Genomic DNA, 72089 nt, shown 5'->3' with positions numbered 1-72089 from the left:
TTGACAAATTTTTTCACAGCTTGTGACTCTGTAATTGCATTCTTTCTTCTGTCAGTTATCAGCTGCTACTTTTAGCTTGCTTTAGAAAACAAGTGTAAAAAAAGTATATTTGATTAAAGTTTATTCTAAGTTTTATTAAAAATGCATTTACTTTCTTTTAAAAAATCCGCAATTACTTTTTGGGCAACCCAATATATAAATTCTTTAACGTCGTTACATTTTATGTCGATTTAGCCATGTCCGTCCGTCTGTCTGTCGAAAGCACGCTAACTTTCGAAGGAGCAAAGCTAGCCGGTGGAAATTTTGCACGATTCCTTCTTATTAGTGTAGGTCGGATGGGATTGTAAATGGGCCATATTGGTCCATGTTTTGATACAGCTGCCATAGAAACCGATCTTGGATCTTGACTTCTTGAGCAACAAGAGGCGCAATTCTTATTCAATTTGGTTGATATAGCTGTCATATAAACCGATGTGGGATCTTGACTTCTTGAACCACAAGTAGGAGAAATTCTTATCAGATTTTATTTTTGTATGTCTTCCAACAACTTTGCTAAGTATGTTTCAAATGGCTTCATAACCTGATATAGCTGTCATACAAACCGATCTGGGATCTTGATTTCTTGAGCCATTACAGAGCGCAATTCTTAACCGATTTGGATGAAATTTTGCATGACATAGTTTGTTATGACTTCCAACAACTGTGCTAAGTATGCTTGAAATCGGTCCATAACCTGATATAGCTGCCATACAAATCGTTCTAGGATCTTGACTTCTTGAGCCTCTAGAGGGGCCAAGTATTATCCGATTTGGCTGAAATTTTGTACAAACGCCTTCTGTAGTGACCTTCAACATACGTGTCAAATACGATACAGCTCCCATATAAACCGATCGCCCTATTTTACTTCTTGAACATCGAAATGGCGAAATTATTTTTAGAATTGGCTGAAATTTTACGCAATAACTTCTAATATGGTCTCCAACATTCACCTCAATTATGATGCGAATCGGACTATAACTTGATATATTTTCAATAGCATAGCAATTCTTTTCTTTTATCCTTTGTTTGCCTAAAAAGAGATATCGGGAAAAGAACTCGACAAATGTGATACATGGTGGAGGGTATATAAGATTCGGCTTGGCCGAACTTAGCAGGCTTTCACTTGTTCAAAGTAATTTTTAGGTTTTAGAGCGCACAACAAGCCGATTCCTGGCTTTGGTGTATGCTCATAGTGGCATGGGGCGGATTAATATCCGCACCCTCTTTTCCACCTAACCTAAGCGAGCTATGCTATCGTCAACTACAGCTCATACACCTCATGGTTCATACGACGCCTATATTCTCCATTAACGAAAACTGTTCAATATTTTTTACAAAGAATATTTCTCTCAAAAACTCCAAGCACTGTCTCGTCTGCTTTCACGAGTACCTATGCCTCTGAACCATATATCAACACTGGAAGTATCAGTGTCTTGTATAGAGTAATCTCCGTCTGTCGAGAGGTGGCCTCGTTTCTGAACTGCTTACTTAATCCAAAGTAGCATGTGTTTGCCTGTAGTATTCTTCGATTTATTTAAAAACTGATTTCATTCGCTTTTGGGTGAAATTTTGTACGTAGTGTTTTGTCACGACGGAATCCATCCTGGTGGGTTCGCAGGATTCGGCTCGCAGGAACTTAGCACGATTTATCTGATCGGTTTTACAAGGCGTTTTGGGAGTTGAAATTATCTATTTTTTCTTATCTCCATTTACTGCCAGACCTATTTTCACTGACTTTCTTTCGTTTATTTCAAGGTCTGCAGTTACTACTTCCGTTGACCAACCTATGATGTCGATGTCGTCGGTACAGGTGAGTAGCATTTGTTCTCTTGTGAGTATTGTGCCATATCGCTTCACATCTGTATATCGTATAATCTTCTCCAGCTGGATATTAAAGAGATCACACGATAGACTGTCTCCTTGTCTGAAACTTCATTTTGTATTTAATGATTTGGAGAGATTCTTTCGATTCTTACAGAGAAACTTGTATCAGCAAGTGTCATCCTGCAGAGTCTTGAAAAACCTTGAACGTATAGGGGTATCGAAATCGGCTTTGTAGTCAACAAAGAGATGGTAGGTGTTGTTATGTCCTTCTCGGGCCCTTCCCAGGATTTGGCGCAGTGTGAATGGTCTAGGTTGGATTTACCAGTTCGTCTGGCCAAATTGCGCTGACAAGTTGATGCATACGCCTTATTAGCGTTTGGCCACCGGTCTTAAATAGTTCAGCGGGTAACCCGTTGGCGCCTGCTGCTTTGTTGTTCTTTAGTCGGGTCACTGCTACTTGGAACTCATTCTGACTAGGAGGTAGACATTTTATACCATCATCAGGGATTTGTTCTGCGGTATCCTCTTCACCGCCATCGCCGGAAACTAGCAGTTTCTTTCCATATCCTCAGCATGTTATCTGTGTCAGTTACCAGATTTCCTTCTTTGTCTCTGCAGAAGGATGCACCAAAGCCATTGGTTTGATGTTTAAGTCTTTGGTAGAATTTGCGGACTTCATTCTGCACATCTCAAGTCGCTGACACTCACGTCTTTCCATTTCCTTTTTATACCCTCCACCATAGATCGCATTTGTCGAGCTCTTTGCGCGGTATCTCTGTTTGGGAAAAACAAAGAATAATGGATGAGAATTGTTATGCTATTGGAGATATTTCAAGTTGTAGTCCGTTTCGGACCATAAGTGAATTGAATGTTGTAGATTATAGTATGAGACATTGTGCAATATTTCAGGCAATCCCGATAAGAAATGTGCCATGTGGGGGCTCAAGAAGCAAACTCGAAAGAAAGTTTATATGGGAGCCGTATCAATCTATAGATGGATTCAGACCATATTAGACACGTATATTGATGGTCATGGGAGAAGCGGTGGTACAAAATTTCTGCCACGTCGGATGACAATTGGGCCCACCGGAGGCTCAAGAATTCAAGACCCAAGATCGATTTATATGGCAGCTATCAGGTTATGAACTGATTTGCGCCATATTAAGCAAAGTTATTGAAAGTCATTACAAAACCCAAATCGAATTAGAATTGCGCCCACCGGAGGCTCAAGAAATCAAGATCCAAGATCGGTTAATTTGGCAGCTTGACCAGGTTGAAGGCCGATTTCAACAATATTCTGCACAGTTGTTGGATACCAAAACCAAAACACCACTTGCAAAATTTCAATCAAATCGGATGATAATTGCGCCCTCTAGAGGCTGAAGAAGTCAAGGCCCAAGATCGGTTTTTACGAACCGATTATGAACCGATTTGAACCATACTTAGCACAGTGAGAAGCAATACCAAAACATCATGTGTAAACTTACAGCCAAATCGGGCAACAATTGCTTCCTCTGAAAGCTCAAGAAGTCAAGGCCCAAGTGCGGTTTATATGGCATCTATATCAGGTTAAGAACCGATTTTAACTACACCTTACACAGTTGTTGGAAGTGATACTCCATGTGCAAAATTTCAGTCAAGTCGGATGAGAATTGCGCCCTCTAGAGGGTCAAGAACCAGATCGGTTTATATGACAGCTATATCAGGTTATGAACCGATGTCAACCATACTTACCACAGTTGTTCAAATTCATAGCAAAACACTTTGTGCAAAATTTCAACCAAATCAGATAAGAATTTCGCCCACTAGTGGCTCAAGAAGTCAAAATTCAAGATCGGTTTATAAAGCAGCTATATCAAAACATGGACCGATTTGGCCCATTCACAATCCCAACTAACCTACACCATTAAAATGTATTTGTGCGAAATTTCAAGCGCCTAGCTTTACTCCTTCGATAGTTAGCGTGCTTGCAACAGACAGACGGACGAACGGGCATGGCTACTTCGACTTTTATATATACTTTATGTGGCCTTAGACGCATATTTCGATGTGTTACAAATACAATGACGAAATAAGTATACCCCCATCCTATGTGGTGAAGGGTATACAAAATCGGTTGGAAGTTATGAAAGAAATCATTGTGGAAAATTTTAGCCCAATTGATTGAATATTGCGCCCTCTATAGGCGTAATGTATTTTATATAATATAGTCAGTGTCGGATCGGTTAATTTTGTTAAATTTCGCAAAAAATTAAATTTTTGTAATAGTATTGATGGAAAAAATATCATTCGATATCCCATTTTCGTTTGATATATAGGTAATGGAAAATTAAGGATAGTATCGATACTATCGTTATTCATTATTAGACATACCGAAAATATCGAATGTTGCGATTGTAGAAGTCAGCCATTTCAAATACATTTTTAATGACAATATTTAGAAAATATTTTTAAAAAGAGTCAGAGAGCATGCATGTATTAAAAATTGTTCAATAATTTTTATTTTAAATTTTGATCTACCAATATATGATATTGACTGAACTGACCTTGAATTGTAAAGTTTTTTTTTTTAGTTATCAATCGAATTGAATCTTAATTCATATTCAGTAATTATACGCCCTATTTCATACATTGAATGTTATTCATACCAGTGTTTAGATGAAGGCAGCGATTTCATTTGGTTTTGTATTGTGACTCTTCTAACATTGTGGGATATTAATTTCGGTTCATTTCTCGTTTTCAACAATGCAACGTCAAATGTTGAGTAAAAAGTTTTCAATTCGAGCATTGATATTTTTGGTGAGCACTTTAGCGAGCATTGCTGAATTTCCAGTACAAGGAAATTATCTGCAGGAGTCTTATCCAAAATGTGTTCTAGAGGATGCTGATTTAGATACGGTGAGTGAGAAGTGAAGACGGTCACATCATTATAAAACAAGTTGGGTTGGGTCGCGCTGAACATTGGATACCCACAACCTCGGATTTATGTATTTGCAACCCTTTGTCATAGTCCGTTAAAAAATGCATCATTTATCAACCCATATCAGGTATATCGAAATATGATGCCAGGACGTCGAGTGTTCAAAACGGTAAAAAATTTCCCCCTCTTTTTGGATCCAATAACTTAAATCGAAAGATCTGTGGGCAAATTTGCCCATAAGCATTCCATTAAGGAACTTGGGCAAACTTCTTACAAAACAACGGGAGCTGTCCGATTCAATATTAGGCTCAATGATAAGCGACCTCCTTTTTATAGCCGAGTCCGAACGGCGTGCCGCAGTGCGACACCTCTTTGGGGAACATTTTTTACATGGGAAAGTACCTGACAAATGTCGCCAGCATTAAGAAGAGATAACCACTGCTGGCAATTTTTATACCCTCCACCATAAGATGGGGGGTATACTAATTTCGTCATTCTGTTTGTAACTACTCGAAATATTCGTCTGAGACCCCATAAAGTAAATATATTCTTGATCGTCCCGACATTTTATGTCGATCTAGCCATGTCCGTCCGTCCGTCCGTCCGTCTGTCTGTCGAAAGCACGCTAACTACCGAAGGAGTAAAGCTAGCCGCTTGAAATTTTGCACAAATACTTCTTATTAGTGTAGGTCGGTTGGTATTGTAAATGGGCCATATCGGTCCATGTTTCGATATAGCTGCCATATAAACCGATCTTGGGTCTTGAATTCTTGAGCCTCTAGAGTGCGCAATTCTTATCCGATTGAAATGAAATTTTGCACGACGTGTTCTGTTATGATATCCAACAACTGTGCCAAGTATGGTTCAAATCGGTCCATAACCTGATATAGCTGTCGTATAAACCGATCTTGGGTCTTGACTTCTTGAGCCTCTAGAGGGCACAATTCTTATCCGATTTGAATGAGTTTTTGCACGAAGTATTTCGTCATGATATCCAACAACTGTGCCAAGTATGGTTCAAATCGGTTCATAACCTGATATAGCTGTCATATAAACCGATCTGGGGTCTTGACTTCTTAAGCCTCTAGAGGGCACAATTCTTATCCTATTTGAATGAGTTTTTGCGCGAAGTATTTCGTCATAATATCCAACAACTGTGCCAAGTATGGTTCAAATCGGTCCATAACCTGATATAGCTGTCGTATAACCCGATCTTGGGTCTTGAATTCTTGAGCCTCTAGAGTGCGCAATTCTTATCCGATTGAAATGAAATTTTGCACGACGTGTTTCGTTATTGTATCCAACAACTGTGCCAAGTATGGTTCAAATCGGTCCATAACCTGATATAGCTGCCATATAAACCGATCTGGGATCTTGACTTCTTGAGCCTCTAGAGGTCGCAATTATTATCCGATTTGCCTGAAAGTACGACGGATTCTCTCATGACCATCAACATACGTGTCTATTATGGTCTGAATCGGTCTATAGCCCGATACATCTTCCATATAAATCGATCTCTCTATTTTACTTCTTGAGCCCACAAAGAGCGCAATTCTTATTCGAATTGGCTGACATTTTACACAGGTCTCCAACATAAATATAATTTAATTGTGGTCAAAACCGGACCAAATCTTTATTTATATCCTTTTTTTTTGCCTTAGAAGAGATGCCGGGAAAAGAACTCGACAAATGCGATCCATGGTGGAGGGTATATAAGATTCGGCCCGGCCGAACTTAGCACGCTTTTACTTGTTTTTTTTTTTTTATTTTCTCGCCAGTTTACAAAACCAGGCGTTCAGGGTCATAGGAGGGCATGCTAACCTCTGCGCTTCGGTAGCCTACGAAGTACATAATAGCTCTATCCATTTATAAACCGATCTGAACCTTAAAGTACACGGATGCCAAAGAGTCTAAAATAGCTCACAGTGACAAATTTCAGCGAAATATGACGACACATGCGCCATTAATCGCTCCAAGACCTTAAATCGGGAGATCGATGGAGGCCATATTAAACACATAAATCAAAGATCCTAACACAGTTTAGGTTTGGTTTAAGTGGCAGACTGCCATCAGACTCACTTAGACGTTTTCGTCCATTGTAATACCACAGGAAGGGAAAAAGGTAGATGCCTTCTAGTTTCTACCGTTGAACCGTCCAAATCACTATAAAAAACCCCAAAAACTCGCGAACGTTCACATCATTTTAATCAGACAGGTTCTCAAAGAAATAAGAACCTAAAATGGAACTCATTCTGACTGCCAGCGCGACACACACACAGAAGGTGTTCTTTAGTCTCTTCATCTTAGATGTACTCACAGCTTCTGCAAAAGTCGTTACTGGCAAACTTCAGTCTGTCAGCATGTTTTCCGATAAGACAGTGACCCGTCTTGATGGACTCAATGGCTGAGACATCGGTTCTAGCCAGTGACAGCAAAGCGGTAGACCTCTTCTAGTCTAGATTAGGCCACGTAGATTTGGAATGCCCACAACCCCCTCTTTTTGACCGTCTAATAAACGTTACCCTTCGGCAACGAACTTAGCTTATATATCGCTAGAGGCATACCCACAGATTCCAGTTTCCCCCGAAAAGTGTAGGGTAGTTCCTAGTCTCGCAAGCGCTTATAATTCTCTGGGATATCTCCGTATCCCGGCACCCAGAACAGGTGAATTTTGAACTTTTCAGCCATGTCGTTGAGAGATATGCGACAGTCATTGGGGGTGTTTGTGTTCTGAAATACGTTTCCCTGGAATTTGATTTACATAGACTTCTATACGAATCGTTCCAAACTCGAAGACCGGGTGGGCTTTTGGGGTGTACTCTATACATCAAGAACTGGTCATATGTAAAAAGTTTCCTGATCACTGCAGTGTGGCAGCCAGGCTGTCTCAGAGTATATTTATGCCAATCTTCGTTATGACATATATCTAAGCCATTTCACCACCTCTTTTATTGCAAGAATCTCTGCTTGGTGCCCATTGCAGTGGTCGGGTAACTTATCCGATATGACCAGTTTTAGATCTTAAAGTACACACCAAAGCCCACCTGGTCGTTTAGTTTGGAACCATCCGTATTGAAGTCTATGTAACTTCTATTACCAGGGATATCGTTGTTCCAGTCGGTTCTAAAAGGAATTGTGGTACAATACTTGTTTTTATCAGTTAGGGTGTAACCACACTGCATGAAACATCGGATACTGTATCGAGGATAACACAGTGTTCGTAGCCGCTATATATCCAAAGAGAAAGCTTTCTTAGCCTCAGGCAGTGGTCGCAGCAATTTGTCTAACCACAAGCTCCAGAGGCATTAGATGTAGCATTAAATTCAGTGCATCAGATGGTGTCGTCCTCAGTGCTGATGTGTTGCACAAACAAGCCATCCTTTGGATCCGTTTGACTATTGAACAATAGGGGGAATTTTAAAGCGCCGTCCACCAAACCACAACATCATATAGCATTATAGGTCTGACAACTGCAGTATATACCCAATGCATGACACGTGGTCTAAACCCCCAACTTTTGCCAATGGGTCTCTTGCAGGTGTATAGGTCCAGCAAAACAACCAGGTATTTTGCACTTTCTGTACATAGAACATTCTCTCCTCTCAAGGAGACAGGTGCCACTGTATCCGTGTCCTGCACGGATTTATACCTTGACCACTTTCGGTAGCCCACCTCGCTGTTGCACGTAGAGCCCCCTGCAGTATATCTCTTAGAGCGATGGGAAACTTTCCCCTAACAGTAATAGCCACGTCATCAGCATTACGACCAATTTTACACCTTTTTCTTCCAGAGACAATAATATATTATTAATGGCTATATTTCAAAGCAGAGGAGACGGTACACCTCCTTGTGGTGTTCCTCTGCTGACCCATATTTTGAGATCCACAGATCCCAAGCCTGCCGTAATGCATTTTTAAATAAGTAAGTTATTTATAAACTTTCTTACGATAGAGTTGATGCCTAGAATCTCCAACTCCCTCATGATTGACATCGGGTTTTACTTAATTGAAAGCACCTTGAATGTCAAGGAATATACATTGATAGCATATCAATGTATATTCCTTGACAGCGAGAGAACGCTCTATGTAGCCGACTAGGTCTTGAAGGGCTGTTTCAGTGGACTTGCCTTTACTGTATGCATGCTGCTGCCGAAACAGGCGATCCACAGGGATCTTCGCCCTAAGATATGTTCTTATCAAGCTCTCAAGAGTTTTTTTTGGCTCAGACACAACTTCCGTTACATCTTGCAACTAATGCACACCAGTGACAACCTCTTGTGGTGCCACGTTGTCCGTGGGAGAATTTCCCGAAAAATGTGTATCAACGAGTAGTTCTAGTGTTTCCTCACTAGACATGGTCCATACATTCTCTGACTTCTGCATATATCCCACCGTAATAGGTCTCCATGACAGATTCTTCCTAAGCCTAAAGGCCTCAGATGTATACCCCACGGAGCTGCATAAGTCTACTCAGTATTATTAAGCCTAAAGGCCTCAGATGTATACCCCACGGAGCTGCATAAGTCTACTCAGTATTATCTGCATATTTCTACTCAGCCCTATCGATGTTCCAATAGTGTGGTGTTCTTATGGCTTTTGCTCTGTCGAAGAGTTTTCTCCAGTCCTTCCTTGCACCAACCAGCTTGAGGTCCACCATGGCGGTCGCTATTTGCCCCTTAGCTTGACTCTAGGACATGCTGACACAAGCAAGTCATTCAGGGCCTTCGTGATCCGCTTTATCCATTATGTCTATATCCTGCGCAGTTGCCACTTCCTTTTCTGGTCTAGAAGGTATGACATGCAGAATTTGTGCGGAAATTTGTCCCAATCTGCCTTTCTTCTGTTTAGCCGAGGGACTACTTCTGCAGTATTTTGTCCAAGGCTGAAACTAATATAACGATGATCAGAGAAGCTGTGGTCATCCAACACTTCCCAGTCACATATTCTTGCACTTATATATTCCGATAGGTAAAGGTAATATCTAGTACCTCCTGCCTGTTCCTGGTAATAAAGGTCGGTTTATCCCCTTTATTACAAATAGCCAGATTGCAATTAATAATATATTCGATAAGCAGCTCACCCCTTTCGTTGACATCCGAACATCCCCATATCTGGTGATCGTTTACTACAATAAGTCTCTTTTTCCCTGCAGGAGCGACTTCAACCAGCACCTTAAGGCTTGAAGGCGGCATCTCTGAATCGTGGGCCCTATACATGGAGAAGCCAGCCAGCACTGAGACTTATTAATTTCTAAGCTGGCTACTACTGAATCTTCAGTGCTTAGCAACGGAAGAAGAAACACATTTGGGCTACTCTTGGCAAGAATACAGGCTTTTTGTCTGCCATTCCCCCTGCCCTTGATTAGTTTAAATCCCGCAATTCTTAGTCCACGAACCATTCCTCCACACAACCATGGTTCCTGGATAAGGACCACATCAAATCCTCCCTACCATCAGGAGGATCTTTAGTGCCGCCGAAACGGCCTTACAATGGTGTAGATATATCTGCCGAAACCGGACTATGGTCAGGATTCACAACTTCCACCACTGTTGCGTTAGCCTCGTCTTCTGAGTCCGCCAGAAGTTCATCCTCACAAGATTCGTTAGATCTTGTCATGATGAGCTTCCGTACGAATCCAGGGGCAGGTGAGAAAACAGTGGAACCACTCTTCCACTGGGTACTGGACACTTGCGGTGTGGACGATTCCTCCTTAGATCTTAGATGCTTCACTAGGTGCTGCTGTCGAAGTTCGAGTCCAACTTTGTGACCCACACAGGGCTTGTCGGGTCCCGTTTCGATGCCATCTCCTCGTGTCTTATTTGTGACAGAGGGATTTTCAGTCTCCTGCAATCCGCCAGGCTTTGGCGATTTAGTCGATAGTTCGTCAGGTACAGGATACAGCTCCTTCAGCCATGGTGAGGCCTGCGAGACAGCCGGAGTTTAGTCCGAATACTGCATGTCTCCGGCCACCATCAGCCTCATCCAATCTGCCAATCTTCCATTCGGTTGTTGAAAGATTGGGATTACAAACTAGTCTGTATCGGCCCTGATACCAGCCTGCATCGTCACAGACTGGAGGAAACCCAGAAAATTCCGCAACGACATCGGAGTATGCTGATGACAGTGCATTGACAATCCCACTCCAATTATTTCTAGGTATGCAGCCTTCTTCTTCTCCCTTGTCGACAACCGTCATCAACAAACTGTCCCTAGCGACATTAACATAGCAATTATTTTCTTTTGTCCTTTGTTTGCCAAAGAAGAGATACCGTGGCAAGAGCTCGACAAATGCGATCCATGGTGGAGGGTACATAAGATTCGGCCCGGCCGAACTTAGCACGCGTTTATTTGATTTTTTTTTTTTTTTTTGTTTTCAATGTTAATTTTATTTAATTGAATTTATTCCTCTCCTACAATTCGATACTATAACTCGAAAAAATACTTCAACCCCCTCTAAGGCTCAACTTATTGCGAAATACAACTACCCTGTCGAGACACACTATGTCACAACCCCAGATGAGTATATTTTGAGATTGCATCGTATTCCCAAGCCAGGTGCCCCGCCTGTATTTCTAATGCATGGCATGATGGATAGTTCAGCAACGTGGATACTAATGGGACCCCAAAAAGCTTTAGGTAAAGATGAAATCCTTTTAAATCCCCAAATTATCCATTTCCGTTAACCTTTAATATTGCCAGGCTATTATCTGTGGGATAATGGTTATGATGTTTGGATGGGCAATGCCCGTGGTAATCGTTATTCCAGCAATCACACCAAATTGGATGCTGAGAAAAATGCTGAATTTTGGCTTTTTAGTTGGCATGAGATTGGCTTCTATGATCTACCAGCCTCCATTGATTATGTCTTGCAGCAGACAGGGTTTAAGAAAACCGGCTACTTTGGCCATTCCCAAGGTACCACTTCATTTTGGGTTATGTGTTCAATGCATCCCGAATATAATGAGAAAATAACCATGATGCATGCCTTGGCCCCGGTGGCATTTATGAAACACATGAGAACCCCTTTGTTGTCATATGGCAGAACAGCTGCCAAGATGACTGCCGGTGGTGTTAGATTTCTGCCCCGCACCGATGTATTGTGGAAGACTTGTTTTACCTCCAAACTGACAGAGACCACTTGTTTGGAGATCTACTATCAACTCGTGGGTAAAGATGTGGAACAAACTAATGCGGTAAGTTCGTTGAGCGGTTTTTATAAGCAAAAATTTCCACATAAATTTCTCGGATATTTCAGACCATGCTTCCCATTATTCTCGGTCATGTGCCAGCAGGCTGTAGCCTTAAACAATTAACCCACTATATACAATTGGTGGCAAATGATCGTTTTTGCCAGTACGATTATGGCCCTGTGGAAAATATGAAACGCTATCAACAATCATCTCCTCCCGACTATCCTTTGGCAAAAATAACAGCTCGCGTTGGCCTTTACTACACTTACAATGATAATCTTTCGAGTGAGGAGGATGTTAAACGCCTGGCTGCCTTATTACCCAATGTTGTCGAGGACTGTTTGTATCCTCATGTACATTGGAATCATATGAGCATGACATGGGGTATTGATGCTCGGCAAATGGCTCACAAGAAAATGCTGGAGATAATGAAGAAGTATTCCTACGAATGAATGAAATCTCTGATAATTAAATGTTTGTTCTAAGTATAAATTTCGGTTTGTGGTAATAAAGTAATACGCATTCAGTGCATGACGTGACTTTACTTTAGTAAGCCCTTACAGAACATTTGTTCCTCTAGCCGAATGTGGAATAGGCTTCCAAGCACCTTGATCTTCGGTGCTCGTTCTCCAAACTCTCAGACAGCCAGTTTTGAGAATAGCTTCCCCCATCCTTAATCTATTCTCCCAACGCCTTAAGTCTCATAGTCGCAGTGGTTGCCTCACTTAAACTGACATATCTCACAATGGGGCGCAATTCTTATCCGATTTGGCTGAAATTTTCCACAATGAATTCCACTTTTGACTCCAACAGCCAAACTATGTATGGCCTCACTCGTTTTTTATTTATTTTTTTTTTTTAATATTTAAAAAAAAAAATTAATTAAACGAGAAAATCGTCATACAAAATTTGGCAAAATTGTTCAAAAAATGCGCTTGCAGTGGCTCTAGAAGTGAAAATCGGGCCATATACATATATGACAGCTATATCTAAATCTGGACCAATTTCCATGAAATTCACCAGTAATGTTGAGAATCATTAGAAATTCCTTCCTCCCAAATTTCAAGAGAATCCGTTAACAAATGAGCGCCTTATTGCAATATTTCTCAAAATCGGACGATCATTTATATGGGAGCTATACCTAAATCTCAAAGGTAGGTGCCCCAAATACATGATCCCACACTAGGATATCAGATTCGTATTCTACTCCCAAATACCTTTACTTGAGCTCCATATTACGATGGTCAATAAATAATTGCTGTTCGTGGTGTGTGTTTTTGGAAAGGGGTAGACCCCAGAAAATTAGTCCCGTAAGTGGGTATCAATTTGTTGCTCTACTCCCCATTTCTTTTCACAGCCCCACATTGACCATTGGGGTGTGGGGTTGTCCACCAAACACTTAGCCATGAAAGTTAATCAGCATCGTACTCTACCCTCCAAATCATTTGGGATGGGGCGGCCATTCATTGACTTTCTCTGAAAATATATATCAGCTTCGTATTCTACTCTAAAGTACCTCTTATTTGAGGCCCATATTGCAATGGTCAGCAAAAATTTCCTCTTTGGGTTTCTTTGGGGCAAAACCAAAGAACCGAATATTGATATGAGATTAGTGGGGTACTTTTAAAGACCTTTCATTTGAGCACCATATTGTTATGCTCTCAAATTTGTGCTCTTTGGGGGTGTTTTTGGGGAGGGGCTGCCCCCAAAAACACTTGGTTCCACATTTAGGTATCATATTCGTATTCTATACTCAAATATCTTCTATTTGAGCCCCACATTGCGATGGTTAGTAAATAAATCCTATTTGGGGGCGTTTTTAGGCATAGAAGGCCCCCCCCCCCAACACTTGGTCGCACACTTTGATATCAGATTCCTATTCTACTCCTAAATACCTTTCAGTTGAGTCCCATATTGCCATGGTCGGTAAATATGTCCGATTTAGGAGCGTTTTGGGGGTTTGGGTGATCCCCCAAACACTTGGTCTCAAATTTGTATATCAGATTCGTATTTTACTCTTAAAAACCTTTGATTTGAGTCCCATATTGTAGTGATTGGTCTATATACATGTTTGGTAGGTTTTGGGTGGGCCGTCCCCCCTAGGTGCCCCATCCACAATTTGAATACCAAATTTTTATAGCCTCCACCATAAGATGGGGGGTATACTAATTTCGTCATTCTGATTGTAACTACTCGAAATATTCATCTGAGACCCCATAAAGTATATATATTCTTGATCGTCGTGAAATTTTATGTCGATTTGGACATGTCCGTCCGTCTGTCCGTCCGTCCGTCCGTCTGTCTGTCGAAAGCATGCTAACTTCCGAAGGAGTAAAGCTAGCCCCTTGAAATTTTGCAAACATACTTCTTATTAGTGTAGGTCGGTTGGTATTGTAAATGGGCCACATCGGTCCATGTTTTGATATAGCTGCCATATAAACCGATCTTGGGTCTTGAGCCTCTAGAGTGCGCATTTCTTATCCGATTGGGATGAAATTTTGCACGACGTGTTTTCTTATGATATCCAACAACTGTGCCAAGTATGGTTCAAATCGGTCTATAACCTGATATAGCTGCCATATAAACCGATCTGGGGTCTTGACTTCTTGAGCCTCTAGAGTGCGCAATTCTTATCCGATTGGAATGAAATTTTGCACGACGTATTTTGTTACGATGTCCAACAACTGTGCCAAGTATGGTTCAAATCGGTCCATAACCTGATATAGCTGCCATATAAACCGATTTGGGGTCTTGACTTCTTGAGCCTCTAGAGTGCGCAATTCTTATCCGAATGGAATGAAATTTTGCACGACGTGTTTTGTTACGATATCCAACAACTGCGCAAAGTATGGTTCAAATCGGTCCATAACCTGATATAGCTGTCATATAAACCGATCTTGGGTCTTGACTTCTTGAGCCTCTAGAGGGCGCAATTCCTATCTGATTTGGCTGAAATTTCGCAAGATGTTTTTTATTGTTACTTACGACTACTGTGTCAAATAAAGTACAAGTCGGTTCATAACCTGATATAGCTGCCATATAAACCGATCTGGGATCTTGACTTCTTGAGCCTCTAGAGGTCGCAATTATTATCCAATTTGCCTGAAATTTTGTACGACGGATTCTTTCATGACCATCAACATGACCATCATCGGGCTATGGACCGATTCAGACCATAACTGAATCGGTCCATAGCCCGATACAGCTCCCATATAAATCGATCTCTCTATTTTACTTCTTGAGCCCACAAAGGGCGCAATTCTTATTCGAATTGGCTGACATTTTACACAGGTCTCCAACATATAATTTAATTGTGGTCCAAACTGGACCACAATTTCTTTTCTTATATCCTTTTTTTGCCTAAGAAGAGGTCCCGGGAAAAGAACTCGACAAATGCGATCCATGGTGGAGGGTATATAAGATTCGGCCCGGCCGAACTTAGCACGCTTTTACTTGTTGTTTTTAGGTTACTATAAGAGAGCTGAGATCTGGAGTTTCTGAAAAAAAGGGTAGGGGGATATCACGGGATCATTTTGCACCATCTGCGAAAATTTCAAGAAAATCGGTTCAGCCGTTTTTGAGTCTATACGGCACAGACATACAAACCAACAAACAAACACAAATTGATTTTTATATCTAAGATTCTTTTTGATTTTCAAATCTTTCAAATATAAATCAAACTGTGTCAGTGGTATAGGGATATTTCTTCATCGTTTCCAACATATCCTTATAGGCAGCTTCCCGAGCAACAATACCCCAAATTAAGGCCATGTGGTTCCATGTCTTACTGGGGAATAGTTTTTTCTTAACCACATTGGGTAGGAGTTGTGCCAAACGTTCTACATCAACGTCATTCGTTAGATAATCGTTTAGGGTATAGTAAAGACCTACTGGTGCTGTAATCTTTTCCAGGGGATAATCTGGAGGCGAGGATTGTTTATATAGTTTCATGTTCTCCTCCAGACCATAGTCGAAAAGACAAAATCGATCATTTTCAACTAATTGCAAATAGTGAGTTATCTGCTTAAGATTGCAGCCGGCAGGAAAATGACCCAAGATTGCGGGAAGCATGGTCTAGAAAAGCATAAAATCTCAAATAAATAAAAGTTTAAAGATTGGGAAATCCTTGTCCTACCATGTTGGTTTGTGGCACATCTCTACCCATTATTTGGAACAGAGCTTCAACACAAGCCACCTCTGTTAGCTTTGAAAGGAAACATGATTTCCAAAACCATTTGGTATGTGGCATAAATTCACTTATGCGATTTTGAGCCGCCTCTAAAGCCGTCTGTGCCAAAGGCAACAAGGGAGCCTTTAAATGCTTCATAAACGCTACTGGTGCTATGGCATACATCATGGTTATAATCTCATTGTACTTGGGATGCATGGCACACATTACCCAAAACGCTGTAGTTCCTTGGGAGTGTCCGAAATATCCGATCTTTTTATAGCCTGTCTGTTTCAAGACATAATCAAGCATGGCGGGTAGATCATTAACTCCGATTTCATGCCAACTGAAGGTCCAAAATAGTTCATCCTTATCGGGATTTAGATCGGTGTGATTGCGAGAATAACGATTGCCACGAGCATTGCCCATCCACACATCATAATCGTTGTCGTATAGATAATAGGCTAGAAACAGTTCAAAATCTTGGCTTACCTTAGTTGTACTAGTCAAGCATTTAAACTTACCAAGACTCTTTGTGGGACCCATTATCACCCAAGCAGCCGAGGAGTCCAACAGGCCATGCATCAAGAAAACTGGAGGTTTACCGCGATTGGAAATTCGATGTAAACACAAAATGTATTTGTCCTCGGTGGTGACATAGTGTGTTTCTATGGGGTATTTGTATTTTGCTATTAGTTGAGCCTAAGGGTGTGAGTAAAAACGGACAACATCAATCGTGGTCATTTAAGAGCCTATTGCGGTATACAGTAATCCCTCGATTTACGTCGACATTGGTCTCGCAAAATGGCAACGTAAATCGAATCTTAAGTCTTACCTTATTCGAGCAAGCTTAGTATTTAGAAAGTAAGAAAGTGCTAAGTTCGGCCGTGCCGAATCTTATATACCCTCCATCATGGATCGCATTTGTGGAGTTCTATGCGCGATATCTCTTTTTAGGCAAACAAAGAACATTGAATAAGAACTGTTATGCAATTGGAGCTATATCAAGTTATAGACCTATTCGGACCATAAATGAATTGAATGCTAAACATTGTAGAAGTTATTGTGTAATATTTTAGTCCATTCGGACAAAGAATCGCGCCTTGTAGGGGCTCAAGAAGCAAAATTGGGAGATAGGTTTATAGGGGAGCTGTATCAAGCTATTGATCGATTTAGACCATATTAGACACGTATGTTGAAACTTATGAGATAAGCCGTTGTACAAAATTTCTGCCAAATCGGATGAGAATTGCGCCCTCTAGAGGCTAAAGACGTCAAGACCCACAATCGGTTTATATGGCAGCTAAATCAAAACATGGACCGATTTGAACCATACTTAGCGCAGTTGTTGGAAGTGATAACAAAACACCACGTTGAAGATTTAAACCAAATCGGACGAGAATTGCGCCCTCTAGAGGCTCAAGAAGTCAAGACCCAAGATCGGTTTATATGGCAGCTATACCAGATTATGAACCGATTTGAATCATATTTGGCGCAGTTGTTGGAAGTGATACCAAAACACCACGTTGAAGATTTAAACCAAATCGGACGAGTATTGCGCCCTCTAGAGGCTCAAGAAGTCAAGACACAAGATCGGTTTATATGGCAGCTATACCAGATTATGAACCGATTTGCGCCATACTTAGAACAGTTTTTGGAAGTCAAGACAAAACACCTAGCGCAAAATTTCAGTCAAATCGGACGAGAATTGCGTCCTCTAGAGGCTCAAGACGTCAAGACCCACGATCGGTTTATATGGCAGCGAAATCAAAACATGGACTGATTTGAACCATACTTAGCGCAGTTGTTGGAAGTGATACCTAAACACCACGTTGAAGATTTAAACCAAGAAGATTTTTGTTGATGCTATTCATCAAAATTATTGGATAAACATTTAATTTCAGAGACATTCATTTCGATATCTTCGTCTAATGAAAAGCGATGTAAATGTTGGTGGCGCGATGCAGCCGTTGGTTAGGAAAATGACTCGCTTCGTTTCTGAGGCAAAGACAACTTTTCTGTTTGTAAAGATATCTGTGTGGAGAGGAGGCCACCGTAGTGCAGAGGTTAGCATGTCCGCCTATGACGCTGAATGTCTGGGTTCGAATCCTGGCGACCACCACCAAAACAAAAATTATCAGCGGTGGTTTTCCCCTCCTAATGCTGGCAATATTTGTGAGGTACTATGCCATGTAAAATTTCCCTCCAAAGAGGTGACGCACTGCAGCACGCCTTTCGGACTCGGCTTTAAACAGGTGGCTCCTTATGATTGAGCTTAAACTTCAATCGGACTGCACTCATTGATATGTGAGAAGTTTGCCCCTGTTCCTTGGTGGAATGTTCCTAGGCAAAATTTGCATATGCAAGATCTCTCTGTAATATTTAAGACTCGTGTTCATTGACATTTTTGTTCTCTCTAAACTGTCTTCGCAAACATTTCGATAGCCTTGTCAATGCAGTCAAAGGTTTCGTTTAATCTCTTTAGCGGTATTTGTGAATTCTCCTGACAAGTTTCGACGTTAGAACCCATTTCATCATTTACATCTTGAAATGATAGATTTGGCAATGCAAATAACTTTGTTAATGGTTCATCCTCTTGGTTCAAAACCACAACAATATCGTACTCATCGATTTCTGAAAATCTCAAATTTTGAACCAAGTATACAATTTCTGCGTTTATCTCGTTCAAGTTTAAGTCATTGCCGCCGTCAGTTGTGCATTCAGGCCATATGTTTTTCCATAAATTTTTCATTGTTTATGCAGAAACTTCTTCCCAGCTTTTTTTCAAAGGTGGCTACTGCTTGCAAGATGTCATAATCTTTTCAATACTGTCTAATGATGTCGATATTGTGATCAGTTTGGCCTCCTGGTTCACGATTGTGTCAATAAGATTTCCAAAAACTTTGTCGTAAATAATATTTCCTAAATGCGGCGATAAGGCCCTGATCCATAGGTTGGATACGGGATGTAGTATTTGGAGAAAAAACAAAAAAAACACAATTTTCACATTATCGCTAATGTCATCCAATCTGATGAAGTGGCCTGGTGCATTCTCGATTGGTAACAATGCTTTGTGGGATAGTATATTTTTGCACAATATTTTCATAAAAACTCCTCAAATCACTCGTCAAATAACTTAGCAGTGATCCACGCTTTTTTGTTCGACTTCCAAATAACTGACAGATTTTGTTTGCAAATATTCTTCATAGCCCTTGGAGATTCTGATTAACAATTGCTTTATCTTAGAGTCTACGGCAGCATTACCTCCAATCAGAAGAGTAAGCCCATCCTTCGATGCTTTTGGTCCTGATGCAAATGTTTCCTCTTTTGACACAAGGATTCTTCCCGACATTCGCTTCCAGAATAGGCCAGTCTCGTCGACATTGAACACTTGCTGTGGTGTGTATCCTCCTTCGGCAATTATTGGCTTTAGCTTTTTTGGGTCGAGTATTGCGCCCTCTAGAGGCTCAATAAGTCAAGACACAAGATGGGTTTATATGGCAGCTATACCAGATTATGAACCGATTTGAACCATACTTGGCGCAGTTGTTGGATGTTTGGTTTAAATCTTGCACGTGGTGTTTTGGTAGCACTTCCAACTCTAGAGGGCGCAATTCTCGTCCGATTTGACTGAAATTTTGAACGTGGTGTTTTGGTAGCACTTTCAAATCGGTCCATGTTTTTATTTAGCAGCCATATAAACCGATCTTCCGTCTTGATTTCTTGAGCCTCTAGAGCGAGCAATTCTCATCCGATTTGGTTTAAATCTTGCACGTGTTGTTTTGGTAACACTTCCAACAACTGTGCTAAGTATGATTCAAATCGGTCCATGTTTTTATTTAGCTGCCATATAAACGGATCTTGCGTCTTGAATCTTGTGCCTCTAGAGGGCGCAATTCTCATCCGATTTGGTTTAAATCTTGCACGTGGTGTTTTGGTAGCACTTCCAACAACTGCGCTAAGTATGGTTCAAATCAGTCCATGTTTTGATTTAGCTGCCATATAAACCGATCTTGGGTCTTGACTTCTTGAGAATCTAGAGGGCACAATTCACGTCCGATTTGATTGAAATTTTGTACGTGGTGTTTTGGTAGCACTTCCAACAACTGCGCTAAGTATGGTTCAAATCAGTCCATGTTTTGATTTAGCTGCCATATAAAACGATCTTGGGTCTTGACTTCTTGAGACTCTAGAGGCCACAATTCTCGTCCGATTTGATTGAAATTTTGAACGTGGTGTTTTGGTAGCATTTCCAATAACTGCGCTAAGTATGATTCAAATCGGTTCATAATCTGGTATAGCTGCCATATAAACCGATCTTGCGTCTTGACTTCTTGAGCCTCTAGAGGGCGCAATTCTCGTCCGATTTGACTGAAATTTTGAACGTGGTGTTTTGATAGCACTTCCAACAACTGTGCTAAGTGTGATTCAAATCGGTCCATGTTTTGATTTAGCTGCCATATAACCGATCTTGTGTCTTGACGTCTTGAGCCTCTAGAGGGAGCAATTCTCATCCGATTTGGTTTAAATCTTGCACGTGTTGTTTTGGTAACACTTCCAACAACTGCGCTGAGTATGGTTCAAATCGGTTCATGTTTTGATTTAGCTGCCATATAAACCGATCTTGGGTCTTGACGTCTTGAGCCTCTAGAGGGCGCAATTTTCGTCCGATTTGACTGAAATTTTACACGTGGTGTTTTGTCGTGACTTGCAACAACTGTTCTAAGTATGGTGCAAATCGGTTCATAACCTGATATAGCTGCCATATAAACCGATCTGGGATCTTGACTTTTTGAGCCTCTAGAGGGCGCAATTGTCATCCGATTTGGCAGAATTTGTTTGTACAACGGCTTCTCTCATGACCTTCAACATACGTGTCTAATATGGTCTGAATCGATCAATAGCTTGATACAGCTCCCATATAAACCTATCTCCTGATTTTGCTTCTTGAGCCTCTACAAGGCGCAATTCTTATCCGAATGAAATGAAATATTACACAATGACTTCTCTGAAACTCTTCGATTTTATATGATGTTGTATAATTTTCAATAACGATATTCCTTACCATGAATACTGCAAGTCATACAAGAACTCAACAAATCCGAAGGATGGCCTCAATGTGAAATTGTGTTCCTCACTAATTCCTCGATTTTTAATAAATCTGAAGCAAATATGAAACATGCACCTACCGTATCCAATTCTGCATCCTGAGTGACACTTTTCGGATATGTTTTATCTAAATAGGTTGCCTGAAGTAGAGCTATGGCGTACATTGAAAAAATGCTCCCAATAACGTTTATTTTCAACATTTTACTGTTATACTGATATTTTAGCTGTGAATCTTTGAATTAACTTCCCATAGAATCGTTATAGGCAACTAAGCCTTAAAACACAGAAAGTGTCAAATGAGGCAGAACCATTAAGTCCCGCAGTCACGAATGTTAAATACAAATTATCAAAATTAGGAAGATCCATAATGTCTGTCTGTCACGATTTAAAATTTTTAGATAAGAACATTTGCATTGCTGAAATTATTGCAAATTGCAGTTTTTTTATTGTGGCAGTCTGCAGTCTGGTTCATTAAGTATATTGGCTAATAACTTGCAGATATTAACATTCCCTAATTTCGAGTACCAAGTTTGGTCAGGCCAAATATTATATAACCTCCACCATGCATCGCATTTGACAAGTTCTTTGCTCAGTATCATTATATAGACAAACAAAGAATAATGGATAAACATGTCCATGCTATTGGATATATGTCACGTTATGAGCGACGATCATACTTAATATGGATGTTGGAGACCATATTAGAAGACATAGTTGAAAATTTCAACTAAATCAGATAAGAATGATGTCCTCTAGAGGCGCAAGAAGCATAATCGGGAGATAGTTTTATATGGGAGCTATATAGGCTTATGAACTGATTTAGTCCATACTTGGCATAGATGTTAGAAATCAAAACAGAACACTTTCAGAGGCTCAAGAAGGCTCAAGAATTCAAGATAAGAGATCGGTTTATATGGCATCCTCAAAACATCAGCAAGTATAATCTGGAAATCGATTTATATGGGAGCTATGAAGTATTTGTGCAAGATTTCAAGAGCATAGCTTTATTGCATAGAAAGTTACATTTTTTTTGTGTCAGCCAACACGCAGGGGATGTCCCCTACGAATGCAGTGCGTTGCGTTGGCGAGAGGAAATTAGGAATTGTAAAAGGGGAAAATGATGTAGGGCTTAATGACATTTGTGTTAAATCTTTGGATGTCAAAGTGGGTGGGAAAACCATTAGCCGGAAGTCGATTCCACATACGAACGGTTCGGGCGAAATAAGAATTCTCTCTATAATACATTGTGCGGTCCGCTGGCTAATCAATTACAAACGGGTGTGAGTTCCTGGAATGTCTAGTATCCCTCACATACATCCTTACATCAGGAATAAGAGACGAATATCAGACGAACACACACCATGAAAGTACCGATCGAACAGCGCCAAACAACCCACATTGCGACGATGATGAAGGAGGGCAATAGAGTTGAATACCCCACTGTCCCCAATCAACGCCATCGCTCTCCTCTGTACACGGTCCAGCAGCTCCAGGGATGATTTTGAAGCTCCAGCCCATACATGTGAGTTGTACTCCATTTTCGACCTTATGAAAGTGGTGTAGATGTTAAGAAGATCAGACGGAGTTAAGTAATTCTTACACCGTTTAAGGAAGCCTAAACACTTGAATGCTTCTTTAGACACTTCGAATACATGTTTAGCTCAACGGACATCACTTTGTATTTTCATGCCCAGAACATCATGAGCTTCTGATTGCTCAACATCTACACCGTTGATAGACAAAGATGATCGTAATGGGTCAGCGAATCGTTTGTGTGACAACAAGCAGCACTGAGTCTTCCGTGCATTAAAATCTACTCGATTCATTCGACCCCACTCAGAAATGGCCAGCAAATTCTGGCAGAGTGTATGGTCCATAACCCGCTTCTTGTCCTCAATCTCTCGAAGACTTGGCCTATGGTCGAATGAGTACGAATGACAGAGATTACTGTCATCCGCAAATGAGTAGATCGGATTCGTTCTCTGACCCAACTGATCGTTGATGAAAATTAGAAAAAGAGAAGGAGAAACATAAAGAGCAGAGCCCTGGGGTACACCTGCGGTCAATTTGTGCTCATTGGATGAGAACCCATCTTTAACGACGCGAATAGTGCGATCTCTGAGAAAGCTCGATATAAATCGAACGAAGCCATTACCGACACCAAATGCCAAAAGCTTTGATAGTAGTGCACCCTGCCAGACCCTACCAAATGCCTTGGAGATATCCAGAGCCACAACCTTACTCTCATCAAACTGGTGGATTGAGCGACTCCAACGTTCCGACAGAAGTGCCATGAGGTCACCCGTAGAGCGATTTCTGCGAAACCCATGCTGTTGGTCGCTAAGAAGGCCATTAGACTCTAAATACCTCACAAGATGATGATTAACCATGCTCTCCATGACCTTGCAGAGAGCGGACCATATCGCAATTGGCCGATAATGCGCAGGGTTGCTTGCCCCACCCTTCTTGGGTATTGGCTGAACGTTCGCAACCTCCTAACGCCCCGGGAAAACTCCCGCACGGTAGGCAAGATTGAAAAGGTTGCGTAATGGACGAGCGAGCGTCGAAGAACACTTTCGTAAGACAAGTGTTGATATGCCATCCGGGCCTGGGGATTTATTTACGTCTAGATTTTCAAGAACCCTTTTAACTCCACGAGTTCGACAAAATATTTGGGGCATGATGCCAGATACATTTTCGGTTGATTGCTATCCGGCAGGGAAAAGTTCTCTGCAAATATATCAGCCAACAACCGGGACAGTGAACATTTGATCGTCCTTAACAAGAGTTGGAATAGATGAAGAACTACCCTTTACTCTTTTCACGAACGACCAAAAGCAAGAACCTTAGTACGTAGACGCTGTTCGTAAAGAAATTTTTCGCGCCTAAGCACATTGCACACACGAAGGTCTTGCCTGTTTGCGCAGCAGTTCAGTATTGGCATTTTTATACAAGCGCAAGTTCCTGAATACAACCTCTTTCGATCTGACACCATCTCTGCATGTCTGGTTAAACCAACTTTTGTCGTCTGATTTAGCCGTTATAGTCTTAACTGGAATAAATGACTTCATTCCATTTGAAATTATCTTCTCAATCATTTCAGCAGTAGCATTAATATCGTCATCTAGAAAACATAGTTTCCACTTAAAATGCTGAAAGAATCCATTGAGCTCAGCCCAACGTAAAAGTATTGACCGCTTCGGGACTGGGGAGGAAGCAGTACGAAAAGCAGAATATGAAAAAGATGCTGAAGATGTTTCTCCCTTCGCCTTCTCTCCCGATAAATCTCCTTCTTCTGGCGCGTTGTCACTGATTTTAGGGTTGCTCTATATGCCGCATTCTTGGTCGTACCATGGGTACCCAAGAACGAATTTCACGGCATTTTCCATTAAAAATGCTTCTTTGGACCACATATCTTCCTTCCCTATCTTCGCATTAAAATCTCCCAGAACGATTTTAATATCGAGGGCGGGGCAGCGGTCATATTCTCTCTCTCTAGGCGCTCGTAGAAAATATCCTTGGTCTGCTCGTCCTTGTCTTCCGTCGGAGCATGGGCACAAATAAGGCTGATGTTGAAGAATTTGGCTTTAATGCGGATTGTGGCTAGCCTCTCATCCACCGGAGTAAAGCTGGAGACAAGGTGTTTCAGTTTCCAACTAACTACAAATCCACAGCCAAATTCATGCCTCATGTTAATGCAGCTATAGTATAGTTCGTCACCATTTGGTGTTGCAGTGACGCCATTCCCGATCCATTGCACTTCCTGTAATTCAGAAATATCCGCCTTGTACTTCTCTAATACATCCAGCGCGTATACAGGACCTTCTCTATAGAAAGTGCGGACCTTCCAGGTGCAGATCCGCAAATCATGGTTCTTTTTTCGTTTGGTGGGTCGTCAACGTTGGGGGGTCCGTATTTACAATTCCTTTGCTTTGCGCTACGGAGGCCACCGTAGCGCAGAGGTTAGCTTGTCCGCCTATGACGCTGAATGCCTGGGTTCGAATCCTGGCGAGACCATCAGTAAAAATTTTCAGCGGTAGTTTTCCCCTCCTAATGCTGTCAACATTTGTGAGGCACTATGCCATGTAAAACTTCTCTCCAAATAGGTGTCGCACTGCGGCACGCCGTTCGTACTCGGCTATAAAAAAAAGAGGCCCCTTATCATTGAGCTTAAAACTTGAATCGGACTGCATTCATTGATATGTGAGAATTTTGCCCCTGTTGCTTAGTGGAATGTTCATGGGCAAAATTTGCAATTTGCATATTCAGAATTCAGAGAATGTATGGACAATGTCTAGTATGGAAACATAAGAACTGCTCGTTGATACACATTTCCCGGGAAATGCTCCAACGGACACTGGTCACTGGTATGCATTCGTCGAAGGGAAATAGTGTCTGAGCCGAATATCCTTTGGGCGATAAGAAGTTTCGACTCCTTTAATTCGCCAGGCCTTTAATGGTGTATCACCGGTTGAATTACCAGCTTTGTCTGATAGACTGGTTCGCTGGCTTAGGGAGCCAAACCAAGGTGCAAACAGCGACCCCTCCATGGTGGACCACAGAACTGGTTGGTCAAAGGAAGTACTGCACAAAACTCTTCAAAAAGGCGAGTGCCACAAGGGGACCACACGATTGCGAGTCTAAAAAGCTGAGTTAAGAAAATACAAAAGCAAGCTGAGAAAGGCTCAGAACAAATTCTGGGTAGAATTCTGCAGCTCAGTGGAGTGGATGCGTCTAAGGCCTCTAGGCTCAGGAAGTTTCTATCCTCGAAACCCTTTTACGGTGGGATACATTTAGAAGTCAGAGAATGTATGGACAATGTCTAGTGAGGAAACACTAGAACTACTCGTTGATACATATTACCCGCGAAATTCTCCCATGGTCAACGTGGCGCCAGAAGAGGTTCTCAAATGCAAAATTTGCCCATGAACATTCCACTAAGGAATAGTGGCAAACTTCTCACATATTAATGAGTGTTGTTCGATTCAAGTTCAAACCCAAGGATAAGGGGCATGTTGCACGGCTAAAATTTTTTGAGGATAATTTTAATGTGTATGGCTTAGCATCTCAAAAGTGTCGTCAGCAATAGGAAAAGATAATCACCGCTGAAAATTTGTATACCAACCATAGGATGGCGTATACTAATCTAGTCATTCCCTTTGTAACACCTCGAAATATTGATCGGAGAACTCATAAAGTATATATATTCTGGATCGTCTGGACATTCTGATTCGATCCAGCCATGTCCGTCCGCCTGTCCGAAATCATGATAGCGGTCGAACGCGTAAGGCTAGCCGCTTGAAATTTTGCACATATACTTCTAATTGGGAATTGCAAATGGGCCATATCGGTTCAGATTTGGATATAGCTCCCCAATAAACCTATCACCCGATTTGATTTCTTGAGCCCCTGGAAGCCGCAATTTTTGTCTGTGCCAAGTATGGTCCAAATCGGTCAAGAACCTGATATAGCTATCATATAAACCGATCTTCCGATTTGACTTCTTGAGCCCTTGGAAGCCGCAATTTTTATTCGATTTGAGTGAAATTTTGCATGTAGTATTTTGTTATGACTTCCGACAACTGTGCCAAGTATGGGCAAAATCGGTCTATAACCTGTTATAGCTATTATATAAACCGATCTTCCGATTTGACTTGTTGAACCCTTACAAGCCGCAATTTTGGTCCGATTTGGCTGAAATTTTGCGCATTGTGTTCTATTATGACTTTCATGAGGTGTTGCGTTATGACTTCCAATAAATGTGCCAAGTACGGTCCACATCGGTCTATAACCTAGTACAGCTCCCATATAAACCGATTTCTCGATTATCTTTGTTCGCTTTCCAGAAGCTTTAATTTTTTCTGCTTTGACAAAGTTTGGTATGTAGACGAATTTGTTTATGATGTTCTAGCCAGAACTAGGACGTTTACCATCATACGGCGGACTTACAAATCTCTGCGTCATGGTGACCGCCAATATCTGATGCAACTATTCAAAGTATCTGACTATATTTTTGACGCAAATATGAATAGAATCTATTACTTACCGTTTCCAAATATGCATCCTCACTTACACTTTTCGGATATGTTTCATCCAAATGGCCAGCTTGAATTAAACCTATCAAGTAAATGGCAAAGGAAAACTCAAAATGATTTTTTAACATTTTGACCGGAATTCACAAATCTTAATGCAGCTTTGAAGTGGTTTTATTTGAAAGTTCTTAAGAGGATGCCTGTCAGATAGTCTTTCTTTATAGCTGCATTAAATTTTGTGAATATGAACATTTGTTGACAAATACACCGATTTGTGTTTTAAATTTGTTTCAAATGGATTATTATTTGTTCCCACAACATTTGGAATCGTAAAGGGCAACTGGGTTTAAATGCACATACAGTGTCAAATGAGGCAGAACCAAAATGAGACGGTGGAGTATCGTTAACACAAATCTGCAAAAATAGGTGACATCGCAAAATAATGTCGTCATGAGTTTTAATATCAGGTAAGGACTTTGAGGCCACTGTAGCTGCAGAGATATGCATATTCGGGTTTGAAAATCTTTACAAAGTTCGGACCAAAATTATATATGGGAGCTATATCACAAACTAAACCGATTTTGATAAAATTATGCACACATGTTGGAATATTAAGTTGAACGTTTCGTGCAAAATAAATGTCGAACTTAAATTATGGCTACTAGAAAATTATGGTTACTAAAGCCGTAAAAGGACGTATCGGATGAAATATATATATATATATGGGAACTATATCTAAATCTGAACCGATTTTGATAAAATTATGCACACATGTTGGAACATTAAACGGAACGTCTTGTGCAAAATTTTGTAAAGATCGGATTAAAATTATGGGTACTAGAGCCCCAAAAGGTAGTTTTGGATGAATTGTATATATGGGAGCTATATCTAAATCCAAACCTATTTTGTTCAAAATCAATAGCGTTCGTCTTTGGATCAAAAAAGTGACTTGTGCAACAAATGGGACCTCTACTTTGATCACAAAAATATCAACAAATATCGAATTCCGAAGGAACAGAAAATACATTTTGAATTCGAGAGGCGCCGATTAGTATTTAATTTTTATACCCTCCACCATAGGATGGAGGGTATACTAATTTCGTCATTCTGTTTGTAACTATTCGAAATATTCGTCTGAGACCCCATAAAGTATATATATTCTTGATCGTCGCGACATTTTATGTCGACCTAGCCATGTTCGTCCGTCTGTCCGTCCGTCTGTCTGTCGAAAGCACGCTAACTTCCGAAAGAATAAAGCTAGCCGCTTGAAATTACGCACAAATACTTCTTATTAGTGTAGGTCGGTTGGTATTGTAAATGGGCTATATCGGTCCATGTTTTGATATAGCTGCCATGTAAACCGATCTTGGGTCTTGACTTCTTGAGCCTCTACAGTGCGCAATTCTTATCCGATTGAAATAAAATTTTGCACGACGTATTCTGTTATGCCATTCAACAACTGTGCAGAGTATGGTTCAAATCGGTCCATAACCTGATATAGCTACCATATAAACCGATCTTGGGCCTTGACTTCGTGAGCCTCTAGAGGGCGAAAAACTTATCCGATTGGAACGAAATTTTGCACGACGTGTTTTGTTATGACATTCAACACCTGTGCCGAGTATGGTTCAAATCGGTCCATAACCTGATATAGCTGCCATATAAACCGATCTTGGGTCTTGATTTCTTGAGCCTCTAGAGTGCGCAAATCTTATCCGATTGGAATGCAATTTTGCACGATGTGTTTTGTTATGATAGTCAACAAATGTGCCGAGTATGGTTTAAATCGGTTTATAACCTGATATAGCTGCCATATAAACCGATCTTGGGTCTTGACTTCTTGAGCCTCTAGAGTGCGCAATTCTTATCCGATTGGAATGAAATTTTGCACGACGTGTTTTGTTATGATATTCAACAAATGTGCCGAGTATTATTCAAATCGGTTCATAACCTGATATAGCTGCCATATAAACCGATCTTGGGTCTTGACTTCTTGAGCCTCTAGAGTGCGCAATTCTTATCCGATTGGAATAAAATTTTGCACGACGTGTTTTGTTATGATAGTCAACAAATGTGCCGAGTATGGTTTAAATCGGTTTATAACCTGATATAGCTTCCATATAAACCGATCTTGGGTCTTGACTTCTTGAGCCTCTAGAGTGCGCAATTCTTATCCGATTGGAACGAAATTTTGCATGACGTGTTTTGTTATGACACTCAACACCTATGCCGAGTATTGTTCAAATCAGTCTATAACCTGATATAGCTGCCATATAAACCGATTTTGGGTCCTGACTTCTTGAGCCTCTAGAGGGATTCTGCAATTCTTATCCGATTTGACTGAAATTTTTTACGTAGTATTTTGGTATGATAGCCAACAACTGTGCCAAGTATGGTTCAAATCGGTTCATAACCTGAATTAGCTGCCATATAAACCGATCTGGGATCTTGACTTCTTGAGCCTCTAGAGGTCGCAATTATTATCCGATTTGCCTGAAATTTTGTACGGCGGATCCTCTCATGACCATTAACATACGTATTTATTATGGTCTGAATCGGTCTTTAGCCCGATACAGATCCCTGGTAAATCGATCTCTCTATTTTACTTCTTGAGCCCCCAAAGGGCGCAATTCTTATTCGAATTGGCTGACATTTTACACAGGTCTCCAACATATAATTTAATTGTGGTCTAAACTGGACCATATATTGGTATCGCTCTAATAGCAGAGCAAATCTTTTCTTATATCCTTTTTTGCCTAAGAAGAGATGCCGGGAAAAGAACTCGACAAATGCGATCCATGGTGGAGGGTATATAAGATTCCGCCCGGCCGAACTTTGTACGCTTTTACTTGTTGATACATGATTTCTTCGGAAACGCTTCTTAGAATTGTATGTAATAAGTTTTCGCTATACGATTTTTGGCAAAAAATCGAATCGGCCCATAGCCTGATATGGTGCCAATAGCATTGGAATTTTCACCCACTACCCTTTTATTGCCTATAAAGTGATACTGGGCAAAGAACTTGACAAATGCGATCCATGGGAACGGGTATATAAGATTCGACCCCGCCGAACTTAGCACGCTTTAACTTGTTATATCCTACATCTTCACTGTGGTACAGGGTATTATAACTTAGTGCATTTGTTTGTAACACCTAGAAGAAAGGGAAATAGACCCATCGATAAGTATACCGATCGACTCAGAATCTCTTTCTGATTCGATTCAGCTATGTCCGTCTGCCCGATATCAAATACGTTCTTTATTCCGATATACCGTTTATTTGAGCTCCATTTTGCCATAATCGGAAATGAAGATCAGTTTAGGGGGCGCTTTAGGCCGTACCCCCAAACATTTGTTTTCAAAATTGCATATCAAATTCGTTTCCTAATCTCAAATACCTTTCATTTGAGTCGCATATTGTGATTTGGGTCAATTAACCTATTTGACTTATTTTTGAAAAGAAACTCGCCACCTAGACTTGAACACAAATTTTAATGTCATATTCGTAATCAAATCCCAAAAACCTTTCTTTGAGTCCCATAGAGACATGGTCGGCTAAATGCCCATTTATGGGTACCCGGGGGGGTGGGCCTATTTTATTGTGCCATATATGTTAACATGAACGTCGAATACATCTGTTTAGAGGAGTTTTGGGGTTGCGGAGGGCCGCTGGGTACTAGGACCCAACATTTGAATACGATATTCGTTTTCTTGTCTCCAACACCTTTCATTTGATACCCATATTGTGCCTATCAGTCCACTTTTAGTTTTGGATGGCGTTGTTGGGGTAGGGTGGATTGTTAGATATCGCCCCCATCCGATATCTAACAATTACATGCCTATGTTTCGATCCAGTTAAACTAATTCAATCTATGAAAATTGTAAGAAAATCTATTCAGTCGTTTTTGATTCTACGGAACAAACAAAAAAAAAAACCGAGTCCCATATAGTCATGATGTGTCATATGCCCATTTAAGGTCTTTTTGGGGGGTAAGGTGATTTTGATATGTTAGATTCCTAATCTACTTCCGAATACCTTTCATTTGAGGCCCATATTCACATGAACAAACAATATGTCTATTTGGGGGAATTTTATGGTTGGGGCGGCCCGATGGTTACTTAGACCCAAATTTTAGTATCATATTCATATTCCATTTTCCAATACCTTTCATTTGATACCCATATTGTCCCGATCGGTCCACTTTTAATTTTGGATGGTATTTTTGGGTAAAGGGGAGGGTCCGCCACCTTCCGAATTCAACAAATTATAAAGCACATTTCTTCTTCCTGACCATATTTGCAATGAACTCCCGAACACCTTTCATTTGAGTCCCATGTTATCATTATCATCCAAAAAACCTATTTTAGGGGGTTTTGGGGTTGGGCCGCCACACTAGTTACTTCGACCCAATTTTGAATATGAAATTCGTACTGAGGCCCATCATTTGAGGCCCATATTGACCCGATCGGTCCACTTTAATTTTTGGGTAGTACCTTTGGAGTAAGGGGGAGGGTCCGCCCTCCCTCCGATATCAAAAAATTATATAGCCTATGTTTCCATCCAGACCAACCTACACAGCCTGTGTATACGGAACAAACAAACAAACCGAGAAACAAACACAAATTGAATCTTTTGTATAAAAATCAATTTGTGTTTGTTTGTCTCTTTATTTGTTTGTGTGTTCCTTATAGACTCAGAAACGGCAGGACCGATTTTCTTCAAATGTTTACTGATGGTGCATAATGATCCCGTAGTGCAAAATAGAGTACTACATTTTTCGATATCTGAAGGGGGAGCGGACCCTCCCCCTTACCCTAATTTTCAGAAACGCCAGATCTCGGAGATGGGTGGTGCGACTTAAGCGAAACTTTGTGTGCTCTCTTATAAATAGAACCTACAAACAAAACTTGGTACTCAAATTTCGGATGGAGTATCTAGGGGGGGGCGCCCACACCCCAAAACCTACCAAATATATATATACACCCATCACGACAATATGGGACTCAAATGAAAGGTATTTAAGATTAGAAAATGTATCTTATATTCAATTGTCAGACCCAGTGTTTGGTGGACCACCCCAAACCCCAAAACACCCCTAAATCGAACATATTTACCGACCATGGCAATATGGGACTCAAATGAAAGGTATTTGCGAGTGGAATACGAATCTGATATCCAAATGTGCGACCAAGTGTTTGGGGGGCCGCCTCTCACCAAAAACATCCCCCAAAGGGACACAGCAATATGGGGCTTAAATGAAAGGTCTTTGGGAGTAAAGCACGAATTTCATATCAATATTTGGAAAAAGTGTCTATGGGGCCACCCCACCCCCACAACACCACCCAAATGTAGGTTTTTGCTGACTTTTGCAATATGAGGCTCAAATAAGAGGGGTTTTAGAGGGGGAACACGAATCCGATATATATTTTCAAGGCCAACTCACTGAGTGGGCGCCCATCCCCCAAACCCCCCCCCCCAAGCCGGTCATGTTTGCCGACTATGGAAATATGGGGCTCAAATTTGGGAGTAGACCACGAATCTGATATCAACATTAGGGACCGACTGTCTAGGAGACATCCCACGACCATACCAACTCCCAAATAGGACGTATTTGCTCACCAAGACAATTTTGGGTCTTCAAGAGAGTGGAACTAAATATTTATAGTTTTTAGGGCCAATACCCCAAACCGGATAAATTTGCTGATTTTTGCAATAAGGAGTTTAAATGAGATTAGAAAACGAATTTGATATCCAATTTTGAGGCCAATGACAATATGGGGTTCAAATAAATCATATATAGATATATGAGAATAGAGCACGTTGCTGATATATTTTTCGGGCTTAGTGTTTGGGGGACCACCCCAATCCCCTAAACACCCCTAAATCGGGCATATTTACCGACCATGTCAATGCTTAAATGAAAGGTATTGGGGGGAAGAGCAAGAATTGATACCCACTTGCGGGATCAATCTTCTGGGGGTCTACCCCTTTCCTAAAATACCCCACAAATAGCAATTTTTTACTGACCATCGCAATATGGGGCTCAAATGAAGGTATTTGGGAGTAGAATGCGAATTTTGATATCCAAATGTAGGACCATGTATTGGGTTGCCCAAAAAGTAATTGCGGATTTTTTAAAAGAAAGTAAATGCATTTTTAATAAAACTTAGAATGAACTTTTTTTACTCTTTTTTTCTAAAGCAAGCTAAAAGTAACAGCTGATAACTGACACAAGAAAGAATGCAATTACAGAGTCACAAGCTGTGAAAAAATTTGTCAACGCCGACTATATGAAAAATCCGCAATTACTTTTTGGGCAACCCAATATTTAAGACATCACCCCTTCCCCAAAACTCCCCCCAAAGGGTGAAATTTTTTCAAATTTCCCCAACTTTGTCTCTTTATTTCAATTATAACAAAGTTCCTCCAAAGTTGCTGTAATCAAACGTCAACCAGGGGTTTCAAGCAATAATTCTAATATTCCTCCTACATCAATTTGTGAGACTTCAACAAAGGAATCAGAGCCAGAATCAACCAAATTGTAAAAAAAATCATTTTCTTTTAATGCAAATGCACTGAGTGAATGGACCCAACAATGACTGAGTGAATCTATGTCTGCAGAATGAAACTTGCAGCAATAGCTTAAAAAAAAGCCAATTTGATTTTTGTCAAATCACAGACTATTGGTGACAGCCACCAATAAAACTGTATATCTAAATGTTTGTCTGTCCAAACGCCCTCTTGTCTAACTGCCAGATGGCCTGTCGGTTGCAGGCTTCTTTTTTCTTTTGCCTTGCTAGTTAAGACCAAATCTTTTTGCCTAGAAGAGTAGCGAATGACTGATGATGTATCTGTGGCCGTGACCACATGGGGATCACAAACAAATCACAGTGGGGGATTTGAAGAAGACTACAAAATTGTCTCTTAAAGAGTACTTAACAAAGATCCACGATTCCAAGGTTCGGTAACAAAATAAAACATTTTTTAGGATTTAGAAACTTCTGAATTTTAAACCCATCCATCAGTCCACAGATACTTTCTATTGATGTACGTAGGTCATTGGGGACGAAAAATGGTTCAGATTGGTTGGTTACAACTCTCATATAGCCCAATGCCTTAATATAACTTGAAGCCATAAGCAGCTGCCACTGTACATTTGGTTCTTTTGGAAGTCATCCAGAAAGATTCCCAATATTTTCCATATTGACATAATATATTCTCCTTTGTGAACATTTCCAAAGCATTCGTGTTTCGGCAAAGTGAGTACAAATAATTCGATAGGAAAAGTATGGGCACACTCATACTTATTATTTGGCAAATTGACGATAGCTTCGATTTCTTTTCAACAGTCATATACTACATACGTACATATGTAGCTATGCAAGAAGAATGCTGAAGAATTTTTGTTTGATAGTGCCCTGTGTGTAATATTCCCATTTGGCAAAATGTGAAAAATGCATAAAGTTCCGAAACACTGAATACAACAACAACATACATGAGTTTGTATGTTTTTGTAGTATGAGAAATTCAAAGTTGTACGATTCGTTTGGGGAAGATATAAAGGTAGACGGTTTCATGTTGAAGTAGACCATTCACACAAGGACAAAGTTAAATGACATGAAACGTTTAACAAATGATTGGTAAAATTGAATTCAACATTTGAGAATTGCGTTTGCAAGTTTACCCTCACTCTTTTCTCGTTAGCTTGGAACAATTTTATGGGGCACTTTATGTTGCACTCTTCCATTGAAGAACTGGCACATGGAAGATGGCAGATAATTTGTAACAATATATTTGATTCATCGGAGTAAATGCCAGTGAAGCAAAGTCAAGTTACCTATTGGATCTACTAGGCGAACCCGTAAGGCATGAAATAATAGCAGAGTCAGCTGGCTAATCGACTTACTTAGACAGTACAGAATATATGCAAAATGCAAATTTTTCTCCATGAACATTCCACTAAGGAATAATAGAGGAAAACTTCTCACATATCAATGAGTGCAGTCCGATTCAAGTTTAAGCTCAATGATAAGGGGCCTCCTTTTTATGGCCGAGTCCGAACGACGCACCGCAGTGCGACACCCGACGTTTAACATGGCATAGTACCTCACACAATGTTGCCAGCATTAGCAGGGGAAAACCACCGCTGAAAATTTCTTCTGATGGTCTCGCCAGGATTCGAACCCAGGCGTTCAGCGTCATAGGCGGACCTGCTAATCCCTGCGCTACGGTGGCCTCCAACAGAACACATGGTCAAACCCAAAATATTTTAGGTTAAGTTTAAGTGGCAGTCTGCCATCTGACTCACTTAGACGTTTTCGTCCATTGTGATACCACAGGAATAGAAGAAGGTAGATGCTTTCTAGACCTACCGCTGAACCATTCAGATTGCTTTAAAAAGCCCAACGACCAGTGAATGTTCACATCCACTTAATCGGATATGTTCTTAAAGAAATGAGAACCTTTAGTGGAACTCCTTCTCACTGCCTTTGACTGTGACCGGGACACACACACACCCAGAAGGTGTTCTATAGTCCCGTCTTCATCGATGTACTCACAGCTTCTGCAAAAGTCGTTACTGGCAACCTTCAGTGTGTCAGCATGTTTTTTCGATTAGACAGTGACCAGTAATGATGGACACAATGACTAGAACATCTGTTCTAGCCAGTGACAGCAAAGCGGTACATGAGGCCCCCTCTTTGTGACCATCTCTCATTCGTTGTCCTTCGGGCCTGAACCTGAAAACTTAGCTTATATGTCGCTAGAGGCATAACCACAGATTCCCGTATCCCTGGAATGTGTAATTTATGGTTGCCCAAAAAGTAATTGCGGATTTTTCATATTGTCGGCGTTGACAAATTTGTTCACAGCTTGTGACTCTGTAATTGCATTCTTTCTTCTGTCAGTTATCAGCTGTTACTTTTCGCTTGCTTTAGAAAAAAAGTGTAAAAAAGTATATTTGATTAAAGTTCATTCTCAGTTTTATTAAAAATGCATTTACTTTCTTTTAAAAAATCCGCAATTACTTTTTGGGCAACCCAATAGTTCCTAGTCTCGTGAGCTCATCCGCTTTACAACTCCCTGGGATAAATGTGTGGCCCGGCACCCAGAACGGGTGAATTTTGAACTGTTCAGACATCTCGTTGAGAGGTCTGTGAAAGTCGAGCGCAGCTTTTGTCTGCCTGGCTGTCGGAGAAGATATTTATGCCAGTCGTCGTTATGACATAATATTTTAGCCATTCCACACTACATCCTTAGTTGCAAGGATCTCCGTTTGATACATACTGCAGTGATCGGGTATTCTCTTTGATATGACCAGTTCTAGATCTTTAGAGAACACCCCAAAGACCACCTGGTCGTTTAGTTTGAAACTGTCCACATAGAAGTCTATGTAACTTCTATTACCTAGTGATATCGTAGCTCCAATCGCTTCTATCAGGAATAGTGGTTAAGTAATTTTAATCAAAAAGCACCTCAGGTAGAGTGTAATCCACACTGCCTGAAACATTGGGTATTGTATCAAGGATAACACAATGTCCGTAGCCGCCATAAGACCAATGAGGAAGCTTCCTTAGCCTAATGTCAGTGGTCGCAGCAATTTGTTTAGCCACAATGTCCAAAGACATTAGATGTAGCATTAAATTAAGTGCATCATATGGTGTAGTCCTCAGTGTGGCTGTGGTGCACAAACAAGCCATCCTTTGGATACGGTTGAGTATTGAAGAGCAGGTGGACTTTTGAAGCGCCATCCACCAGATCACAACACCATATAGCCTTATAGGTCTGCGAACTGCAATATATACCCAATGCATGATGCGCGGTCTTAACCCCCAAATTTTGCCAAAGGTTCTCTTTCAGCTATATAGGCCAAGAGTTGCCTTTCTTGTTCTTTCCAAAATCTTGAATTTGAACTTCAATTCCAAACAATTTTGCGCTTTCTACAAATGAAACATTCTCTCCTCCCAAGGAGACAGGTGCCCCTATAGGCAAGTTGTATATCCTTTCTGTCTTGCATGAATTTAAAAATGGACCACTTTCGGTAGCACACTTCGCTATTGCACGTAGAGCTTCCTTAAATATATCTCTTAGAGTGCTGGAAACTTTCCCCTAATCGCGTCTTCCATTCCCCGTTTCCCGTGTTCCAGGCAGAAACGGCTTCATCCAGCAACTTAAGACTTGAAGGCGACATCTCTGAATTGTGTGCCATATATAGGGAAGCCAGCCAGTAATGAGACTTATTAATTTCAAGGCTGGCTACCACTGAATCTTCAGTTCTTAGCGACTGAAGAAGAAAAAAATTTTGTCTACTCTTTGCAAAAATACATGATATGTGTCTCCCATTCCCCGTACCCTTGAATAGTTTAAATCCCGGAATTCTTAGTTCTCGAACCATTCCTCCACAAACACTCATGGTTCCTGAAACAAGAACCACGTCAAATCCCTCTGCCATCAAGGGGACTTTTAGTGCCGGCGAAACGGTCTTACAATTGTGGAGATTTATCTGTAGAAAACGGACTATAGTCAGGATTCAGAATTTCCACTACTTTCGCGTTAGCTTCGTCTTCTGATTACACCTGGAGTTCATCCGCACAAGATTCGTTTGATTTTGTCATGATGAGCTTCAGTAGGCATCCATGGGGCATCTTCAGGATACTGGACACTTGCGGTGTGGACGATTCCTTCATAGATGCCTCACTAACTGCTGCTCTCAAAATAGTTTTTATGTTCCGTTCTTCCCCGCTGGAGCACACCTCGAACCTAGTCCAACTGATGACGCACCCACACAGGGCTTGTTGGGTCCCGTTTCGATGCCTTTTCCTCTTGTCGCAATTGTGGCAGGAGGATTTTCAATTTGCTGCAATTTGCCAGACTTTAGCGATGTGGTCGATAGTTAAGCTCAAGTTTAAGTGTTCAGCAACAACTGCTGATTCGTCTCCTGGTTCCCCAACCCCACCGCTTCTATAGGTTTCAACTTGTTGAAACTGTAGGATACAACTCCTTCAGACTTTTTGAGGTCTGTGAGACCGTCGGAGTTTAGTACGAATACTGCATGTCTCCGGTCACCATCAGCCCAACCAATCAACCAATCTTCCCGTCGGTGGTCGAAAGATTGGGATTGCATTCCCTTAGTGTTTCAAATATGGATTCAGGATCTGAGGGAATCCTTCGTATCCAAGTAAGTGCGTTTGGTCGAGAAGGAATATCTTCCTTCTGGACTAAATCTAGTGCTGACCTCAATAATCCTTCTTAGGGCGCAACGATATATTTCAATTGAGCGCTGATCCCCGAAAGCAATTTGTCTGTATCGGCCCCGATACCAGCCTGCAGCGTTACAAACTACAGGAGACCCAAGAAATTTCACAAGAACATCGGAGTATACTGATGACAGTCCATTGACTATCCCACTCCAATTATTCCTAGGTATGCAGCCCTGTACTTCTTGTACAACTGTCATCACCAAACAATCCCTAGCGACGTTAGCAAAGGTTCTTGAGCGATGCGCCTTCTATTATTCCAACCTCTTAAAGGGCGTATTGGATTGCTGGGGAAGGCCGATGGCCTAGGCAAATTATTGGTATGCGTAGATAGAATAGCTTCGGCCTTGTCCTTACGACTCGAACTAGGTGTCTTCGTCAAAAGCCCCTGCTGACCAGTCGTCTGTCGGCTAGTGGAACCTGGAGCTGCGCCTCAACCAGTCGAGGTTCCAGTAGAGGACTTTGGGTCTTTGGAGTCCAATCTAAGCCTTCTCCCGGGCTCTAGATCTACCGCTCCACTGGAAACAGACGCAGATTATCCACCGCCTAATGGATATCTCTATCGCAACTATACCCCAAAGATAATTTTTCTTTCAAAGTTAATGTCCCATTTCGAGTTATAAAAAATTCTTGTGGAGCGAAATAACAAAAATTTCTGGTTCAAATTTATACCAATGAACTCAGTTGAAGGAGAAACGCATTCCTAACGTACCAGACAGACCAGTATAAAATCAGGCAAATATTTAAGCTTCTAGGGGCCGTAGCAGACTAATCCAGATTTGTGCCAAACCAGGCAAAAATTTAAACTTCTAAGGGTCGTAGAAAACTTATTGGGAGATTTGGTTATAAGGAACTATATCAGGTTATGGATCGATTTGGACCGTTTTTAGCACGGCTATTTAAAGTCGTCACAAAACACACCATGCAAAATTTCAGCAAAATTGGCTGACATTTGAGTCTACTATGGGGCTAAGTACTTAAATTCGGGCATTGGTTTGGGGGCTAAATATATTTATGGACCTATCTGGGCGGGATTTGGTGTGGATGTTGCAGAGCAAAATTTCTAGGTTTCCAGGGGATCAAGAAATCAAATCCGAGATTGGTTTATATGGGGGTTATACCAATAGGACCGAGTAGGACTAAACACGGAATGAGTGTTGAGAGTCATAATAGAAGTCTTTGGTAAATATCAGCCAAATCCGACAAAAATTGAATCCCATTAGGTGCACAAGAATTTGAACCGAAGATGGGTTTATATGGGGCCAATATACAAATCTGAACTGATGTAGCCCATATTCATTCCCCCAGCGAGCTACACAAAGAGTATATCTGCAAAATGGCAAGCGGATATCTTTGTTCGTTCGACCGCTATCGTGATTTTGACTTTATGGGATCGAAGATAGTGGGTTGCCCAAAAAGTAATTGCGGATTTTTCATATAGTCGGCGTTGACAAATTTTCTCAACTACTTGTGACTCTGTAATTGCATTCTTTCTTCTGTCAGTTGTCAGCTGTTACTTTTACCTTGCTTTAGAAAAAAAGTATAAAAAAGGTATATTTGATTAAAGTTCATTCTAAGTTTTATTAAAAATGCATTTACTTTCTTTTAAAAAATCCGCAATTACTTTTTGGGCAACCCAATAAATATTTCCAGATTTTACAAACAGAATTACTAGTTTAGTATACCTCCCAGGTAGTGGGTATGAAAAGTAGGTAACCAGCTAGACACCGGTTACTCTAGATTGATAAGAAGATTAAGTGCCTGGAGGGAATACAGGTAAAAAGTGAGCTCTTCTCCCAAATATCCTGTGTCTTCCCCTCGTTATTGCAAGGCAGCAATATAAAAAGTGCTCGACTGTCTCCATTCCCTACAAAATTCCGCTTCACACTGCTTCCAGCGCGACGCCAAGCTTGCGACAAACTCGGCCGAAGGGCCCAATACGAGCCTTCACCTTACCATGAAGCTTGGGCTTACTGATTCTGTAGCACAATCTGCACTGACCGCTTTGGTCCCCGCCATCCCTTGAAAGACCGGGACCCAGCAAAGCCTGAAGAAGCCTCTTTGAATCTTCCAAAAAACTCTTTGAATCTACCAAAGAAACTCTTTGAATCTTCTAACCTTCAGAGCCCCCTGACTGCCCTCGTATATGTATCCTGATCAGGCCGCCGCATTCACAGCGACAACATCTTCAATGCCTTTAGGGTTGCGAAAAACTCCATGTGAAAGTCGCTGCACCCGTCCAAAAGCCTCTTTGATTCCCTAATCCAACGGAATTCAATATAGACTCCTGCCCAATGTCCCCATCCACTTTAGATCCATCTGTGGACACAGATGGCCCGGGGAAGGGTGGTGTACCTCCAGATCCCTTTGCAGGAAACAATGGCAATCCCGTCAATTAGGAATGACTTCCCTGGTATATAATCAGTCGTACCCTATAGAGCATGCCACTACGCAGCATTGTCATGCCTCAGCAAAAAAGAAGAATGCCCACAGATTTAGGTAATTGACTCCATCAGGCTTATGACGATTTTGCGTTGCCACACACCCAAATAAACAGTTGCAAAAGCCAAGATCCACAATGGTGTTCAGAGAATCTCTCGGTGCACTTCTACTTGCACTAGAGATCAACACTACCGAGGGACACTGTGGATTTTCGGTCAACCTGCGTAGGGCATAGTTGTCCAAAACCAGCTGCTACACCAGACATGGTAGATTTAGGTTTAGATTGAATGGGTAGACTATCCCGGTCCACTGTGACACCCTAATAAGAACAAGTAAAGTCGATTTTTAGTTATTATCTTTAAGGCAACACTGGCTTAAACAGCTCACGCACGTTACGTGTTTTGTTTTACTATCAAAAATATCTTCAATTTGGTCTGGTAACTTAACCATGAATGGTCTTACAAATGAATAAATCAGACAAGATTTGCGCTCTCTAGGGTCTTAAGAAGTGCAATCGGGAAAACGGTTTATAAAGGAGCTATTTGAGGTTTAAGACCGATTCAGGCCCAATTTAGCATGTATATTGAAGGTCATAAGAGATGCCATTGTACAAAATTTCAGCTAAATCATATAAAAACTGGGCTCGCCAAAGGCTCGAGAAGTATAGTCGGGAGAGAGGTTTATATGGGAGTTATGTCAGATTTTGGACTGATTGAAAACATACTTGGCATATCAGAGAAAACGCCGTAGTACAAAATCTCAGCCAAATTTAATAAGAATTCCGCTTTCTGGAGGCTCATGAATTATAATCGAAACATCGCGAATGCTTCAACGGAGCAAGTGAATACTCACTCAAGTATTCACTTGCCAAGTGCCAAGCTATGCGTCTTCGCATGGCTTAACAGCAGTATGAAGGTATCATCACGTCCCTCGTTGCATCAATTTCGTCCTATCCACGTATCTCGCCAGAGACACATCTGCAAGTTCGTTGACATTGGAGAATAGCCGCCTGCCTAGGAAAAAAACGCCTATGCCCCAATAGACCCGGACATGAGAAGAGCAGGTGCTCGAGAGTCTTCTCCTAATAATCGTGGTTTCTATAGCCAAAAGTCTATTTCGCATGAAAGATATATCGGGGACCTTTATCAAAATCTAAACAGAATTTTATGAAATTTCGCACACATATTAAGACGTCAAAAAAATAAGTAAAAAAGCGTTAAGTTCGGCCGGGCCGAACTTTGGATACCCACCACCTCGGGTTTATATGTAAACCACCTTTCATCAAAATTCGGTGAAACTTTCATACCTTATGCCCCATTTCAGTTATTGGACCGATTTGGACCAAATACTAATAAGTACAGTAGCTATATCTAAAAATAAACCGATCTGAACCAAATTCGACACGGATGTCGAAAGCCTATCATAAGTCACTGTGTCAAATTTCAGTGAAATCGGACAATAAATGCCTCTTTTATGGGCCCAAAACCTTAAATTGAGGTCTATATGGCAGCTATATTCTAATCTGGACCGATCTAAGCAAAATTGAAGAAGAACGTCGAAGAGCCTAACTTAACTCACTGTGTCAAATTTCAGCGACATCGGACAATAAATGCGTCTTTTATGGCCCCAAAACCTAAAACCTAGATATCGGTCTATATGGCAGCTATATCCAATTCTGAACCGATCTGTGCGATAGTGCAGAAGTGTGTTAAGGGGCTTAATTTAACTCACTGTCTCAAATTTCGGCGACATCGGACAATAAATGAGCATTTTATGGGAACAAAACCTTAAATCAAGAAATCGGTCTATATGGCAACTATATCCAAATCTGAACCGATCTAAGCAAAATTGAAAAAGGACGCCGAAGAGCCTAACTAAACTCACTGTCTCAAATTTCAGCGACATCGGACAATAAATGCGTCTTTTATGGCCCCAAAACCTAAACCTAGATATCGGCCTGTATGGCAGCTATATCCAATTCTGAACCGATCTGGGCCAAATTGGCGAAGGATGTCGATGGTCTTAACACAATTCACTGTCCCGAATTTCAGCAAAATCGGATAATAAATGTGGCTTTTGTAGGCCTAAGACCCTAAATCGGAAGATCGGTCTATATGGCAGCTATATCCATATCTCAACTGATCTGAGCCAAATTAACGAAGGATGTCGAAGGGCCTAACACAACTCACTGTCCCAAATTTCAGCGAAATCGGATAATAAATGTGGCTTTTATGGGCCTTTGACCCTAAATCGAAGGATCGGTCTATATGGCAGCTATATCCAATTCTGGACCGATCTGGGCCAAATTGACAAAGGATGCCGAAGGGCCTAACACAACTCACTGTCTAAAATTTCAGCAAAATCGGATAATAAATGTGGCTTTTATGGGCCAAAGACCCTAAATCGGCGGATCGGTCTATATGGGGGCTATATCAAGATATAGTCCGATATAGCCCATCTTCGAACTTAACCTGCTTATGGACAAAAAAAAAAGAATCTGTGCAAAGTTTCAGCTCAATATCTCTGTTTTTAAAGACTGTAGCGTGATTTCAACAGACAGACGGACAGACGGACGGACATGTCTAGATCGTCTTAGATTTTTACGTTGATCAAGAATATATATACTTTATAGGGTCGGAAATGGATATTTCGATGTGTTGCAAACGGAATGACAAAATGAATATACTCCCACCCTTCGGTGGTGGGTATAAAAAACACCTCGTAGTACATCTTGTTAAGATCGGACCAAAATAATAGCTTCTATAGCCTTAAAAGACCATATGGGATAAAAGATATATAAGGGAGCGATATCGTTATCTAGACCGATTTACATGAAATTTTGTAATCGCATTGCGACTTTTAATTAAACAACTCACGCTAAATTTTGTAGAAATCGGGATAAAATTGTGCCCACTGAACCGACTTTTATGAAATTTTGCACACATCTGAAGACGTCAAATGAAGCGCCCCGTGCCAAATTTGGTAAAGATCTGACCAAAATTGTGGCTGCTACAGCCTTAAAACTTCATATCGGATAAAAGATATATATGGGTGCTATATTTAAATTAGAACCGATTTTTATGAAATTTTGCAGTCGATTTGAGATATATATATATATATATATATATATATATATATATATATATATATATATATATATATATATATATACATATATCTTTCATCCGACATGGCCTTTTAAGGCTGTAGAAGCCACAATTTTGGTTCGATCTTTACAAAATTTGGCATGGGGTCTTTTATTCAATGTCCCCAAATGCGTGCAAAATTTCATAAAAATCGATTCAGATTTCGATATAGCTCCCATATATAACTTTCGTTCGATATGGAATTTTATGGCTATAACAGCCACAATTTGGATCCGATCTTTACAAAATTTTGCACAAAGTGTTGTCTTTAAAGTCTATCTCTCAAATCGACTGCAAAATTTCATAAAAATCGGTTCTATATATATATATATGGTTCAAAATCAACAGCGTTCGTCCTTGGGTCAAAAAAGAGACTTGTGCACAATTTCATGACAATCGGACAATAAATGCGATCTGTATCTTGATCACAGGAACACATGGACAGACAGACGGACGGACGGACCCAGATCGGGCCAAATTATGACTTCTACAGCCTTAAAAGGCCATATCGGGTGAAAGATATATATGGGAGCTATACCTAAATCTGAACCGATTTTGGTTCAAAATCAATAGTGTTCGTCCTTGGGCCAATTAAGAGACTTGTGCACAATTTCATGACAATCGGAAAATAAATGCGTCCTGTATCTTGATCATAAGAATACATGGACAAACAGACGGACAGACGGACGTAGCTAAATCGAATCGGAAAGTAATTCTAAGCCGATCGGTATACTTATCAATGGGTCTAGCTCCTCTCCTTCTAAGCGTTGCAAGCAAATGCACAAAATTTTAATACCCTGAACCACAGTGATGATGTAGGGTATAATAAGCGTGGTGCGTACTGTCCAAAGCTTCGTTTCAACGGCTTAAGCGAAGCTGTTCCATTTGGTCTTTCTTTCTATGGTTGCCCAAAAAGTAATTGCGGATTTTTCATATAGTCGGCGTTGACAAATTTTTTCACAGATTGTGACTCTGTAATTGCATTCTTTCTTCTGTCAGTTATCAGCTGTTACTTTGAGCTTGCTTTAGAAAAAAAGTGTAAAAAAATTATATTTTATTAAAGTTCATTCTAAGTTTTATTAAAAATGCATTTACTTTCTTCTAAAAAATCCGCAATTACTTTTTGGGCAACCCAATAACTTCTTAAAATCCGTTTTACCAATAACTATGGTGCTTATGCATTATTTTAGCCAAATTGCGCAGACGAGCTGAGGTATACGCCAAATCAACATGTGCTCTTTAACTGTAAATTATTCAGCTGGAAACCATCGGTTCCTGCTGCCTTCTTGTTACTAGTCTATATAAGCATTTTCCCATTGCAACACTTTCACTTCAGTTGCATAGCAATTCATATGATTACTTGCCAATGTAGGCGAATATCGTAGACCATTCGGTAAGGACGTGTTATACCCTACAGAAACATTTACATTATTCACCTTCGCCGACCAGGTCTCAGATTACCTATCACGTAATTGAAGCGAAAGTTTCTCTTCGCTCTATTGATTTGGAGGGGTCTGACTGGTGGTCGATTTTATTGCTTATTCTTTGTGACAATGACAAGTGAGACTGCCTCAAACACTGTCATGCGTTTACCGCCGCCTTTATATTCTTTCAACATCCAGTAGTGGGAACGGTGGAAAAATCAACAAAATTTCAACGAAATGTTTTCACTTGTTCGCGGACATTTGACTGAGGTAGGCTATGACAGCAGCCTGATATGTCAGTTTGGTGGTGGTGTTCCCTTGTTGCTTACCTCCCCCTCCACCACTAGACTAGGGTATGGCCCTAACTGGTACAGCGTGGAGAGGGGAAAAGTGGCAAACAGAACGTTAACAAAAAGAAAATCTTGTTAAAAAAGGACATTGACAAATAACTTAATTCGCTGTTGTCACCACATGTTGGAAATTGTGCATCAATTTTTCACAACAATCATGCACAATGGGTTTGAAAATTAGACATAGAGACTAATATGAACATTTAGACAATAGATAGACCTATTCATATGATGGCTGCTATATATTGATATAGCCCCCCTATATAGACCGATCTGCCGATTTGAGGCCCATTAAAGCCATATTTATTATCAAATTTCGCTCAAACATGGTACATTTAGTTGTGTTAGAGTCCTCGACATCCGCGTTTAATGCGGCCTATGGCGGTTTATATTTTGATATAGCTGTCATATATATAGACGACTTTATTAACCGATTTTGCTGATATTTGGCAAAATTAGTTGCTATGGACCTCCAGATATTCGCTTCTTATCCTTCATTTTGAGGACTTTGAAGAGACTACTTGACATATGTATTAGGGACCTTCTCGACCATTCTTCACTCGTATGCGGCTATTTGAATAAAGGGTCGGTCGGTTGATTGTGCCCTTCACGATGTGATGCGCTACATCGAGGGGAATTTGGACGTGGGCAACATTAATGACGTGAAGTTGGCGCTCTGGTGGTTATGGGAGAACTTGGGTTAAAACAATGCTGACAGGCCGGATTATTAAGGCATCACTAGCGATGGGCTCGATTGGGAAGTTTGTGACCCGAGGAACTCCGCAAGGAAGGGTTTTATAGGCTCTCTTGTAGCTTCTGTTTTTCAATGGAATTGTTGGGTTTTTCGAGAGGGAGAGGGGGAAGGTCGCCATCATGGTGGGTGACCATTTCATCTCTACTATTGCGGGCCTCGTTCAGGCAGCTTTGAGGAAGCTATATGGACGATGGCCAATGGGCTAGCCATATATCCTATACAGAGTCTGAACTCGTCCTTTTCACCAGTAGGAGGAAGCTGGGTGTTTTTATACCCTACACCACTACTATTGTACAGTAGGAATCTTGTACTTGGACGTCATTCTTGACTAAGTTGAAGAGGAAACGTCAAAAAAAGGGTCAAAAGGGGACTGAATTCGCTTTTATCCTGTCGCAACTTGATAGAATGTTTGCGATGGTTAATTGGCCAATTCTCACCTACGGTTGTCTGGTGTTGTACAAAGCTCTGGACAACTGTGCCCTTCTCAAGATGATCGAGACCGCACAAAGTACCACGGCAGGGTTAATGAGACTGCGAGAGTCAGATTCATGGCGCTATTCTAACTTGGAGCATTCCTCTGTTCTGCAAAGAGATGGTGTTGCCGTTGTTGATGAGGGGTGCAAGTCGTATTCCTGAAAAGGGATCTCTGGGTTTCGGGCACACCGTCCTTCCTGGAACTCTCTGTATACAATGATGGGTCGAAATTGGATGGGGCGGTGGAGCAGGAGTCTTCATTGAGTAACTTGGAGTCAGGGAATCAGGGTGATCAAGTATTTTGCGATAGAGGACATTTTTTATCTTGGGGTTGAGAATGCATGACTTAGGAGTCATTATAACGTCAGTCTCTGATGTCACTTTGGGTGCAGGGAGAGTGGGTGCAGGGAGTGTGGGTGCAGGGAGAGTGGGTGCAGGGAGAGTGGGTGCAGGGAGAGTTGGTGCAGGGAGAGTGGGTGCAGGGAGAGTGGGTGCAGGGAGAGTGGGTGCAGGGAGAGTGGGTGCAGGGAGAGTGGGTGCAGGGAGAGTGGGTGCAGGGAGAGTGGGTCCAGGGAGGGTGGGTGCCGTGAGAGTGGGTCCAGGGAGGGTGGGTGCAAGGAGAGTGGGTGCAGGCAGAGTGGATGCAGGCAGAGTGGGTGAAGGCAGAGAGGGTGCAGGCAGAGTGGGTGCAGGCAGAGTGGGTGCAGGCAGAGTGGGTGCAGAGAGAGGCACACTTCTGTAGGATGCGCAATGACGATGAGGAGTTGGAGACGGTCGAGGACCTGCTGCGTCGCTTTCCAGCAATTGCGAGGAGAAGACATAGGATAATGAGTAAGCACCACTTTCCGAGCCTGGATACAGACTCATAGCCTTTTTGTCTGAGGAGACCATACTCTCTATGGTGATTATTTTTCTTTTTGTCTTGTGCGTTATTTTCGTTTTTCTGTCCTTATTTGACGTCTTGTATCGTTTTGTAATGTATGGTTACAACATTACAGGGAGAGGCACACTTCTGCAGGATGCGCAATGACGAGAAGGAGTTGGAGACGGTCAAGGACCTGCTGCGTCGCTTCCCAGCAATTGCGAGGAGAAGACATAGGATAATGGGTAAGCACCACTTTCCGAGCCTGGATACAGACTCTTAGCCTTTTTGTCTGAGGAGATCATACTCTCTATGGTGATTATTTTTCTTTTTGTCTTGTGCGTTATTTTCGTTTTCTGTCCTTATTTGACGTCTTGTATCGTTCTGTAATGTATGGTTACAACATTTTTCTTCACCTTCTTCTCTTCGTACGGCCCTTGAAGCCATCACACCTAATATGGTTGAAAAGTCTTCTAACCAAAGACGAAACGCGTGCCATAATGCTTGGTGTGTATGGCGATCTCTGGCTTTGCTTTTCCATTTGCCAAGTAAAATCTACGATCATTCAACTCGTCTCGAAAGAGAAACAAACGAGAAAAGATGATAGTTGGGCCCACACTGATAGGGCCCAACTATTTCGTTGACTTTAGACTTTAATCTTTCTCAAAGTACGCTCGATAATATCGAGTATGCGATGAGGAGGAGACTTCTTCCTTCCTTGTTGACACATGCCGTCTTGTTCCCTTTCTTGTGTTCGGGACAAAATATGCTGAGGTGCCAATCCTCGGACATGCGATCTTCTTGTCAGATTGCGAAGACGAGATGATATAATTGCCTTATCAGCGTGGCGGTCGCCATCGGTCCTATACAATGCAGCCGGCAACCCATCGGCTCCTGCTGCGTTATGGTTTTTTCAGCTGAGTTACTGACCTCGTTTCGACTAGGTGGTACACATTCTATACTATCATCAGAGATTGGTTCTGCGGTATACTCATAGCCACCATCATCGGATACCAGCGGCTGGGAAAAGTAAAATTTTCATATCCTCAGCACACCATTTGTATTAGTTACCAGATTTCCTCCTTTGCTCCGGAGGATATTGCCCTGTATACCGCATTTTTGGCTTCAGTAGCTTTTCTGGTCGTACCATGGGTTCCTTCGGTGAGGCTTTTGTTGTATGTCGTTGCCACCCAGTTGTGTTTGCAGCTTTGCAATGTCCAGCTTCCGTGCAGTGTCAGATCTTACGTTTCTCGCCACACTAATACGTGTGTGAACCTTTGCTGCAACAAGGTAATGATTCAAATCGTTGTTCGCACCGCAGATTGATCGTACATCTAACATACCGGTTGAATGCCATCCATCTATTACAACATGATCTATTGGGTTGCCCAAAAAGTAATTGCGGATTTTTTAAAAGAAAGTAAATGCATTTTTAATAAAACTTGGAATGAACTTTAATCAAATATACTTTTTTACACTTTTTTTCTAAGCAAGCTAAAAGTAACATCTGATAACTGACAGAAGAAAGAATGCAATTACAAAGTCACAAGCTGTGAAAAAATTTGTCAACGCCGACTATATGAAAAATCCGCAATTACTTTTTGGGCAACCCAATACTTTATTTCTTGCGTGTAAATCCTTCGATATTGGAATCTGGCGATGTCAACTAACATGTTCATTGCCGCGGCGAAGCCTATAAGCCTCAATCCATTATCGGAAGTTTCTTCGTGTATGCTTCATTCTCAGGCTGCTGGGCCTAAGATATTTTCCATCCCTATTTGCGATAAAGATACACCACGCCGCGGTAGAAGACAGCAAAAAGGAGGAAGAAGAAATCAACGCACACGACAAGATGAAGAAACTCTCAACGGTGAGAGTATGGTCCAGTCAGCCACTTCAAATCTAGGCAGGGGGGACAGATGTTCACCCATTAGCCTGTGTCTTTCCCTCGCAATTATGGGCCAATTTCACAAAAGGTCAAGGAAGAAGAGACGTTCTTTAGTCTCTGTGTATGTGTCCCGCACTGACAATCAGAAGGAGTTTCACTTTAGGTTCTCATTTTTTTAAGAACCTGTCTGATTTAGATGTGATGTGAACATTTGCAAGTTGTTGGGTTTTTTTAAGCGAGTTGATGGTTAAACTGTGGGAACTAGAAGACATCTTCCTTTCATCTTCTGTTCCTGTGCTATCATAACGGACGAAAACGTCTAAGTGAGTGTGATGGCTGACTGCCACTTAAACCTAACCTAACCTTCACAAAAGGTACTCGAACGTCTCCAACTCCTCGTCATCTCACACCCAGCAAGAGTCCGCCTTTCACTGCGTCTAGCGCGATGGCCAAGACCCAACGGTGCAGTGATCAGTCAGCACTTCTATCATTAATACGAAGTCTGCCTACCTCACCGACGTGCTGTTTCACGAAATAATCGGTCACATTGCCTTTGCCACTATGCAAGCCTTAACACCAACCCAGGTAGGTGTCGTTCACCCTACCCTAAAGCTTCCAACGGTTTGCACTCACTGACTCCATAATACAACCTGTGCCAATCAACCATCCATTCGTGGCCACCTCGTCGTCCTCATCGTTTTCCGGCACACCTTGATGGCTCGGGGCAGAATTTCACATGGTTTGAAGCAGCTCATTGCAGTTTCAAGTCAGTATCGACCTCACATGCTTCGACGCTGTCCACGTATATGGTGGCAGTTTGATTGGGTTGCCTCTACTGCATCGACAACGTGTTCAGTGCTTGCAGCACCGTGAAGACCTCCGCATCAAAGACGCTGCACCCCGTCTAGAAACCTAAATCCAAAGAACGCAATCAAGACTCCTGCTCTGGTGCCCACATATAAAGGGGAATGGCAGGGTACCCCAAGCCCAGAGATATATTTTTTCAGCTACACAACGTCCTATCCGTCTACAGGGAAAGACCCCAAAGTATTTAATCAGTATTGCTCGCATATTGCATGCTTCCACACTGCATCGCCATCCCCAAGCAAAATTCCTAAAGTTTGAAGAATGGCATGTCCCTAGCCTTAGGTTAGATTTAAGTGGCAGTCTGCCATCAGATTCAATTAGACTTTTTCGACCATTGTGATTAAACACAAGCAGAAGAAGAAAGATGCCTTCTAGTTTCTGCCATTGCACCATCCAGATCGCTTTAAAAAGCCCAACAACTTATGAATGTTCACATCAGCTAAATCAGACAGGTTCTCAAAGAAATGAGAACCTAAAGTGGAACTCCTTTTGACTGTTAGTGGGGGACACACACACAGAAGGTGTTCTATTGTCTCTTCTTCTTCGATGTCCTCATAGCTTCGGCAAAAGTTGTTACTGGCAACCATCAGTTTCTCAAGATGTTTTCCAATTAGACAGTGAACTGTCACTGTGGCACAGACACAATGACTGATACGTCTGTTCTAGCCAGTGACAGCATACCGGTAGACCTCTTCAAGTCTAGATTAGGCGACATATTTTGGAATGCTCACAGCTCCCTCCTTGTGACCATCTATCATTCGTTGTCCTTCGCTGTTTTGAACCTGAAAACTTGGTGTACATGTCGCTACATTCCGTGTAGAAGTCTATGCAACTTCTATTGCCTGCACATTGTGGCAAGAAAAATTGCTGCGACCACTGTGAGGCTAAAGAAAAACTTTTGGACTACTATTTGCTAGAATACAGGCTATGTGTCTTCCATTCCCCTTGAGAAGTTTAAATCCAGGAATTCTTGGTCCACGAACCATTCCTTCCCCTGCCACCTGAAGGACCTTTAGTGCCACCAAAACGGCCTTACAATGGTGGAGACTTATCTGCTGGAACCGGACCATAGTCAGAATTCAAAATTCCCACCACTGTTGCGTTAGCCCCATCTTCTGAGTACGCCAGAAGTTCATCCTGAAAAGATTCGTTAGACTTTGTCATAATGAGCTTCCGTACGCATCCAGGGGCAGGCGAGAAAGCTGTGGAACCACTCTTCCTCAGGACACCGGACACTGGCAGTGTGGACGATTTCTCCTTAGATGTTTCACTAGCTGCTGCTGTCGAAATACCTTTGAGTCCGCCTTTCGCAGGAGCGCATTTCAATAGGATGACCCATCAATGCAGGGCTTATTGGGTCCCGTTTTGACGCTCTCCTGCAATCCGTAGTCTCCTGCAATCCATCAGACCTTAGTGATGTGGTCGATAGTTCCCCAGCCAAGTGTTCAGCAACAACTGATAAGCCATCTCCTGATTCCCCGACCCCACCGTTTCTATAGACCTTCATCTTCAACATGTTGAATCCGTTGGACACAACTTCATCAGACTTATTTAGGTATGCGAGACAGCTGGAGTTTAGTACGAATACTACATGCCTCATCCAATTCACCAATCTTCCAGTCGGGAGTTGAATGATTGAAATTACCTTATCTTAGTCTTCCAAGTATGGATTCAGGATCTGAGGAAATCCTTGGTATCCAAGCATGCGACATTGGGCGAGAAGGAATATTTTCCTTCTTGACTAAATCTAGTGCTACACCTGGCCAGATCTCACCAATCTCTTTGTCGCACAATGATACATTTCAATTGAGCGTTGATCCCCGAAGGCAATTAGTCTGTATCGGCCACGATACCGGCCTGCAGCGTCACAAACTGAAGGAGACCCAGGAAATTTCGCAAGGACATCGGCGGAGTATGCCGATGACAGTTCATTCCACTCCAATTATTCCTAGGTATGCAGCCCTGTTCTTTTCCCTTGTCGACAAATGCCATCATCAAACAGTCCCTAGCGACATTAGCAAAGATTCTTGGACTCATCTTACTGTTGTTCGCCCTGTAGTAGTGGGATGCCCTCCAGGTGATCGCAGCCTTTTGGCTGACTGCGGTATAGTTTCCCAATCTAGACATGTAGTCTTTGGGATAGCCTGTGCAGCAAATTCCCGAACCTAATTTAGGGAGTCGCTCTCCCTATAAGTGAGAGTCTTAGGATCATTCCCACCAAGCCTCTCAATAAACCTGAGATCGAATCGTCTTCCATTGGGTTGCCCAAAAAGTAATTGTGGATTTTTTATATAGTCGGCGTTGACAAATTTTTTCACAGCTTGTGACTGTGTAATTGCATTCTTTCTTCTGTCAGTTATCAGCTGTTACTTTTAGCTTGCTTTATAAAAAAAAGTGTAAAAAAAGTATATTTGATTAAAGTTCATTCTAAGTTTTGTAAAAAATGCATTTACTTTCTCTTAAAAAATCCCCAATTACTTTTTGGGCAACCCAATATTATTCCAACCTCTTTAAGAGCGTGTTGGTTTGGCGAGCAAGGCCAACGGCCTAGGCAAATTATAAGTATGCGTAGAAAGAATAGGTTCGGCCTTGTCATTAAGACTCGCGCACCAGGTGTCTTCAAAAAAGCCCCTGCTGAACAGGCGTCTGTCGGCTAGTGGAGCCTGGAGCGGCTGCTCCACCAGTCGAGGTTGCTGTAGCAGACAACATGCTAAGGCCCGATACCACCAACGCAGCTGTGGGCTCTTTGGAGTCCAATCTAAGCCTACTCCCGGGCTCTAGATCTGCCGCTCCACTGGAAACAGACGCAGATCCTCAACTGCCTAAAGGATACCTCTATCGCAGCTGTCCTTGAGTGACTTCAACTTTTATTCGCTTTAGAACTGAACTTATAATTTTCCTTATTGTCGCCAGTATAAGATAATCCACATGCCATAGTGCCCAGCATTTATTCCGTTGCCAGTTTTTCTGTGTTGAATTCTATGGTTTTGGTTGTTGCTTGGTTTCATGTCAATGTGTCAATTCGTTATGTGTCCGTTATGGCTGGGGGACAATTAAAATCATCAATAGCCAGCATGCCGAACTCCCAATGATGTTCAAAAAACCAGGAGGAGATATGGTTCAATGTCCACCACATTTCATTCCTGCAATGCTTGGGAAACTTTAAATATTTAAATTTGTTATTGTGGCTTAAACACAAAGAGTTCCATAACCAGCCGATATTTTATGTAAATTTGTTGAGGAATTTGGCCGGAGGCTTAATTGTAATTTATGGCATAAATAATTATATCGCACACACACAGACACCCAAACCTGCACATCTATTCAAATACAAACACACTTTGTAAGGCTGTAGTAGATAATGTAAGGACAATAATCACAAGTCCATGTGGTATTGTTTTTGTATTCTTTTATGTATGTGGAGGGTTAACATTCACATATTCGCACCGGCCTTTTGTTTTTGACGAAGGCAAAGTCCAGAGTTCATTCATTCGCTAGCATATGACTAATGTACAATATATTATGTATGTTTGCATATGGCATCTTCGTTTTGTGAAATTTCGAGTACATATCCAGATCCTTAACAACAATTTGGTCTGGATTACATTAGTCATATGGTTAACTAACAATACCGGACTCATAACATTAAATATCCACTTAGGTTATTGCAAAATCTACCATTTACGTCCCATGCCTCCAAAGAAACATCTCACCTTGGAAAACACTTGAGAGCGTATGAATGGGCACACTAAGGGTATATAGTGAAAACAAGCAACTAACCGAACCGGGCCCGCTCCGCTGCGCCTTCTTCAACTCGCAAATATCTATTGTATTGGGTTGCCCAAAAAGTAATTGCGGATTTTTTAAAAGAAAGTAAATGCATTTTTAATAAAACTTAGAATGAACTTTAATCAAATATGCTTTTTTACACTTTTTTTCTAAAGCAAGCTAAAAGTAACAGGTGATAACTGACAGAAGAAAGAATGCAATTACAGAAAATTTGTCAACGCCGACTATATAAAAAAACCGCAATTACTTTTTGGGCAACCCAATATTTAGGGTGGGGACACTTCGCCCTGAATGTGAATATCGAATTCATGCCATTGTAGCATATGTCCGCCTTTGACGCTGAATTGTCGTGATTGGTCTATATATCCATGTGGCGGGTTTTGGGCGGCCCCCGAGGCACCAGACTACAACAATAGAAGCCATGTTTTGTTTTTGGTGACGATAGGTTACGTTAGATTAGGTTGAAAAGAGGGTGCAGATATTAAGCTGCCCCATGCCACTATAGACATACACCTAAGCCAGTAATGGGCTTGTTGTGCGCTCTAAAAACTACAAAGTAACCTCGAAGAAGAAAATTTTAAATTTTAGGAATTGCTCCAATGTCTCATCATCTTCCCCACATGTCCTACACATGCTATCACTTGCCGTGTCACCGGAAATATCGTTTCAGAAGCTCCAAACAATATATTGTCACAAATACTCAGTAGGCTTAGTACTCAAGAAAACTTTTTTAAAACTATTGAAATCAGACTAGCTAATCTCGAGAAAACATCAAACGTATCTAAACATGTATAACCCGCTTAAGATTATGTTATGGAACGCCAATGGCCTCCACAAACACCAAAGGGAGCTTGAAGTCGTGCTCAACAACGAGAAAATAGATGTTTGTCTAATATCAGAAACCCATTTCACTACTCAATCATATATAAGATTCAAAAACTACGAGGTGTATCATACCACTCACCCAACGAATACTGCTAGAGGAGGTAGCGCAGTTATAGTTAGGAAGTCGATAAAGCATATAGAAGATGAGGAAATAAAAACGGATGAATTTCAGGCTACCACAATAAAAATATTCACTAAAAATGAAAATTTACTCATAACAGCTCTCTACAGTCCACCGAAACATCAAATTAAATACGAACAATATAAACAGCTGATAGAAAAACACAACGACAGGCACATTATTGGAGGCGACTTTAACGCCAAACATACTCACTGGGGATCCCGATTAACAACTACAAAAGGCAGAGAACTACTCAAAGCGTCGAATGATACTGGTTGCTCAATAATCTCATCAGGTACACCAACCTATTGGCCAACTGATACAAACAAAATTCCCGACTTAATAGACTTTTTTCTGGTCAAAAAAATATCGACGTCCCGAATAAAAATAGAAAATGGTTTTGATCTAAGCTCAGACCACTCTCCAATCTTCCTTACACTTTTTAAAAATATACTAACAAAAGAACCTCCACCCTTTTTGATAAATAAATTTACCGACTGGCAATATTTCAATTTAATCTTTTGGAATGCAGATTTGAAAGTCGAAGCACCAATCTCTGTAGACGATTTGGAAAATGAAGTTGAAATACTAACTGCAACTATTCAGAAAGCCGCATGGCAAAGTACTCCTGATTATCGAAGTACTGCTTCTGAACAAACCTATCCGGTATATATTAGAGAAAAAATTCAACTGAAACGCAAAATACGTAAGAAATGGCAGCAAACTAGACATCCGTCATACAAGACACTCTTAAATAAAATCACTAAGGAACTCAGTGCAGAAACCAAACTTTTCAGAGATATGGAACTTAGGCAACATCTGTTGTCGTTAACAGCTGATAAAAGTACCGACTATTCACTTTGGAAAGCAACAAAAGGAGTTAAGAGGCCTGTACCAAGAAATTATCCAATAAGAAAAGATGACTCATCATGGGCCAAAACGAATATGGAAAAGGCGCAAATATTTTCAGAACACATGGAGAACGTTTTCTCCAATAACAATGAAGTTCCAACTAATGGTAATGAAGGTATAGGAAATTTCGAACAAAACATCGAGAATGTTACAGTTGGTGAGGTATATGCTGAAATAGGCCGTATGCAGCTAAAGAAATGTCCAGGTTTCGACTTAATAAATACTGAAATACTAAGAAATCTTACATATAATTGCATCATTAAAATAACCCAATTATTTAATTCCTGCTTCAAGTTAAGAAGAATGCCAACTTTTTGGAAAATTGCAGAAATCCGTATGATACCTAAACCAGGTAAACCTACAACAGAGGTAACCTCATATAGACCAATATCTCTACTACCAATGTTATCCAAACTGCTAGAAAAACTGTTTTTGAGTCGTTTAAACCCCATTATTGCAGGAAAAAATCTCATACCAGACCATCAATTTGGTTTTAGAAATTCCCATTCAACTATTGACCAGATACACCGCATAACTAATACTATTGAACAAAGCTTTGAGGATAAAAAAATATGTTCTGCTGTATTCTTAGATGTGTCGCAGGCTTTTGACAAAGTATGCCATGTCGGGCTTATAAGGAAATTAAGCAGGCTGTTGCCTGAAATATATGTTGAATTTCTAAAATCATTCTTATCGGATAGATTCTTCAGAATTAAACAGGATGACTCCTACTCAGACATGAAGAAAATTGGTACAGGTGTGCCTCAAGGAAGTATCCTAGGTCCCGTCCTATATCTTTTATACACTAGCGATTTGCCAGAACCACCAAACTCAGTCATTGCAACTTTTGCGGATGATACTGCTATACTTGCTGTGGCAGATACAGAGGAGCAAGCAATCACTAAATTGCAACAAGCTCTTAATGAAATAAATCGTTGGGCCTCTGTTTGGCAAATAAAGTTGAACCATTCGAAGTCGGTTCATGTAAACTTTACAAATAAAGCTACCAGGAACATCCCCGTGCATATAAATGGAGTCAGTATCCCTTATTCGGACAATGCGAAATATCTTGGTATGACCCTGGATTCGAAATTACGCTGGAAAGCGCATGTCAAGAAGAAAATCGAAGAACTTAATATTAAATGGTCAAAACTCAAATATCTTATGGGCAGGAAATCTGAACTTTCCATTCAAAACAAACTACTTTTATATAATCAACAATTAAAACCAATATGGCTATATGGCATCCAACTATGGGGTTGCACGCATAAGAAATATATCGACATGATTCAAAATTTTCAAAATAAAGTACTAAGGAGCATAGTTAACGCCCCTTGGTATGTTCGCAACAGTGATCTCCATAGAGACCTCCGCATGAACACAGTGTCAGAGGAAATATCAATTGCAGCAACGAAACATGATGCCAGATTACGCCTTCATGTAAATCCAGAAGCCATTAATCTCAATGATCCAATGATCATGATCCAAGTTAATATCATGAGCTTTAAACTTATTTATTTTCTTTTTGTTTCCAATGTAAAATAAATTTTCAGATAGATTATATAAAATTTACATATTTTCAATGATAATTATGTTAAATTTGAAAAAAATTGCTTGTTAGCTTCTTATTGAAAGCTAGTTGCAATTAAAAAAAAAAAAAAAAAAAAAAAAAAAAAAAAAAACTTGCCGCACCGATTTTGCATAAGTGAGCTCGTAGTCTTTTGTGTCCCGTTATGACACCAAAATGATCTCCTTCTTAATTCCTTTTAGTAATAGCCTCGTTCTCCCCCGATCCGGACCACTCCATAAAATATTTGCCGTCCTACCGAGTGTTTTGCTGTGCGTTTGTCGCCCACTCCCTTAAACAGCCGAAAGGCTTGGCAGTCCTCTGGCCTTCACTGCCAAATCGTCTGCCCTTTCATTCCCCCTTACTCCGTTATAGCCCGGCACCTAAACGATGCGGAATGCTCCACCCTCAGAGAGGGCTTTAATCTCCTTCTTACACTCCTTGGGGACTGTAAGAATGCAAAAATTTTTCAAACGAATCGCATCACCAATCTTCGAGATTTGGTGTTTTTAAAAATCAGGGTCATGAGAAGTGCTTTTCAGGGGCGCTATGACATCTCAGACATTTCGACTGAAATATGGATATCAAATTAGTGCAACACTCCCAAACTCCTTTAATTGGAGCCTCATATTGCCATGGTTAGGAAATATGAACCGTTTGGAGTGTGTTTTGGGGCTCGGGCGGCCACCGGTATTTTGCCTGTTGATTTGAGCTCCAATTTACCGTGGTGTGACGCCCTAATGCACCCCCTAAACTAAACTTCATATCTCACCAAACACTAGGCTCCAAAATTGGATATCAAATTCGTTTTCTACTCTCAAATACCCCTCATTTGAGTATTGTCATAATGGGTCAATTAACCTATTTGAAGTAACGTGGGAGTAAAAGCGCCACCTGGACTTGAACGCAAATTTTAAAGTCATATGGTAATCTAGTCCCAATTACCTTTCATTTGAGTCTCTCTCGGCTAATATGCCCATTCGGGGGTGTAGCCCATTACTTGGACCTAGTTTGTTATGCCATATTTGTAATCTAATGCCAAATACTTTTCATTTGAGTCCCATATTGATAGGAAAGCCGAATATATATGTTTATAGGAATTTTGAGGTTGGGGCCACTTGGGACCCAAAATTTGGATAAAATTTTAATACGATATTCGTTTTCTAGTCTCCCATATCTTTGATATGATAAACATATTGTGCCCATCGATCCACTTTTGGTTTTGGGTGGCGTTTTTGGGATAAGGGGGAGGGACCGCCCCCATCCGATATCTAAAAATTATATAGCCTAGGTTTCTGTGAAAATTTGAAGAAAATCGGTTCAGCCGTTTTTGATTCTACGTAACAAACAAACAAACCTACTTCCACATAGTCATGATGGGATAGTTGACCATTTAACTCCCATATAGTCATGATGGGTCGGTTGGCCATTTAAGGCATTTTTGCGAGGTAGGGTAACCTCCTGTACTTCGAACTGATGTTGTATGTCAAATTCGTAATCTACTGCCGAATACATTTCATTTGAGGCCCATATTAACGTGAACGTCCAATATGTCTGTTTGGGGGAATTTTGGGGTTGGGGTACTGAGACCTAAACTTTTAATACCATATTCGTATTCTATTTTCCAATATCTTTCATTTGATACCCTTATTGTCCTGAATGGTCCACTTTTGATTTTGGGTGGTGTTTTTGGATAACGGGGGAGGGTCCACCCCCTTCCAAAATCCACAAATTATTTCTTCTTCCCGACCTTATGGTCATGATCGTCCAAAAAAACCTATTTTAGGGGGTTTTGGGGTTAGGGCGGCCCCCCAGTTTCTTGGACCCAATTTTTAATATAAAATTCATACTTTACTCTTGAATACCTTTCATTTGAGTCCCATATTGTCCCGATCGGTGCACTTTTATTTTTGGGTAGTACTTTTGGGGTAAGGGGCAGCGTCCGCCCCCTTTCTGATATCAAAAAGTTAATTAGCCTTTGTTTCCTTCCAGACCAACCTACACAATCTGTGAAAAAAATCAAGGTAATCGGTTCAGCCGCTTTTTGAGTCTATACTAAACAAACACAAATTCAATTTTATATGTTGGTTTGCCCAAAAAGTAATTGCGGATTTTTCATATAGTCGACGTTGACAAATTTTTTCACAGCTTGTGACTATGTAATTGCATTCTTTCTTCTGTCAGTTATCAGCTGTTACTTTTAGCTTGCTTTAGAAAAAAAAAGTGTAAAAAAAGTATATTTGATTAAAGTTCATTCTAAGTTTTATTAAAAATGCATTTACTTTCTTTAAAAAAATCCGCAATTACTTTTTGGGCAACCCAATATAAGACTAGCTGGACAGGACCCGCTCCGCTGCGCCTTCTTTCAGACCATTATCTTATCTGAGCCCTTTATTGCCAGGGTCAGGAAAAAAGGCCTGTTTGGTGGTGCTGGTACGACCTTTCAGATATTTCGTCCCAATGTGGATATCATATTGGTGCTCCACTCTCAAATTTCATACAATTGAGCCTATTGCTATGGTCGATGAGTGTATCTGGTATAAAGGTGTTCATTGGGGTGAGGTGGACCTTCTGTATCTGATTCGTGATCTAGTCTCAAATACCTTTCATTTGACCTTAATATTGTCATTATTTGTCTATATTTCCATTTGGAGGGCTTTAGTGCTGGGGCGGCTGCCCTAGACATGCCAAACATAAACAAACAAAATTTCGCGTAAATCGGTGCACCCATCTCCGAGTTCTGGCGTTTTTAAAAAAGGGCGAAAGGAGCGTCCGCCCATTTGGCTTTGGTATTGGATTGGAGTACCCAAACCCTTTGCCCCGAAGGTGGATATCAGATTCATACTCTACTCCCAAAAACCACATTTGAGCTACATAACATTGAAACATTGCCAGCTTGAGCGGAGTTTAGGGGCGGACCCTGAAATGATATCAGCATCGTGCTAGAGCGATTTTGTTTAAGCCCCATAACGTCATGCATTCATATTATTTTTTTTAATTCCTTTTTTTGGTTCATTGCTATGAACCAAATGACAATTTATTTGAGTATTTTATTGTCGCGAGACGGCAGAACGTGACCCAGATACTGGAATCCTTTTACCAACATTAGATTCAAAATATTTTGTCATAGAACTTTCTTTTAATTGACATATTATCCCGATCGAACTGCACGTCCTACTGAAGGGTATTTTGTGGATGGGCCGGTCCCAGACTCTGTCCTAATTGTGTATACCAAATTCGTAGTCAACTCCCAAAGACCTTTCATTCGATACCCGTTTTGTGACGTTGGACATATATGCCCGTTTTGAAGGTTTTTGGGGTTGGGGAGGCCCCGTCGGCACCTTGGACCAAATTCTTATAACAGATGTGTACTCAGATTCCAAATATGTTTCGATTGATACCCATAATATCCCAATTGGTGAATATGTCTTGTTGAGAGGTTTTTTGTGGGGGGGGGGGGAGGGTAGGCGCCTCAACACTTAGGGTAACATTTTAATGCCAAGTTCGTACTCTACTCTTAAATACCTTTCATTTGATACCCATATTGTAACAATCCGTAATCATAACCGTCCGGTGGGTTTTGGGATGGGGCGTCCCCCAGGATATTTGTCCCCAATATTTTTTACCAATTTCGTGTTTTTGGGGTACCATAAGGTGGTATACGCATCTCCGAGATCTGTCGTTTTTGAAAATTGTGGTATGGGGAAGGGTCCCCCCCCCCTTCGGATATCAGAAAATTTAAGTACCCTATTTTCACCGAGAGCCCAAACCCTACTATCTGCGAAAATTTCAACAAAATCGGTTCAGCCGTTTTTGAGTCTATACGGAACAGACTAACAAACTAATAAACAAACAACAGAATAACCGGTGTTAACGACTTACGTCTGCCAAAACTTTGTCCCTAAGTCTGAAAGACAAAATATCCCAATATCGAGTTCCTAATACCGGGTTATTATTATACCCTCCACCATAGGATGGGGGTATACTAATTGCGTCATTCTGTTTGTAACACCTCGAAATATGCGTCTAAGACCCCATAAAGTATATATATTCTTGATCGCCATGACATTTTAGGTCGAACTAGCCAAGTCCGTCCGTCTGTCCGTCCGTCCTTCTGTCTGTCGAAAGCACGCTAACTTTCGAAGGAGTAAAGCTAGTCGCTTGAAATTTTGCACAAAAACTTTTTATTTGTGTAGGTTGGTTGGTATTGTAAATGGGCCAAATCGGTCCATTTACAATAATTTCAATTTTGCACGTAGTATTTTGGTATCACTTTCAACAACTACGCTAAGTTGATATAGCTGCCATATAAACCGATGTTGGGTCTTGACTTCTTGAGCCTCTAGAGGGCGAAATTTTCGTCCGATTTAACTGAAATTTTTCACGTAGTGTTTTGGTAGCACTTCCAACAACTATGCTAAGTATGGTTTAAATCGGTCCATGATTTGATATATCTGCCATATAAACCGATCTTGGGTCTTGACTTCTTGAGCCTCTAGAGGGCGCAATTCTCGTCCGATTTGACTGAAAATTTTCACGTAGTGTTTTGGTAGCACTTCCAACAACTATGCTAAGTATGGTTTAAATCGGTTCATGATTTGATATATCTGCCATATAAACCGATCTTGGGTCTTGACTTCTTGAGCCTCTAGAGGGCGCAATTCTCGTCCGATTTGAATGAAATTTTTCACATAGTGTTTTGGTAGCACTTCCAACAACTATGCTAAGTATGGTTTAAATCGGTCCATGTTTTGATATATTTGCCATATAAACCGATCTTGGGTCTTGACTTCTTGAGCCTCTAGAGGGCGAAATTTTGCACATAGTGTTTTGGTAGCACTTCCAACAACTATGCTATGTATGGTTTACATCGGTCCGTGTTTTGATATAGCTGCCATATAAACCGATCTTGGGTCTTGACTTCTTGAGCCTCTAGAGGGCGCAATTCTAGTCCGATTTATCTGACATTTTTCACGTAGTATTTTGGTAGCACTTCCAACAACTATGCTACGTATGGTTTAAATCGGTCCATGTTTTGATATATCTGCCATATAAACCGATCTTGGATCTTGACTTCTTGAGCCTCTAGAGGGCGCAATTCTCGTCCGATTTCACTGAAATTTTGCACATAGTGTTTTGGTAGCACTTTCAACAACTATGCTATGTATGGTTTACATCGGTCCATGATTTGATATAGCTGCCATATAAACCGATCTGGGATTTTGACTTCCTGAGCCTCTAGAGGGCGCAATTCTTATCCGATTTGGCAGAAATTTTTCAAAACAGCTTCTCTCACGACCTTCAATATATGTGTCTAATATGGTCTGAATCGATCAATTGCTTGATACACCACCCATGTAGACCTATCTCCCGATTTTGCTTCTTGAGCCCCTACAAGGCCCAATTCTTATTCGAATGAACTGAAATATTACACAATGACTTCTACAATGTTCAGCATTCATTTATGGTCCAATAGCATAACAGTTCTTTTTCAATATTCTATGTTTGTCTAAAAAGAGATACCCCGCAATAGAACTCGACAAATGCGATCAATGGTGGAGAGTTTTGTTTTGGTTCAGTAATAATGTCAGAATTTAGGCTATTTGAAATCGTAGTACAAGAAGACGCCACCTTTAATCATTGATCGAAATGTTCCTATGCTATCCCATCGCAGTGTTCCTATAAGCTTTAAATAAACATACCAAAGCTCAATCTTAATTCTGGACACTCCTTTTGCATGCCATGATGTAAATTCAAATGAGGTTTTCCACATTATTCGTACTTATCATTGATAATGATGATGATGATGATGATGACGATGTTTATGTTGACTACTTAGAACCTCTTATCATTATAAAACTGTCCTTTGAAAGTTCGAATATTTACAACTGTGGCACAAAGTCATTTTAAAGCTATTCCCACTTCTGTTTACACACTTAAATCATTTCAACCACTTTAAATTTTCATTGAATGACCTGCAACATCTTAGATGTACATATGTACGTACCCACATGCTTCACGTTCATGTCGAGTGGCAACTATTACAAGGCTGTAGTAACACAAATGATCAACGTCCATGGCAATGGCAAAAGCCCTGTGTGTTTACTTAACAACAATGTCCCGTTTGCAAAGTTCATATTGTGTGTGTGTGTGTGAGAGGGCGTTTGTTTGGCAGTATGTGTACTTAGCACCCTCTACATCTTGCTCAATCTAAATGCCCACCTTAAAGCCAATTGACATGTGTTGCAGATGTTATGGGAAAACAAATCCACTTACTATATGTCTTTTAATATGTACTTACGCTGTGCTTATTTAAATATTCACTTTGTTGTTTGTATTTGTTTGTGTTCACATGCATGAAGAATGAGAAGTACGTGTGTATACCAGAATTTTGATAAGAATTAGCTTTAAGTGTGTAGGATGGGTTAAGAAATGAAGTTGAAGATGAGAGCTGCTCAGGAAATACAAAATTAAATTTTTGCCCGGCTTTATTTTTGTGAAACGAAAAACTTATTGAAAATTGTAAATGGATTGAACAGCTATACAGGTGACGAATATCGTGACCCTGGTTACAAGCAGGATACACATCCAACTAACATCTAACATCAATCTCAAGCCAATGGAAATTGAGGAGGCAGCATCTGTCGGAACTTAGTTGGACCGAGCTATTCTATTTTAACGTGGAAGTTTAACTTTATCCGATACTAGGAGTAGCGTATGGCATTCTTAAACGCATTCTAACAGCTGTCCGCCGCTTCTGCCTTTATTTAGGGGCCTTATTCGTAGAGCTGCACATACCTGATTTGGATCTTTACATTGAACGTCCGGCATAACTCAGCTTACGTGTGCTGAAAAATGTGGCTGATGATACTTGGAACTTGGTCAGGTACTCGAATCCTGGTACATACGAACTTTTGTTTACGGGGGGGATATATTAAATTTGTCCTTCTGTTTGTAACACATCAAAGTATCCAATTCCGGCCCTATAAAATATTATTGAAGTCTGTCATATCATAAAATTTTGAAAAAGAGAAAGGCCAACTGGTAATTTTGACCGATTTTTATACCCACCACCATAGGATGGGGATATAATAATCTAGTCATACCTTTTGAAACACCTCGAAATATTCACCTAAGACCCCATAAGACATGTAAATTCTTAATCCTCTCGACCTTTTGAGTCGATCCTGGGTCGGTGTCCGTCCGTCTGTCGAAATCATGTTAGCGGTCGAACGCGTAAAGCTAGCCGCTTAAAATTATACACAGATACTTAATATTGATGTAGACCAATACTTACTTACGCCTCAGTAGTTTGGTGGACTGCTATGGAGAAAAAGTGCAACATAAAAACCATACAAGGGGTTCAGAGAACATGTTGTCTTGGCATAGGCGGAGCGATGAGGACCACGCCCACTAGGGCACTGGCGACTATTCTAGATATCCGATCCATTGACATACAGATTAAGTGTGAGACAGCCACTGAGGCTATGAGACTTAAGGAAAGGAAGGAAGGAAGGGAAGAGGTTTCCGAACGGATATCTGAGATGAATCTTGAGGTCGAGTGCGAGGCACTGCTGCCATCGGCACAGTCTTGGATTGAGGGAATCCTAGAATTGCCATCTAGAAGATCATGTTACACGAATGGATCACAGCTAGAGGACAGAGCGGACCTAGGCGTTTACACTGAGAACGCAGGGACTGAGATCTATTTTAGACTGCCTGACCATAATACGGTCCTGCAGGCGGAGAACCGGGCGATCACGGAATTCGCGAAGTTGTGTGGTGCTAACGCGAGGACGTCTAGTATGAACATCTTTACAGACAGTAAACTGGCCATAAGGGCAATAACAACCAGGACGGTAAAGTCACGAACAGTCTTGCAGTGTAAGAAGGAGATTAACGCTTTCTCTGAGGATGGCAAAATCCGCATCGTTTGGGTGCCAGGCCATAACGCAGAAAGGGGAAATTCAAGGGCAGACGATTTGGCGGTGAAGGCCAGAGGACTGCCGTCAATAAAGTTGGTTAACCCGAAGCCTTTAGGGTCGACGCAGTCCGAGTTAAGGGAGTGGGCGACGAAAACGCATGCAACATTGTTGAGCAGCGAAAACAATCGGTAGGACAGCGAAAATCCTATGGGGAGATCCAGATCATGACAAGACGAGGCTATTACTGAAAGGAAGCTAGAAGGAGGTCAGTATAGCTATTGGTATCGTAAAGGGACACATAGGACTACGAGCTCACTTATGTAAAATCGGTGCGGCAAGTGAGGGCATGTGTAGGGCCTGATGAGACGTTGAAATGCTTCAACGTCATTGTCATTGCCCGACTTTCGCGTCGGCACTTAGGTGGAGACAAAATACCAGACATGAACCAACTTAGGGGAGTGGTATTAAAAACAATTAAGTATTTTGTAAGTAGCAAGGAATTCCTAACTTTAAATTTTCCTTCTAGAGGTTACTTTATAGCTTTTAGAACTCACAACAAGCCGATTACTGGCTTAGGTGCCATAGCGGTTCAGATTACGATATAGCTCTCATATGAACCGATCTCCCGATTTGACTTCTTGAGCCTTTGGAAGCATGTAGTGTTCCGCTATGACTTCCGACAGCTGTGCCAAGTACAGTCTAAGTCGGTCTATAACCTGATATAGCTCCCATTTAAACCAATCTCCCGATTTTACTTCTTGAGCCCCTAGAAGCCGCAATATTTTCCTGATTTGGCTTAAATTTAACTCGAGAGTTCTGTTTTGATTTTCAACAACTATGGCAAGTACGGCCAAAATCGGTCAATAACCTGATATAGCTCCCATATAAACCGATCTTCTCATTTGACTTCTTAAACCCTCACAAGCCGCAATTTTTGTCCGATTTGGCTGAAATTTTGCATGCGGTTTTCTTTTACGACTTACATTAACTGCGCCAACTACGGTCCAAATCAGTCTATAACCTTATATGGCTCCCATGTAAACCGGTCTCTCGATCATCCTTGTTCGGTTCCTAGAAGCTTTAATTTTTGCTCGTTTGATAGAAGTTTGGTATATAGAAAAAATTATGCCCTACAACTAGAGCAATTTTCTCCAGAAACTTGTCACACACAAACGTATTTAAGGGTTGGAAAAATAATGGCCGTATAACGATTGCAAAGAATTGACTGGAAAGTTTATATCACAAACGCTCAATTGGCAGAGCAGTAAAAAAAGGTAAATAGATCGTCTCTTTCTGTCAAACATCTGTATTGAACTCACCGATTGAGCACCTGTTAAGTGTTATACTGTCAATTGTCGGCGCTGGCACTGAACAGTCCAACACCAACTGTTATAACGCAAAATTATGCCTAAAAATGCCTAGAAGTATGCTGCTCCAAGTAATAGAAAACCAAAATGGAGATAGGAATCGTCTTCAACGACTGGAAGAAGATATGTCTAACAAGTAAAAGCGTGCTAAGTTGGGCCCGCCGAATCTATTGGGTTGCCCAAAAAGTAATTGCTGATTTTTCATATAGTCGGCGTTGACAAATTTTAAGCAAATTTTAAGCATTAATCGAATTGGATCGTCATGTAACTGAGCGTGAGATAGGAGAGAAGTTAAATATATAAAAATCAACCGTTCATTATCACATAAAAAGTCTTGGACTGGTGAAAAAGCTTGATATTTGGGTACCACATGTATTGAAAGAAATTCATTTAACAAACCGAATCAACGCTTGTGATATGCACCTTAAACGCAATGAATTCGATCCGTTTTTAAAACGAATCATAACTGGAGATAAAAAATGGATTGTTTACAACAACGTTAGTCGAAAACGATCATGGTCCAAGCATGGTGAACCAGCTCAAACCACTTCAAAGGCTGATATCCACCAAAAGAAGGTTATGCTGTCTGTTTGGTGGGATTGGAAGGGTGTGGTATATTTTGAGCTGCTTCCAAGGAACCAAACGATTAATTCGGATGTTTACTGTCAACAATTGGACAAATTGAATACAGCCATCAAGGAGAAGCGACCAGAATTGGTCAATCGTAAAGGTGTCATATTCCACCAGGACCACGCTAGACCGCACACATCTTTGGTCACTCGCCAAAAACTGAGTGAGCTTGGCTGGGAACTTTTTGATGCATCCACCATATAGCCCTGACCTTGCACCATCAGACTACCATTTATTTCGATCTTTGCAGAACTCCTTAAATGGTAAAACATTCGGCAATGATGAGGCTATAAAATCGCACTTGGTTCAGTTTTTTGCAGATAAAGGCCAGAAGTTCTATGAGCGTGGAATACTAAATTTGCCAGGAAGATGGCAAAAGGTTTTCGAACAAAATGGCAATTATATATTTGATTAAAGTTCATTCTAAGTTTTATTAAAAATGCATTTACTTTCTTGTAAAAAATCCGCAATTACTTTTTAGGCAACCCAATAATATATCCTCCACCATGGATCGCATTTGTCGAGCTCTTGTCACGGTATCTCTTTTTATGCAAACAAAGGATAAAACAAAAGAATTGCTATGTTATTGGAACAATATCAAGTTATGTTTCATTTCGGACCATAATTGAATTGAATATTGGAGACCATAGTAGAAGTAATTGTGTAAAATGTCAGCCAAATCTAGTGAGAATTGCTCACTTTAGGAGCTGAAGAAGTAAAATAGAGAAATCGGTTTATAGAGGAGCTTCAATAGGCTATAAACCGATTCATGCCATATTCGACACGTATGTTAAAGGTCATGGGATTAGCTGTTGTACAAAATTTCAGACGAATAATAATTGCGCCCTCTAGTGGCTCAAGAAGTCAAAACCCCAGATCGGTTTATATGGCAGCTATATTAGGTTATGTACCGATTTGAACCATTCTTAATACAGTTGTTTGAAGTCGTAACAAAACAAAATTCCAGCTAAATCGGATAGGAATTGTTCCCTCTAGTGGCTCAAGAAGTCAAGACCCCAGATCGGTTTATATGACACCTATATCAGGTTATGGACTGATTTGAACTATTTTTAATACAGTTGTTGGAAGTCGTAACAAAACAAAATTTCAGCCAAATCGGATAGGAATTGCTCCCTGTAGAGGCTCAAGAAGTCAAGACCCCGGATCGGTTTAAATGGCAGCTATATCAGGTTAAGAACCGATTTCAACCATACTCAGCACAGCAGTTGGAAGTCATAATAAAACCTCTCATGCAAAATTTCAGGCAAATCGGATAAGAATTGTGCCCTCTAGTGGCTCAAGAAATCTTGGAATATTTATATTCGACAATTACTTAAAGAAATACCATGAAACTTGACCAATAGTTTAACTATATAAGTACCTTTATCTGAATCCCATATGATCTTTATTGGTCTACGAATTTAAGTTTGGATGTAAGGTGTACTTCATTCTTAAAATACTTCATTTCAGCCCGATATTCTCATGATGTCTGATTTAGTGGTGTTTTCGAGGGAAAGGTGGTCCCCCAGATATTTGGCCCTGAAAAAATATCAGCATCGTGCTCTTCTCTCAAATACCATTTATTTAGATCCCATATTGCCCTTGACTTAAGAGAAGTTTACAGAATGAGGCGTCCCTAAAACACATGGCCCCAAAATAGGTTATCAAATTCGTTTTCTAATCTCAAATACCATTCATTTAGGCCACATATTGGCATGGTCGAAAATTTTTTTCCCTTTGGGGGTGTTTTGGGAAAGGGGTGATGCCCTAAATACATGGACCTATCAAATTCGTATTCTACTCCCAAATACCTTTATTTAAGCCCCATATTGCGATGGTCATTAAAAATTGATGTTTGTGGGGTATTTTTGGAAAGGGGTAGACCACCAGAAGATTGATCCCGAAAGTGGGTATTAATTCTTGCTCTACCTCCCAATACCTTTCATTTAAGCTCCACATTGACATGGTCGGTAAGTATGGCCGACTTAGGGGTGTTTTGGGGATTGGGGTGGTCCCCCAAACACTAAGCCCGGAAAATATATCAGCAACGTGCTCTATTCACATATATCTAAATATCATTTATTTGAACCGCATATTGCCATTTCCCTCAAAATTAGATAATAAAATCGTTTTCTAATCTCATTTAAACTCCTTATTGCAAAAGTCGGCAAATATGTCCGGTTTGGGGTATTGGCCCTAAAAACTATAAATATTTAGTTCCACTCTCTTTAAGACCCAAATTGTTTTGGTGAGTAAAATCCGTCCTATTTGGGGGTTGTTATGGTGTTGGGACGTCCGCTAGACAGTTGGCCCCTAATGTTGATATCAGATACGTGGTCTACTCCTACTTACCTTTAATTTGAGCCCCATATTTCCATAATCGACAAACATGACCGGCTTGGGGGGTGTTTTGGGGGATGGGCGGTCACTCAGTGAGTTGGCCTTGAAAATATATATCGGATTCGTGTTCCCCTCTAAAACCCCTCTTATTTGAGCCTCATTTTGCAATAGTCAGAAAATACTTACTATTTGGGTGGTGTTGTGGGGGTGGGGTAGCCCCATAGACACTTTTCCCAAATATTGATATCAAATTCGTGTTTTACTCCCAAAGACCTCTCATGTGGGCCCCATATTGGTATGGTCGTAAATTTGTCCCCTTTGGGGATGGTTTTTGGTGGTTTTGTATATCAGATTCGTATTCAACATTCAAATACCTTTTATTTAAGCCCCATATTCCTATGGTCAGTAAATAAGTCCTGTTTGGGGGGTGTTTTGGGAAAGGGGTGGACCGCCAGAAACGTGGTCCCACATTTGGATATCAGATTCGTATTCTACTCGCCAATACCTTTCATTAGAGTCCCATATTGCCATGGTCGGTAAATATGTCCGATTTAGAGGTGTTTTTGGGCTTGGGGTGGTCCCCCTAGCACTTGGTCCGACAATTGGACATCATATACGTTTTCTTATTCTAAATACCTTTCATTTGAGTCCCATATTGTCGTGATTGGTGTAAATATATGTTTGGTAGATTTTAGGGTGGGGCAGCCCCCCTAGGTACCCCATCCAAAATTTGGATACCAAATTTTTATTTTTAGGGTACTACAATATATGAGGGCACACAAAATTTCGCTTAAATCGCACCACCCATCTCCGAGATCTGGCGTTTGATGAAAATTAGGGTAAGGGGGAGGGTCCGCCCCCCCCTTCAGATATCAAAAAATGTAGTACCATATTTTCACCACGGGGTCATTATGCACCATCTGTGAAAATTATAAGAAAAGAAAATACAAGGAACACACTCCTGAGAGGTTGATAGAAACATATCTTAGGGCAAAGATCCCTTGAGATCGCCTGTCACGGCAGCAGCATGCATATAGTAAAGGCAAATCTACTGAAACAGCCCTTCACGATCTAGTCGGCTACATAGAGGATTCTCTCGCTGTCAAGGAATATACAATGGTAGCATTTCTTGACATTGAAGGTGCTTTCAATAATGTAAAACCGACGTCAATCATGAAGGAGTTGGAGTTTCTAGGCATCAACTCAACCGTAAGAAATTTTATTAATACCTTACTAAGTAAAAGATGCATGGGGTCTGTGGATCTACAACAGATGGGTCAGCAGAGCAACTGCTCAAGGAGATGTACTGTCTCCTACTTAGGAATATACACATTAACAATATATTATTGTCTCTGGAAGATAAATATATAAAAGTTGTCGCGTTTGCTGATGATGTGGCAATTCCAGTTAGGGGAAAGTTTCCCAGCCCTCTAAGAGATATACTTCAGGAAGCTCTATGTGCAATAGCTAAGTGGGCTACCGAAAGTGGTCTGGGTATAAATCCGTGCAAGACAGAAGTACTTCTTTTCAGCAAGAGATACAAGTTGTCTACAGTGGAACCTGTTGCCTTGGGTGGAGAGAAGGTTCCATTTACAGAAAGCGCAAAATACCTGGGTATTTTGCTGGACAGGAAATTGAATTTCAAATCCAACATTTTGGAAAGGGCAAGCCAAGCCACACTTGTCCTATACATCTCCAACAGAGCCATTGGCAAAAGTTGGGGGATTCAGACCGCGTGTCATGCATTGGGTATATACTGCAGTTGTCAGACCTATTATGCTATATGGTGTTGTGGTCTGGTGGACGGC

The 72089-nt window shown here is 40.9% G+C and overlaps 3 protein-coding genes across 3 annotated transcripts in view; 1 reads left to right on the top strand and 2 right to left on the bottom strand.

The window, feature by feature from the left end:
* Positions 1–12479, top strand: part of LOC106082314 (lipase 1) — a 23176-nt gene extending 10697 nt beyond the window's left edge. Inside the window, exons 2-5 of the mRNA XM_059365179.1 lie at positions 1795–1849; positions 11241–11418; positions 11482–11975; positions 12038–12479. Of these exons, the coding sequence (XP_059221162.1) occupies positions 1826–1849; positions 11241–11418; positions 11482–11975; positions 12038–12424 (1083 nt within the window). The 5' untranslated portion in view covers positions 1795–1825 and the 3' untranslated portion in view covers positions 12425–12479. The remainder of the gene's footprint in view (positions 1–1794; positions 1850–11240; positions 11419–11481; positions 11976–12037) is intronic.
* A 3116-nt stretch (positions 12480–15595) lies between these two features.
* Positions 15596–21528, bottom strand: LOC106082315 (lipase 1-like). Its single transcript, XM_013244756.2, has 4 exons — positions 21330–21528; positions 16665–16842; positions 16108–16604; positions 15596–16046 (listed from the first exon to the last, which is right to left on the bottom strand). The coding sequence occupies exons 1-4, from the start codon at positions 21447–21449 to the stop codon at positions 15648–15650; spliced, it is 1194 nt and encodes a 397-aa protein (XP_013100210.2). The 5' UTR covers positions 21450–21528; the 3' UTR covers positions 15596–15647.
* A 25672-nt stretch (positions 21529–47200) lies between these two features.
* On the bottom strand, positions 47201–48019 carry LOC131996032 (uncharacterized). Its single transcript, XM_059365453.1, has one exon. The coding sequence runs from the start codon at positions 48017–48019 to the stop codon at positions 47201–47203; it is 819 nt and encodes a 272-aa protein (XP_059221436.1).
* Between the last annotated feature and the right edge of the window lie 24070 nt (positions 48020–72089).

This window comes from Stomoxys calcitrans, chromosome 3 (genome assembly GCF_963082655.1).
Source record: "Stomoxys calcitrans chromosome 3, idStoCalc2.1, whole genome shotgun sequence".
Taxonomy (NCBI): Eukaryota; Metazoa; Arthropoda; class Insecta; order Diptera; family Muscidae; genus Stomoxys; species Stomoxys calcitrans.
The sequence above is the reverse complement of the archived record's forward strand: the minus strand, read 5'-3'. Positions and strand labels throughout refer to the sequence as shown.

Excerpts from the sequence above, each read along its gene's own strand:
- LOC106082315 (XM_013244756.2), bottom strand. The coding sequence starts at position 21,449 with ATGTTGAAAATAAACGTTATTGGGAGCATTTTTTCAATGTACGCCATA. Across the intron at positions 16,843-21,329 it reads AGGATGCAGAATTGGATACG|GCTCAACTAATAGCAAAATA; the intron begins GTAGGTGCATGT and ends TCACACCCTTAG. Across the intron at positions 16,047-16,107 it reads ATGTGCCACAAACCAACATG|ACCATGCTTCCCGCAATCTT; the intron begins GTAGGACAAGGA and ends ATGCTTTTCTAG.
- LOC131996032 (XM_059365453.1), bottom strand. The coding sequence starts at position 48,019 with ATGGTCTCCTCAGACAAAAAGGCTATGAGTCTGTATCCAGGCTCGGAA.